The sequence below is a fragment of the Tamandua tetradactyla genome, chromosome 8 (assembly GCF_023851605.1).
Source record: "Tamandua tetradactyla isolate mTamTet1 chromosome 8, mTamTet1.pri, whole genome shotgun sequence".
Classification (NCBI taxonomy): domain Eukaryota; kingdom Metazoa; phylum Chordata; class Mammalia; order Pilosa; family Myrmecophagidae; genus Tamandua; species Tamandua tetradactyla.
The window spans coordinates 56,287,739-56,359,827 of NC_135334.1; positions in this window are offsets into that span (position 1 = coordinate 56,287,739).

Consider the following 72,089-nt stretch of genomic DNA (forward strand, 5'->3'; position numbering starts at 1 on the left):
TCTTTTATTTGAAAAAAAAAAAAAAGAATCTTTAACTTCATGAGAAATTCAATGTGTAGCAGTGGGAAATAGAATGTGTCTTGCAGGCATATCTTTGCAGGCATTAGATACCAGCTGTCTCCGAAATAAAACAATATATACTTATTTGGGTCTTACTTCTCTTACCTTGTATGTTGCTCTTGAGATTCATCTGTGTTCTTTTTTATTCCTCAATAATATTCCATTGTATGGATATGCCACATTTTGTTTAGCCATTTACCTGTTGAAGGACATCTGGGTGATTATCAGTGTTTAGTTTGGGTACTATGAATAAAGCTACTAAAACATTATGGTGTAAATCTTGGTGTGGGTGTAAGTTTTGTTTCTCTTGGGTAAATAACTGGGAGTGGAATTGTTGGACTGTATAGTAAATGAATAATTAACTTTATACGAACTTGCAACACTAGTATCCAATATTTGTATCGTTGTATATTCCCACCCACAGTGCATAAAAGTTCCATATTCTCTCCAAACTAGGTATTGCTAAACTTTTTTACAAAACTTTCAGCCATTTTGGTGGATAGGTAAGGGTAACTGATTGTTTAATTTGTGTTTCCTTAAAGGCTAATGATATTGAATATTTTTTCATGGGCTTACTGGCCATTTGAATATCTTCATTAGGAAATACCTTACCCATGTATATTTTTAAATTTCGGTCATTTGTCTTCTTATTAATTTGTTGTAAGAATTCTTTACATATTCTACATATGTCTTTTTCAAATATATGTTATGCTATTATTTTCTTCCTTTTCGTGGTTTGCCTTTTAATTTTCTGAACAGTGTCTTTCAAAATTCAAGTTTTTAATTTTGCTAAATTCCAATTTATTGGGCTTTTGTTTATGACTAGTGATTTTGCCTCTCATCTGTGAAATCTTTGCCTATCCCAAGATCACTAAGTCTTTTTCCTATGTTTTATATCCTAGAAGTTTTGTAATTTTAAGTTCACATTGGAGGTCTATGATCCATTTTGAATTATTTTCTTGTGTGTATATAGTTTAAGGTAAGGGCTGAGGTTTATTTTTTCATATACTTATGCATTTTCCAGATCGTTTGTTAACAAGACTTTCCTTTCCCAATTGAGTGTTGTTAGCATCTACATTAAAATGGTTTGATTATATATATGTAGATCTGTTTCTGGACTTTCTATTCTGTTCCATTGACCTATAAATTTATTCTTATGCCAGCTAATATCGCCCTATTTTGATTACAGTAGCTTTATTCTAAGACTTGAAATCACTGTAATTTGTTGTAGTCACTGTTGTTTGTATTTCCATATACATTCTAGAAACAACTCATTTCCTTTAAAAAAAAAAAAGTGCTGGCATTTTTATTGGGATTACACTGAACCTATAGTTGAATTTTGCAAGAATTCTTGTTGTAAGAACATTCAGTCTTTTAACCCATAAACGTGGTATATCTTGCCATTTATTCAGACCTTTTTACATTTATTTCACTAGTGTTTTGTGGTTTTCTGTGTATAGGTTTTGCACACATCTTGTAAACATTTCATGTGATTTAAGATTATTCTCAAATGTTTGTAACCAGCATTCTTTATACATCTGCTAATCCTGCTTGTTAGTTGCGTGGTTCAAATCTCCAATATATTGGCTTTTTGCCCACTGTGATTGGGAATTTCTCTTTTTCCTTTAGGTTCAAGTTTTGCATTAAATACTTTGGAGCTGTGATGTTACTTAAATTTTAACAGCTTTCCTCTTCTGGCATAATTAACGTTTTATCTCTAAAAAGTGATTCTCTTTAACTTTGGTAATGTTTTTTGTATTAGTACCTATTTTTATCTAGTATTACTGTCATGATTGTAATTATGCCAGTTTCCTTTCTTATTTATCTTTCTCTACTCTTTATTTCCAATTTTTCTCTGTCCTTATATTTTAGACGTGTCTTTTCTAAACAGCATTTTGTAGGCAGTCTCTAAGAGGCAGTGATCACTGCCTCCTGATATTCATACCCTTGTGTAATCGCCTCCCCTTGAGTGTGGACTGGACTCATCAACTCACTTCTAGTGAATAGAATATGGCAGAAGTGGTTAGTTTATAACAAGACTATGGCATATGTCTTGGGCATTCTCTCTTGCTCTCTTGTGTGGTATTCACATGGCATGGAAGCTCTGTGGAGAGGTTCAGATGAGGGAATGTGGAAGGATGCACTTTTCTAGGTGTGCCTTCGAGAACTGCAGACTTGGCCACACATCGATGGCTGCCTCATGAGCCCCTGAGCCAGAAGCACTTGCTAAGCCACAGCCAGATTCCTGGCCCCTGGAAACTGTAAAGACATAAATGTTCATTGTTTTAGCCACTAAGGTTTTGAACAATTTGTTATGTGGTGTTGTAATTAATACAATCATGCACTTGTTTTTCTTAATCTAGTCTGACAACTTTTTACTTTTAACTATAGTATTTTTTCATTTAGAGGAAATAAAATTAATTTATTAATGTTTTGGATAAATTCTTTTATTCTGTCTTGGGACTTCTATATAACCCACCTAGACTGTTTCTTTTTCCTTCTGGATTGCTTGGCTAGTTTTTTCTTATTCTATTCCCTCTGTCAATTGAAAATTATAGTTCATTTCTACAATTAAAAAAATTGGTTCCTAGTAGAACCTGAATATTCAAAATTTGATCAATTTCTTTCTTCACCTCATAAGTAAAACAAGATCTATTGCGCACTTTAATCACATTCAAAATTTTATTTCACTTTATTTTTATTTTTGAGTCTCCAATATTTTATTATGTTTTATAATGAATGTTTGTTTAGATTTATCCACACACTGTATTTACTACTGTATTTGCTTTTAATTGCTTCCTGCATCTCAGACTTTATATCTGGGAGAAATTTTCTTCTGCTTTCACTATATCTTTAAGAATTGTTTCGTATAGGTCTGTTGGCAAATTCTGTCAGTTTTTCTATGTCTGAAAATGTCATCATTCTACTCTTAATTTTCAAATATACTTCTGATCTAGAATTCTAGGCTGACAATTATTTTCATTCCACATATTAAATATGTCATCCCGACTTCTATTATTGCTGTTAAGAAACAAGCTCCCCTTATATCACTACTTTGAGAGTATTCTGTCATTTGTCCTTGCCTGCTTTTAAAATGTTCTTTTTCTTTATTTTCCTGTGATATCACTATAATGGATCTAGGTTATTTTAGTTTATCCTACTTGTGATTTATGGGGCTTCTTAAATCTGTGGATTGGCTTTTCATCAGTACTAGAAAATTCTTAACCAAAATTTACTACAATATTTTTCTATCCCTCTCTTTCCTCATCCTGGGATTCTGAGGGGATGTGTGTTTTGATTTTCTTTCCTATTATCTGTCACTCAGACTTCTTTTATATCTTATATTTTATCTCTCTATGCTGGTTCTAGATTTATCTTCTACTATACTAATTCCCTATTCATCTCTGTCTAATACGCTGCTAAACCCACTCATTGAATGTTTAATATTTTTCATTTCTAGAAATTTTATTTGAAGCATTTTCAGTCTGGTCATTAATTCTACTTGTTTGTTCTCTACACATATTTCAAGATTGTTTCATATCTTCAAGCATATTAAACAAATTTATTTTATAAACTGGGTCTGATTATTGCATTATCTTACAACTGTCTAAGACTGTGTCTGTTTTTTAATGCTGGTTCCCATTCAAGGTAACTTGTTTCCTTGTGAATTTGTTTTATGAGCTTAGTATCCTTGCAGTTTTATTTATGGAAATTATTTTAAGACTGGGATGAAGGTGAGTACTTCAGAGAAAATTTGCCTTTGCTTTTACCAATCCAGGACCACTCCAATTTAACATGAAGCTGGGTTTCTTTCTAACAAAGGGTGAGATTATAGACTGCAAACCTAGGTAAAAGCTATCTTATGGTTTCTAGTTCTCACTGGTAATTTTCTCTTTGGGGCTTAATTATCAAGAATCAAGACAATTGCTCTTTCAGTTCACTAAAGACAGTTTTTTTTTTGGAGGGGGGAACTTTTTACTCTAAATCTCTTCATACTGAGGAGGTCCTTATACTCTTTAGGTCTTAGCTTTTAGAAGAGAAATCTGCCATGTTTCCCATTTGGGGCATGTTTGGGATTTTTTTTCTGTCTCATTCACCCCATGAGTTCATGAAAACCTAACCTGAAGTTCACTTAGTTTGGCAGTTGTCTTTAGAGTGAATTCCAGCTGCAGGGTTCTACTTAGATCTTTGAATTGCCATTCTCTTTCAGTGTCTGTTTTGAGAGTGTCTTACTTTCCAGACAGCTTATTAATGCTTTAATTTTTAAAAAATATTTTATCCAGGATTTTTATGGGTTATTTTGGTAGGACGGTTGATACACACTATCAGTAAGAGCAGTCCTGCTGCTGCCTAGGGCATGTTGTATATCAATTATGATGATCAAATGCATGGGCTTGTGTTTCTTTTTTCCCTGCTTAAGTTGGGGATTCTCAAAGACAGACTATTTGTAGTGTCTGGTTAATAATAGGATCTCTCTGTTTCTCTTTTTCATTGGTTTTGTGTGTGTACATATACACATATATACAAATATATTAAATAAATAAACATAAGTAGACTGTATCAAAATCACATTTTCTTGTTCTTTATTAATTACTAATGGAGCACATTTCTGGGCTTATACTTAGGGTGAGATAAAGAGGTCCCCATTTGAAAATGTGATTAACTGGCGATTAAAAACTCAGTTACTCCTGAATGTTCATATGTTCCTCTTTTTTGTGGCATAATCCAGAGATGAAATTTTTTATCAATGTAGGCACTAATTTCAGAGTATTACCTCCTTGGAATCCATAAGAAACCAGTTGCCTTTACAGCCTAGAAACAAAAACAAAAACATCCATTATGTAACATTGATTTTTCACTGTGTCATTTTTTGGTGGCTTGTTGCTATGGAAATCTCCCCATACTACCTGAAGACATGAATCTCATACTTTGGTAGCGGTACATCTGCAGTGCTGCAGTGTGCCCATATGGCAAATATACTGCAGCCAAGGGAAGCAAGTAAAATCTCTCTCCACAGATAGATTTAACACTTCAAAGACTTAGCCAACTGTTAAATAGGCTACATTGTCTGATTCTTGGCAATACCAAAATTTACAAAGTCATTTATCCTGAAACACTTTATGCACAGGCACTGAATTGGCAGTAGGAGTGAATAGACAAAGTGGGTGCAGTAAAGGTAGCTCCAATCAAGATCTTTAACTGAACTGCCAAACACATCCTCCACCCACCTCAGATGTCTGGTTTCTACCTAAGCCCTGTTTATTGTTAGTGTTCAGACAATGCTACTAGTTTATAGACCTTTTTTTCTTTAGGCCTTTGGAAAATACCTCAATTCTTATTTCATAATAGTAATTTCATGCATGATTATTGGGTGGATGGATAGTAGATCATGGACTGGGAGGTTAATTCTTGATATGTTTACAGTTACAGTGGATATGATATGCAGGTGATAATTACCATTTGTTAACCATCCACAGATGCTAGACATTTGTCTAAGTGTTTTGTATACACTATTTGAGGTTATCTTCCAACATTCCTACAAAATGGATGCTTTTATTCATATTTTACCAGTAGGAAACTGAAGTTAAAAGACATTAAGTAAGTTACCTGAAGTTGCTTATAATTATTGAATGAGATGTGGAGTTTGGTTTGATCTAAACAATTCTATTTAATCTCAAAGCTTGTTCTCTTGCCAGTATATAGCAACTTCTCTTTTATATAGACCTTTGTTTGCATTATTTGTATTTTTTCAAATATACCACCCCATTATTAACATCTCGTCACTATTACATTTGTAATAGTGACATACACTCAGCTTTGTAAATTACACTTACAGTATTGTGTTACCAAACAGTATTGTGCTATCCATTTATGCACCTTTACAATCAACCTTATTAAACATTTTGTACTTCTTAAGCATCATTTGCTCAACCTCTGCCATCTTTCTATCTCCTGATATCTTATGCTATCAAATTTAACTCCCAGAGTTTTCTCAATATAGTTAATTCATATTAGTGAGACCATACAATATGGTCTTTTGTTTCTGGCTTATTTTGCTCAATATAATGTCCTCAGGGCTCATTCATTTTGTTGCATGCATCATGACTTCATTGCTTCTTGCAGCTTCACAATGTTCCGTAGTAGGTACAGACTACAGTTGGTCCTTCCACTCATCAGTTGATGGACCCTTGGGCCATCTCCATCCATTGGCAATCACGAATAATGCCTCCATAAACATCGGTGTGCCAAAGACAATTCATGTTCCTGATTTCAGTTCTTCTGTGTATATACCTAGTAATGGGATTGCCAGATTATATGGCAATTTTATACCTAGCTTCCTGAGGAACTGCCAAACTGCCTTCCAGAGCAGCTGCACCATTCTACATTCCCATCAATGGCAAATTAAGTGCACCCATCTCTCCACATTTTTCTGGTTTTTGTTTGTTTTTTGATAATGGCCATTCTAGAAGGTGTGAGATAATATCTCATTGTGATTTTGATTTGCATTTCCCTAATAGCTAGTGAAGTTCAGCATCTTTTCATATGCTTTTTAACTATTTTTATTTCTTCTTTGCAAAAGTGTCTATCCATGTCTTTTGCCCATTTTTAATTGGGTTGTCTTTTTGTTGTTGAGTTCTAAGATTTCTTTATAAATTCTGGATATTAAACTTTTATTGGAGGTAGTTTCCAAATATTTTCTCCTATTGGGTAGGCAGTTTTTTTACTTTCTTGACAAAGTCCTTTGGCACATGAAAGTATTCAATTTTGAGGGGATCACATTTATCTAGTCATTCTTTTATTGCTTGAATACTTTGGGTGTAAGGTCTTAGTAAACTATTTCCTACCACAAGATCTTTAAGATGTTTCCCTACATTTTCTTCTAAGACTTTTATGGTCTTAGCTCTAATGTTTAAGGCTTTGATACATTTTGAGTAAATTTGGTATAAAATGTGAGATAGGGATTCTCTTTAATTCTTTTAGATGTGGACATTCAGTTCTCTCAGCACCATTTCTTCAAGAAGCTGTTCTGTCTCAGTTGAGTGGACTTGGCTTCTTATCAAAAATCAGTTGTCCATGGATGAGAGGCTCTCTTTCTGAACATTCAATTTATTTACATTGGTTGATATATCTATCTGTATGCCATTACCATGCTGTTTGACCACTATAGTTTTGTAATGTGCTTTAAAGTCAGGTAGTGTAAGACTTCCCACTTCATTTTCCTTTCTCAAGATGTTTTCAGCTGTTTAAGACACCCTGCCCTTCAAAATAATTTTTTTTCTATTTCTGCAAATTAAATTGTTGGAATTTTGATTGGTATTGCATTGAATCTGCAAATCATTTCAGGTAGAGTTGATACCCTAACTATATTTAGTCTTCCACTCCATGAACACAGTATGTCCTTACATATATTTAAGTCTTTCCTGGTTTCTTTTAGCAATGTTTTGCAATATTCTGTGTATTAGACCTTTACATCCTTGATTAAATTTATTCCTAGATATTTTATTCTTTTAGTTGCTATTGTATATGGATTTTTTTTCTTGATTTCCTCTCAAATTGCTCATTACTAGTGTACTATTGAGTTTTGCACATTGACCTTGTATCCTGCCGCTTTGCCAAACTTGTTTATTAACTTTAGTAGTTTTGTTGTGGATTTTTCGGGACTTTCTACATACAGGATCATGTCATCTGCAAACAGTGCTAGTTTTATTTCTTCCTTATCAATTTGGATGTCTTTTATTGCTTCTTTTTGCCTAATTGCTCTAACAAGTACTTCCAGCACAGTATTAATTAAATAACAATGGTGACAGTCAGCATCCATGTCTTGTTCCAGATCTTAGAGGGAAAGCTTTCAGTGTTTCCCCATTGAGTATGATAAACTGTCAGTTTTTCATATATGTCCTTTATCATGTTGAGGAAGTTTACTTCAAATCCTATCTTTTGAAGTGTTTTTATCAAGAAAGGATGCTGTATTTTGTCAAACAACTTTTCTGCTTCAATCAAGAGGACCATGTAGGTTTTCCCCTTTGATTTGATTTATTACATTAATTGATTTTCTTGTACTGAACTCCATTTGCATATCTGGAAAAAAATCCACTTGGACATATTGTAAAATTCTTTTAATGTGCTGCTGGATTTGATTTTCGAGTATTTTTTTGAGGATTTTCATATCTATATTCATTAGAGAGATTAGTCTGTAAATTTCTTTTCTGGTATTATCTTTGTCTGACTTTGGTATTGAGGTAATGTTGGCTTTATAGAATGAGTTAGGCAGTTTTCCCTCCTCTTCAACTTTTTTGGAAGAGTTTGAGCAGGATTGGTACTAATTATTCCTGGAATGCTTGGTAGAATTCACATGTAAAGCCATGTGGTCCTGAACTTTTCTTCATTGGGAGATTTTTGATGACTGATTCAATCTCTTTACTTTTGATTGGTTTGTGAGGTCTTTGGTTTCTTCTCAAGTCAGTGTTGGTTGTTCATGTGTTTCTAGGAGGTTGTCCATTTTGTCTAAGCAGTCTAGTTTATAAGTATACAGTTGCTTATAGTATCATCTTAAGATCTCCTTTATTTCTGCAGGGTCAGTAGTAATGTACCCCCTCCCATTTCTGATTTTCTTTTTTATATCCTCTCTGTTTATTTCTTTGTTCAGACTAAAATTCCATTGATTTTGATTTTTCTCAAAGAACAAACTTCTAGTTTTGTTGATTCTCTCTATTGTTTTTTTTTTTTGTTCTCAATTTTATTTATTTATGCTCTAATCTTTATTTTTTTCATTCTGTTTGCTTTGCGGTTAGTCTGTTGCTCTTTTTCAAGTTCCACAAGTGTCTAGTTAAGTCCTCTATCTTCATACTTTATCTTTTTTTTTTTTTCACATGGGCAGGCACCAGGAATCGAACCCGGGTCCTCTGGCATGGCAGACGAGCATTCTTGCCTGCTGAGCCACCGTGGCCTGCCCACTTTCTTATTTTTTAAGTAGGCATTTAGTGCAATAAATTTCCCTCTCAGCACTGCCTTCACTGCATCCCATAAGTGTTGATATGCTGTACACTCATTTTCATTTCCTTTGAGAAATATAGTGATTTCTCTTGTAATTTCTTCTTTGACCCACTGGTTATTTAAGAGTATATTGTTTAGCCTCCACATATTTCTGAATTTTCCAGTCCTCTGACTATTATTGATTTCCAGCTTCATTCCATTATATCAGAGAAAGTGTTTTGTATAACTTTAGGCTTTTTAAATATATTGAGACCTGCTTTGTGGCCCAACATGTGGTCTATCTTGGAGAATTATCCATGAGCACTTGAGAAGAATGTACATCTTTTGTTGTGGGGTGCAATGTTCTGTAATGTTGTCTAGTTCATTTATCATATTCAAGATCTCTTTTTCCTTATTGCTCCTCTGTCTAGATATTCTGTCCATTGATGAGAATGGTGTATTTATGTCTCTAACTATTACTATAGAGGTGTCTATTTCTCCCTTCAGTGTTTGCCTCGTGTATTTTTAGGCACCCTGCCTAAGTACATAAATCTACATGATTGTTCTTTCTTCTTGAGGGGTTGCTCCTTTTAATAGTACATAGTGTCCTTCTTTGTCTCTTTTAACCACTTTACATTTAAAGTCCACTTTGTGTGATATTATTATAGCCACACATGATCTTTTCTGGTGACTGTTTGTATGGAATATCTTTTTCCAACCTTTCACTTTTAACCTGTTGGTATTCTTCAGTCTGAAATGAGTCTCTTATAGTCAGCATGTAGGTGGATCCTGTTTCTTCTATCTACTTTGCCAGTCTTTGTCTTTTGATTAGGGAATTTAATCCATTAACATTCAATATTATTAAGTAAAGGCAGAACATTCTTCAATCATTTTGTCCTTTGGATTTTATGTCATATCTTATTTTTACTCTCTTATTACCATTTTAGTCACCCTTACTAGGTAGATTAAAAGGGTAAATAGGTATTTCTTGAAGAGCATAGCTCTTGTTCACAAACTCTCCCAGTTTCTGTTTTTCTGGGTATGTTTTAAACTCTCCCTCATTTTTGAAGGAATATCATACCACTGCTTTCTTGCTTCCTTGGTTTCTGCTGAAAAATCCATACATAATCCTATCAAACTTCCCCTGTATGTGATGGATTGCTTTTCTCTTACTACTTTCAAAATTATCTCTGTCTTCAGCATTTGACAATCTTAGTATGTGTCTTGGAGTAGGTCTATTAAGACCTGTTCTATGTGGGCTACATTGCACTTCTTGTACCTGTAGTTTGATGCCTTTCATAATAGTTGAGAAATTTACAGCAGTCATTTCCTCAATTCTTCTTTCTGCCCCTTTTCCTTTCTCTCCTCCTTCTGGGACATCCATAATACATATTCATATGTTTGTATGAATTTAATTCCCTGAGACTCTACTCAAATTTTTCCATTCTTTTCCCTATCTGTTCCTTGTGTGTAAGATTTCAAATGTCTTATCCTTTAGTTTGCTGAGCCTTTCTTCTGCCTCTTCAAATCTGTTCTTATATGTGTCCAGTACATTTTTATTTCTTCTATTGAACCTGTCATTCCCTTATGTTCTGTTATTTTTTTGTTGTTGTTCCAAGTTCTTCTTTATGCTCACCAAGTGTTGTCTTTGTAGCCTTCAACAGTTTTGCCACATTTTCCTTCAACTTGTTAAGTTGAATTGTAAAGTTTGTTTGCACACCCTTAATTAGCTGTTTCAACTCCTTTATCTCATCTGAAGTTTTAGTTTGTTTTTTTGACTGGACCATATCTTCTTGCTTCTTAGTGTGACTTGTGATTTTTTGATGTCTCAGCATCCAATTTTTCTTGATTAGTTTATTTTGTAGGTCTTTTTCTCTCTCTTGCCTAGAGTTTTCTTGTTGACTGGCTTTGTGCTCTCTTCTTTGACACTTGGCTCAACTTAATCTAGACCTCTAGCATAGTTTATGTTTAACTGATTACAGTTTTTTTCAGCTTTTATTTATATGACTCATCTTGCATATATGGAGTGATTTTTGAGATTGCTCTATTTGTGCTGTTGTTTCGCCCCCAGAAGATAGCTTTCTGGCTATTCACTAGCTGCCATGGAGGAGAGACTAAATCCTAGAACTCCCTATGTTGCCATCTATTTTTCTTTTAGAGGTTATTTATAGTTCAGGAGTTAACATGATCTGGAGTCAGACTACCTAGGTCCAAATGTCAGCTCCATCCTTCACTATATTTGTGACTTAAAGGCATTTACTTGCCCTCTCACCTTCACTTTCCTCATCTGTAAAATGGAGGTAATAAATGTACTTTTCTAAGGAGATTCTTGAGAGAATTAAATGACCCATTGGACAGGGCCTAGAAAGTACCAAGTTAAGTGCTCAGTAATTAAATGACCCATTGGACAGGGCCTAGAAAGTACCAAGTTAAGTGCTCAGTAAGTGCTAAATACTCTTGTATTAGTCAGAGTTCTCTAAGGAAACAGAACCAACAGGAGATAAATGTAAACATTAATTTTAAAAAGTGTCTCATGCAACTTTAGGGATGCAAGGAGTCAGATTCTGTAGGGCAGGCTGGCAACAACAATGAAGGTATTTGATTAATTTCCAGGAGAAGGTGGCTGGCTGAATTAGAGATGAAAGTTCTCTCTTCTGACTGCTGAAATCATCACCTCTCACTTAAAAGTCTTCAACTTATTGGATTCTCTCATTGCAAAAAACACTCACCTTCATTGATTGTGGATGTAATCAGCCATAGATGTAGTCAACGGACTGATGACTTAATAAACTAGACTTGTGGTTTATTAACCAGCCACAAAATGTCCTTGCAGTAACAGTGAGGCCAATGCTTGCTTGACCAGACAACTGGACACCATAACCTGGTCAAGTTGCCACATGAATCTAACCATCTGAACTATCATTATATTTTGTTCAGTGTGCTAGTTTTAGATACCAAAATGATGAATAAGATGGACAGCATGTTTTCTAGAGCAGTGGTTCTCATACTATGGTTTTTAGACTAGCAGCAGCATCATTACCTAGTAACTCGATAGAAATGCAGATCGTTAAGCCCTACCCAGATCTACTGAATAGGAAACTCTGGAGATGGAACCCATCCACATGTATTTTAACAAGCCCTCTTGGTGATTCTGATGCAGGCCAGATTTGATAAACTTTATGGGAAAAGAGTTGTGTGTCTTTCCTAGATTTACCCAAGGCAACTGGGTCTGAAGAATGCTTTTGGAACCACTTCTGGGGCACTGTAATTTTTTAGAATTAATTCCCACAGGTTCAAATAGATGCTGTAATCACTTTGTTCCTATGAGCCCATCTAATCACTGAGATTCTTGATTAATAGTTAATCATTTTGTCTTGACTGCATTTGAAATGATCAATTATTTTATAATGATTTCCTCTTGTGTGGAAAGAGCTGTAATACCGTGATTATCACAGCCATTAGAAGACACTGCTGGGATTTCTCCAGATTTGAAGGGGAAAGACTATTTTAAGGTACCCTGAATAAGTAGGCTACTTTCTTTCTCAAAAAAAAAAAAAAAAAAAGTTAAAATTTGAGATTTCCTGACTGAGAAATATTTCAGTCAACTTTTTAAGGCTTTCTCTATCTTAAGTTCTACATTGTTTATTAAGGTTCATATGTAGAAAAGACACTGAAAAACTTCTTGCTTCCATGCAGGAACAGAGCTCATGACATTTGTTTGAGTCACAGTAAGATTAATTAATCCAACCCTCAAACAATGGAAATTGCTTATTTTAGAAAATTAAAAAAATTTAATCTCTTTTATCAATATTTTGTAACAAAATGAAATTAAAATGCTGTAAAGAATATATTGAAAAGTATCATTTACATTGAGAAATAGAATGTCTAAACCCTTTAGGAGTGGTTCCAGCTCTGTATGGGTAAAATTTTAAACAAGGGCTTTCTAGATTTTCACAAGAACTATCAATGTGGTAGAATTTATCACAATTACTGGAACTGCTGACATTCAGTAGTTATAGAGATGCTTTTGATTTTAGTAGACGGAAAATCCTCCTTACTGTCCATAAGGACCTCAATATCTTCCTCTGATTTATAGGGATATTAATAGTGCCTCGTGAATTTCTTATAAGGGTTACAGAGGGTTATAAATTATAGTAAATCCAATGCCTATCACATATCTAGAAGGAGCTACCCATATGTCCCATTACTGTTGTAGCATGTAGTTTCCAAACTTAACTGCATGTTAGAATTACATGGGGAAGAGGGGTGCTTGTTAGAAATATATGTTCTTAGCTGCCATGCCTAGTCTGCATTTGAATAGGTCCTTCGGGTGTTTAGAATTCAGCTGATCCTAAGATTACACTTTGAGAAAAACATGCAGCCTAGGTATAGCTGTGACTTTAGTCTCACCTACTAGTGTGGGAAAGGAAAACATCAAGGGGACATTTGAGCAATCCACTAAAGTCTTTAACAGTTGTATGTTCCAGGTAAGATGTTAGCAATAGAGGGGGAAGGAGTGATATGATTAGATCAAATATGGAGGGAATCAGAAGAGCTGCATTTTTTTCCACAGCTGTTAATATCAAAACCAGTCTGTTCATTATCCATCAGTTAAGGCCCAAGAAATTATTATAAGAACATAAGATAAATGGAGGAAACCTGTCTGTTTTCACCATGATTAGACAGTGCAGATAGGAGTGGCAAAAGAAACAAAACTATCATTTTTCAGTTTGTATGACTCAGATACCATGCAGATGCAGGATACTTATTTAATCCAAACAGTTTCTTTGTTTTCACTCATGAGAAATTTGACCATCAAATTCCTCCAGTAAGTACAGGCATAGAGTCATGAGACTTCTTATTAATAGATCCATCATTCAGACACAGGTCTGTCTAACTTGAAAGCTCCTTCTCTCTCTGCCTCATCATTTGTGTTCCTGAAAAAGAAAAAGGAAACAGGAGTCATGAGGTAAGGTGCTGAAACAAATTTGCACAGACTGCTTCTGTCTACAGTGTCTACCTCAAAAAGCCCGGGTTCTGCTCCCTTTCTTGGTTGGGCAGCACCTCTCTTACATTGGCTCAATCTCACTCTCCAACACCTGGACAAGTGGGAGTTCACAGGAAGGGCCTCAGGGCCCACGATATTGGGGGCCTGGATTTCATGAGTGGGGAGAAGCAAGAATGGAGAGATAAAGTACCCAAAACAAAAATCTAAATTGAAACTGACAAATAGTTAAAACTAATATGTCAATCCAATAAAGTGAGGAAGTATCCAGGTCTGAGACTGTGGGAAAGAAATGGGGCTTGCCAGATCAGAGCAAGTATAGGACGGAGCGGAGAGGACATGCTCTTATCAATAGGGCCCATGAGGCAGTAAAACTTAACTAAATAGTCAGATAGGCACACTTTTTAAAATCCTGGCTTCCCTGTCTTTTATAAACTATATAATCTTGGACTATTATTATTAGCCATGTTTGGGTCGAGAGCTGTGAGAAGTTGAATATGTTTGATCCCTCAAGATCCATACCTGACCTCATGTTCTCCCAGGGCATTTGGAAGTATTCCCTTGCTTCCTTACCCAAAAGTTTGGAGACAACCAGGCAACAGAATATTCATGACATTGGTCTCACAAGTCCCTCGGAAGGAAGAGGGGCTAGGTGACAAGTACTAGCATTTGTGGTACTGTAGAGTAAAAAGCATGATCAAAAGAGTTGAAGTAGAGAGACAAGGCAAGTCTCACCATTCAAAACAAGGGAACTGGAGGAGTCAACTGGGGTGGATCCCAGAGACTGAGTGCAGACACTAGCTATAGCAGTTTCAAGAGCTTCCAGTATGTTTGGTTTTAAACAAACCAGTTCACTTGAAGGGAACAGAGTAAAAGAGACCCAAAATGGGTCAACAGTTAATATCTAGTATGTAACTTCTTAAGAGAGCAATGGTATTCAAGACAAGAATCATTTACCTGTATGCAAATGTCAAAATGGAATGGGTAACGACTGTGTCAGTTGAAAGGAGGTATGTACCCTAGAAAAGCCATGTTTTAATCAAAACTCCATTTCATAAAGGTAGAATAATCCCTATTCAATATCATATGTTTGAAACTGTAATCAGATCATCTCCCTGGATGATGTGATTTAGTCAAGAGTGGTTGTTAAACTGGATTAGGTGACGACATGTCTCCACCCATTTGGGTGGGTCTTGATTGGTTTATTGAAGTCCTATAAAAGAGGAAATGTTTTAGAGAATGGGAGATTCAGAGACAGCAGCACCACAAAGCAGAGTCCAGGGACCTTTGGAGATGAAGAAGGAAAACGCCTCCCGGGGAGCTTCATGAAACCAGAAGCCAGGAGAGAAAGCTAGCAGATGATGCCATGTTCGCCATGTGCCCTTCCACTTGAAAAAGAAACCATGAACTTCATTGGCCTTCTTGAACCAAGGTATGTTTCCCTGGATACCTTTGATTGAACATTTCTATAGACTTAGACTTGTTTTCAATGGGACATTTTCTCGGCCTTAGAACTGTAAACTAGCAACTTATTAAATTCCCCTTTTTTAAAAGCCATCCCGTCTCTGGTATATTGCATTCTGGTAGATAGCAAACTAGAACAATGACTCTACTAGCCATCTTGGTTTGCTTAAGCTTCTGCTTTATCCAGAGAACTATGAAGAAGATGAGGCAGCTAGCTGAGTAGACATACTAATGATCCTTTGTGGTGGTGACAGAGAGTCTGCCCACCTTCAACAGATGGCCTAGATTTTGCCCACATGTCCTGGGGCTTGCTGATTAACCAACCACTTCCCAAAGACATTCCACCACACATGTCTACATCTCACCCCACCTCTTCCTTGAGCAGCTATATAAGCGTCTCCAAACTGCAATTCTCTGAGCAGGCCTCCATTCTGAGACCACTTCACATGCATATTGCTTTTGCTCAATAAAACCTTCTTGCCTTTACAGTAAATCCCCTGGTTATTTCTTTCATCAACACAAACTTTAGATCTTACTCTACCACAGAAGATTCCCCAACCCTTAAGGCGGAGAGAAGTTGTGGTGGCAGTAGACCACTATCCCAAATATTTCCTTCTGGGGGCACATGCCAGAGCTTGAACCCACTCTGCTGGGGCAGAGCAGATGAACTGAGGGCTCTGTATCTGATTTTCCTCCACTAACACCTCAGTTTCAGTCTGCATCCTGGAAAGGGAGGAAGAAGAGTTTTAATCCTGAACATGCCAAATTGACTTCACTGGGAGGTGGCATCTGCACAGTTCTTCATCAACATATTGTGTGGCATTGATGCCTTTGTTATTGTATAGTATAACATATATACAAAGCAAATAAAAAAAAAGCAATAGTTTTCAAAGTATTCTTCTACAAGTAGTTACAAGACAGATCCCAGAGTTTGTCATGGGTTACCATATGATCCTCTCAGATTTTTCCTTCTAGCTGTTCCAGATAGGAGGCTAGAGGGCTTAAATGTTTTTTTTTTATCATCACAATTAACTTTTTTCCCTTTTTTGTGATAAATAACATATATACCATAAAGCTATAAATTTCAAAGAAGAACAACACAATTAGTTGTAGAACATATTTCAGAGTTTGACATGGGTTACAATATACAATTTTAGGTTTTTACTTCTAGCTGCTCTAAAATACTAGAGACTGAGAGAGAGATCAATTTAATGATTCTGCATTCATATTCATTTGTTAAAGTCTATCTTCTCTGTATAGCTCCACCATCATCTTTGATCTTTCCATACCTCTCTTTAGGGTTTGGGATATGGCAATTCTAAATTTCTGATATTGGAAGGGTTTGTCACTAATATGGGGTAGGAAGATGGAACTATCTGATGTTCTGGAGAGGCTGGGCTAGGTTTCAGGACTTATCTGAACTGGGGACCCATCTGGAGGTTGTAGGTTTCTGGAAACTTACTCTAGTGCATGGAACCCTTGTGGAATCATATATTCCCCTAGGTGTTCTTTAGGATTGGCTAGAAAGGTCCTGGATGGGGTTTGGCAGGTTATGATAGGTAGCAAGGTCTACCTGAAGCTTGTGTAAGAGCAGCCTCCAGAGTAGCCTCTCAACTCTATTTGAATTATCTCTCGTACTGAGACTTTATTAGTTACACTTCTTTTCCCCCTTTTGGTCAGGATGGAATTGTTGACCCTACAGTGCCAGGTCTGGATTCAGCTTTGATGCCTTTTTGAATTTGAAATGAGCTTCAATTCTTCTCCCTTTCCTACCAAAATTCATCATTTGAAATAAATTCCTGTGAGGTTTCACAGTAGGTCATTCTTGCTATGTTTTTTGTACTAAAGGATATGAACACCTTTTGCATTGTCTTATTCTGAGATTTAATTGTGTCACAGAGACACAATTAATTTTATTCCCTCCATGTCCTCATGGCTAGATGCTACTAATGTGAGGTAGAAAAAGAACTATTTGGTTACGGGTCATGAGAAAATTGGGTCTCTTTTATAAAAGCAGGCATCTCTTGTTATAAAATGATATTACTCATTTTGAGTAAATTTCTTTGGAACATAAATTTTCAATTGTTTTCCCATCCATGAAAAGAATTGCGAGCCAGGGTTATAGTTCCTCTCGTAACATGTCAGCTTAAAATCCATGATTGGCTATTTTTCTCTAATGTATAAAGGATTAATTCACTGCTGATTTAAATCCCTTCACCACAGCAAAACAAGAAATTACACATGAGAGTTCAATCTTAAGGAATTTTTGTATAAGAGCCAAGAAATAGATCTGCTGGTCAGATTAATGGAAGACATAGCTAGAAGCCCAGGGCCTCCATACAGCCAGCAAAGCTGCTTAACAGTCAAACACACAGACTGCACCCTGCACAGTAGGGCCTGTGCTTTTCTTGGTTGAGGAAACACCACACAGAACCCTACTTACTGAGAAATTCCCAAAGACCTCACTTGTTATTCTTATTCTGATTGGATATAAGTGACTGGATATAAGTGACAAGTGTACGTAGAGTATTTTCTCACAAAAGTATACATTTGAAGTTGCGTCAGCCCATGCAATCGTGTTCAGCCTTTTTCATAGTCTGGATTTTCATTAAATGAGACAAAGTAGGCTCAGTACAGCTCAACTCACAGAAGTACTCAATGCAGCTTTAGAGATAGAATCTTTGGTGAGACATGTGAGCTCACCCTAAGGGAAAATTAGAACCATCTCCAGATGTCAGGGAAGGTGTTTTACTTAGCAAAAATAAATTTTTTTTCAAGTGTGAGTGATACTTATCAAGCTACTTCATGAGAAAATGAAGTGTTTTGCTCAAGTCCACTGGTGGTAAAGTTGGGATCCTAATTCCTAAATACTGAGTAATAATTTCACAGGAAACAGCATCCTAGCCAATTTCAATTTCTCTAACAACCTTCAGGCTTACAGTATGACATGGCAAAATGCTTTGGAGCCAACTAGTGTGAATGTCTAAGAGGATACAAAACACCATATTTATTTTTAAGTGAAATACAGGTACCTCAGATCATTCATCGGCAATTACTGCCTGAATAAGCTATCTGAAATTGTACAATTTTTATTTTCTCCAAATTTCCTATCATGTCTCACATATGGAAAAACCACCAGTACATTTCTTACATTTTATGAATCTTAGTTACTTAATATATGCAATAGAAGTAATATTTATTTAGAGAAGATGTTGCTAGAATTTTTTAAATAAAGACATAAAATCCCTGTCACCCAATAGGGAATTGTGTCAGTTTGAAAGGATTTATGTACCCTAAAAACAACATTTTAATCCTAAACAATTTTGTGAGAGCAACGGTTTCTTCTAATCCCTATTCAGTATTATAGGCTGGAAACTTGATTAGGTGATATCCACGGAGATGTGACTCAGTCAACTGTGGATATTAAACTTGATTAGATGGAGATGTGTCTCCACCCATTCTAAGTAGGTCTTGATTAGTTTACCGGAATCCTATAAAAGAAGAAATATTTTGGAGAAAGCTTCAGAACACTGCCAAACCATGAAGTAGAGAGTTCCTTTTGGATACAAAGGGAGAATGAGGAGATTCTGAGAGAGCAGAGAATGCCACAGAACCACGAAGCCGAGAGTCCACCAGCCAGGGACTTTTAGAGATGAAGAAGGAAAACGTCTCCCGGGTTGCTTCATGAAATAAGAAGCTGGAAGAGAAAGCTAACAGACTTCGCCATGTACCCTTCCAGGTGAAAGAAAAACCCTGAATGTCGTTGGCCTTCCTGAACCTAGGTATTTTTCCCTGAATGCCTTAGATTGGACATGTCTATAAACTTGTTTTAATTGGCACATTTTCTTGGCCTTAGAACTATAAACTAGCAACTTATTAATTCCTCTTTTGAAAAGCCATTCTGTTTCTGGTATATTGCACCCTGGCAGCTAGCAAACTAGAACAGGGATCAATGTTAGTTTTCTTTCCCCTGCAATTTAAAAAGCAATAGAACATAGTAAAATAACGACTTGGTTAAAGCAGCCAAAACAGTGAAATGATTAACTCTAGGTAGATTCGGAAAATAGGAAAAGGAAATTTACACAAAGGAGGTGGGTCCAGCAGGCCTCTAAAAGATTTCACAGCAAAGAAAGCGAGAAATGGAATAGACATTCCAGTAGAAGGCCCAGCATGAAAAAGAGGTACCCGTAATGAGGTTCTGGAGAGTAGGGGTAGGAAAATAGACTGGAAGAGGCCAACTGTTTACCGACATTCCATATTCATGAATTTGTCTTTATTTCTCTATATAGTGTACACCGTTGAAAATTTTAAGGAGTTTATATGGTCCTATTTAAATTTCAGAAAGAAAGATTTCTTAGTAGACTCCATTTGCTATCTCCATATGCGGTAGTAGAAATTTGCCTTTGCCACAATGGAAAGAATATAACCACTAAGATACAGAATTATTTACAACAAAGGTACAGTTAGAACTAAATTTGCTCAAGTTCTATAATACTGATTACCTTAGAATAAAATAACACTATTTGAAACTTAAATCTCTTCTATGTCTATATGGCAATGGGCAATCTAAATTTTTCTGAAATTTCAAAGTAGTTATGGAAAAATCTTTTCTCTTTTTTTTTTTTTTTCATGTCTGAGAAGTGACAGAAATCAGACAGTGTAGTAGTCAGGGTTCCCCCAGAGAAATATAACAACAGGGTACGTATGAGATTTACTATAAGAATTGACTCACATGACCATGGGGGCAAGCAAGTCTGATTTCTGTAGGGCAGCACAAGCTGGAAACTCTGATAAAGGGGAAATTGAATTCCCCAGGGGAAGCTGGCCAGCTAAAGTAGAGGAAGAAATTCTTTCTGGTTTCTAAAATCATCAGTTCTAGCTTTAAAGATCTTTAACAGATTGGATATGGAGACTTTTTTATTGCTGAGGACAATGTCCTTTGTTGACTGTGCATGCAATCAGCCTTAGATAACAACCAACCAATTACAGAGGCAAATCTATCTATGAAATACCATCACAGTAATAATCAGGCCGGTGCTTCCTTGACCAACAACTGGACACCATAACCAAGCCAAGTTGACACATGAAATTGATTATCACAGGCAACAACGGAAATGTACACAATTTAAAATAGCAGTTTATTCAGATAGTTATTTCAATTACTTTCTGGTTTCCCACTATTATTTTTATATGTAAAAGAGATACAATTTACAGAAATTGGAGAAATCTATTATCTTTCCTATTTTATAAAAAATAAGAAAAAGCCTGAAAGAAAAAAAACTATCAACATTAGAATCAAAGTTCTTTTCTGGGCTTAATTTCCTCTAAATTATTAAACAGATAGCTGAACCATTCATGTTAAAGGAAATTGAGGATAAAAGGGCAGAAAAAAAAAGACTAGTTTTGGGAGTAGACAATTTACCTTCTTGAAACTTTTTTTTTTTTTGGAGATTTCACTATAGATAATTTCTGCTTCCTCTGATTATTCTCTTAAAAAAAAAGTATTGTTAACTGGGGTTTTGAAAATGGAAGGATTACCCACACTCATGTAAGATTTTCTAACTTTTCCCATGTAGATGCATGTCTTTATTTGGTATCAATGATCCAAGTTCAGAACAATTCTTCCTCAAGCTGCTCAAAGTGATGATAAGCAGGAATCAGAAGCCATGACCTGTCCCTGGGTGGCTGGAGGCATAGTTTGGCAGAACTCCAGACTACAGTCCTGGGCCAAGGCCAAGAAACAAGGCTTAGTGCCTGCTCTATGTGAAGTCTTTTTTCATCTAGGACTGAATGTGCAAAAATTCCTTTGTAGACTGGGCAAAGCAGTAGTTATGTCACCTTTTGTTAGGATTTCTGGATAAATCTTTTATGCGTTGTTACTTTCAAAACTTCTTTATTCTTGTGTTTTAGATGTGGTTTTTGTGAACAACATAACAGCTTTTTTCTTGTCCAATCTGGTAGTGTTTTTCTCTAAATTAGATCATTTACTCCACTTTTACTAAATGAAATTGTTCATACATGCACATTTAAACCTACTATCTCAATTATGTGCTATTTATTATGACAATTCTATGTTCCTTTTTCTCTCTTCTTTTGAATTGATTTTTGGGCAATCCTAATATTTTTACTTCTGCAAAATTATAGGTTATATGCAGCATTCTATTAATGATTAAAATTATAACATGCATCTTTATTAAAATCTCATATTAATTGATAACTTTATCTCCCTTTAAGACAATGCAAAGAATTTAACACACTTTAACTCTATTAATTTCCCCTCCTGCTGTATAAGCTATTGTCATGTATTTAAATTATCAATGTGTAAGAGAATATATTAAAATGCATGTTTATGAGTATATATAGTCTACATCATGAATATTTAAATTAATACTCTGTATTCATTTACATTTATCCACTAGTTTAGTAATTGATTTGCTCTTTTTCCTTCCTATCTTTGTCAGCTTCCTTCTAGTATCATTTTCCTACAGCTTCAGCTACATCTTTAGAAATCCTGTTAGACTAGATCTATAGGACGTGAAATCTCTCAGGTTTTCATTATCATAAAAATGTGCTTATTTTTATTTCATTCATGGAGATATTTGCACTAGTCATAGGTTTCTAGATTTCAAGATAATTCCTTTTGGTATATGAAATACATCATTCCACTGCTTTCTATTTCTTGTATTACATTTGAGAAGTCAGCTTTTAATTTAGCTGTTGTTCCTTCACCGGTAATCTTTTTACCTTTAAACTGCTTTTAAGGGTTTTAAAAATTTGGTCTTTGGTTTTCCCAAATCTCTCAATTTTTTTAATGTGGCCTTTTCATTTTGAGATCATTGTGGATTTACATGTAGTTTTAGGAAATAATGCACAGAGATCCCACATGCCTTTTATCCGGTTTTCCACAGTGGTAACATCTTGGAAAACCGAAGTAGAACATCACAACCTGAGTAGTTTCAATGATATTTTAAAGGTATGGCATTCTTGTATTTATTCTATTGGTGATTCTTTGGGCTTTTGGATCTCTGTGTATATCAATATTTTTATCATGTTTGAAATATCCTCAGTCACTCTCTCTTCAAATACTATCTCTATTCCATTGTTTCAGTCCTCTAATTCTTGAGGCAAATGGACTTTGTCACTATAAATTCTGAATTTTTCTGTGTATTTTTCTCTTCTTAGCTAATGCTATATAGTTCTCTTGCCCTATTTTCTAGTTCACTAAATCACTCTTCAATTGGTTTAATCTGTTGGAAAGCTATTAATTCCTAATTTAGAGTATTATATATTTTTTCAATTCTACAATTTGTTTGGTTCTTTTTAATTTGGTTACATCACTTTTTATAGTTTTCAGTCTTCTGCTAAAATTTCCATGCTTGACTTTTATCTTCTTGATTATATATGTATAGTTGTTTTATAGCCTATGAGTTACAATTCTAAGACCAGAAGTCCCTGTAGTTCAATTTTTGTTTAATGTTTCTGCTGATACTTGCTTGTGGAGGCTTATCTCTTTTTGTATCTGGTTATCTTTGACTACTTTGGACATTCATTAAAAAAAAAATTGCCTGTGGAAATAATTTGGCACCTAAGATAGGGTTGTCTTCCTCCAGAGAGAATTTACCTTTGCTTGTGTCAAGTGCTTTGGGAGTTAGAAATCTGGGAACACTTTGAACTAAGTTTAAGGCTTGACATTTTTCATACCACACAAATGACTCAATACTAGGACTGATTTATTTTCAGGACACCAATAAGTCCCACCTAAAAATGAGTTGGTATATGAGAGTTCCATACTTTCACAGGCCTAGAGCTTTGATGTTCAGTTCTGCAAGAATCCAAAAAGCACAACACGTGTTCCCAGCTGCCTCCAGTGGGTCTACAAATGTTTCAAGGACAAAAGTAACTCTGTATCTATCTGGGTCTAGTCAAGAGATCAACCACAGTCATTATTTTAACAGAAAGAATTTAACATAAAGAATTGTTACTAGTTATGCTGGTCTGAAGCTATTCTGTACCCCAGAAAAGCCATGTCTTCTAATCCAATCTTGTTGAGGGAGACTTATTGTTGAATGGGACCTCTTTTATTAGATTGTTCCATGGAGATGTGACTTCACCTGCATTAATTGGTTAGATGCTGCCAGAATGCAATATATGAGAAATGGGTTGGCTTTTATAAAGGGAATTTATTAAACTACAAGTTTATTATTCTAGGCCATGAAAATGTCCAAACTAATTAGCCCCTGGAAAGATACCTTGATTCAAGAAAGGCCAATGGGCTTTGAACACCTCTGTCAGCTGGGAAGGCCCATGGCTAGGGTCTGTTGATCCTTTGGCTTCAGATTTCAAACAGCTTCCCTGGGAGTATTTTCTTTCTGCATCTCCAAATGTCTCAGTCTGTGTCACCTCTGGAGCAACTCCAAAATGTTTCCCCTTTTAAAAGACTCCAGTAAACTAATAAGACCCACCTTAAATGGGTGGAGTCACATCTACATCTAATAAAAAAAGCCACACCCACAATTGTGTGTGTCACATCTCCATGAAAACAATCCAATCTGTGTTTCCACCCTACAATATTGAATCAGGATTAAAGAACATGGCTTTTGGGGTACACAACACTTTCAAACCAGCACACTACCCATTCAAGGTGGGGCTTAATCCTTTCCAGGAACTTTTATGAGAGAGAATTCAGAGCTGACAAAGCACAGAGAGATAATACCAAAATGGCGAGCATTTAACTAACAGGACAAAAGTAAAAAGATACTCTGTAACAAAAAAATGAGAAAAAAAATAAAGAAATGAAAGTACTCTTTTTGTATTTGCATATGTGTGTAAATATGATTGTGTATATGCACAACCTAGGTAGATGATAGATGGAAGAAAAGAAGGAAAGCGGGCGGGCCGCGGTGGCTCAGCGGGCAAAGTGCTTGCCTGCTATGCCGGAGGACCTCGGTTCGATTCCCGGCCCCAGCCCATGTAACAAAAACGGAGAAACAGAATACAATAAAACAAGAAAATGTTTAAAAATGTTTCCCTTTCTTCCTTCCTTCCTTCCTTCTATCCTTCCTTCCTTCTCTCTGTCTAAAAAAAAAAAAAAAAAGAAAAGAAGGAAAGCAGCAGAGAAAGAAAGTTTAATGGTAAGAAAGCAGGCTCACCACACTCTAGATACACCATGTTTCTTTGCACACATTACCCTTTTGCCACAATTTAGGCAAAAAGCCTCAGAAAATGAAAAATAATTTATGAGTTTCACTTTTGCAAAGAGAGCATAAGTAGCTAAGAACAGAGTCAAAATGTTGGCACTGAGTTCCCAAGTAGGCTTTCAACCTTGAAAGCTAAGGTTTTCATAGAAGGCTGAGATGTTTGCAAGACAAAGGACTTCTTCAGTTTCAAACTAAGAGGAAAAAAGGCCTTGCTAAAAAATAATGAATTGAGAAAAATTATGATGTTTTCTCTGGAAAGCAGAGATAAAAGTATTTCTTTATTGGAAGAGTATATATATTTTTCATATTATTTCAGTTTGCTAAAGCTGTCAGAATACAATCTACCAGAAATGGATTGGCTTTCATAAAGGGGATTAATTAAGTTACACGCTACAATTCCAAGGCCATGAAATGTCCAAATTAAGGCATCCATAAGAAAATTTCTCCACTCAATAAAGGCTGATCACATTAAGGATTTCTCCAGACATTAAAGAATTTGCCAAGAGGAAAAACACTAATTGTCTTGGAAACTATGGCTATTTTAAATGTGTTATTTAAAAATTAAATGGATTTATTATTGATATTTTTATGATTGAATATTTTAAAGATTTCTCGGTTTTAATTTCTAATGTGAATATTGATAGATGTAACCGTCAAAGATCAAAGCTCTTTCAATAATTTTTAAGAGTTTGAAGTCTGCCTGAGACTAAAAGAATGTCTTTTAAAAAGAAAGCCATATGGTGACATCTGCTGGCCCTTTGCTCCCAGGTTTTGTTGCTTTCAGCTCCTGTTTCCACTGGTCACCTCTCTGAGCTTCTGTCTGCTTCCAAATATCTGTGTGCTTTCCAAAATGTTCCTCTCTTAAAGGACTCCAGTTATCAGGTTAAGACCCATCTTAAATAGTGGGGTCACATCTCCACCTAATCAAAAGGTCCCACCCATAATTGGGTGGATCATATCTCCATGGAAACAACCTAATCTAAGGGTTCCACCCAACAATAGGTCTGTCCCTATAAAATTGGATTACAAGAGGATTTTGTTGTTTTTTTTGGGGGGGGGGTGGTACAGAACAGTTTCAAACCAGTACAGAGGAATATATATTTTCATATAAACAGAAAGAAAAATAAAATAGTAAATGTCTCCTAGAACACGGAAAAAGAGTCCACTGCTTCCAGCTCCTAATTCTAGACCAAATCTGAGGAAAAGAAAATTATATAATTCTAAAATTAGTTGGGAGGACACCTCAAGAAAGGCAGTTCTTGCCTTGGTTCACAAACTGAAAGCCCAACAGAGAAGTTCGTTGTCTGGCATGGCTAAGAGTAGTAGAGCAGAAAAGTCTGAGTGGGTTACCTGGGCAGATGGGCTGGAGAACATCATCAGTATTTAAATTACGCCTTAAAAAAACCTGTTTCCCATGTTCCAGGAAAGGAGCACAAAGGTGAAACTAGGCAGACTAGAGAATGTGGACTTGTTGATAGATGGCCCTGGTAGAACCAGGATGACCTCAGCAGATGCCATATATATGCAGGCAAATGACCAGAGACTAGTGCTGAGAGGGTAAAATAGCATTGAACACCCACAATAATGGGTCAGATACTTCTATCCAGTGACAGGGCAGTACATACACCAGCTGCCTCTCCCCACCCGAGCATATAGGTCACCCCTTGAGGAGATGTAGAAAAGTAAAGAGAAGTAAGGGCAGGAATGAAACCCCTCAGCTAAACAGTATTTTCCTAAGGAAGACTAATAAATATCTAGAAATTATTAAGTTTACTTGTAAGTAAATAGATCAGGATTTTTAATCCTGCCATTTATCAGAGAGGAGGATTAAGTCATATTTTGTTCAGTCACAGAACAATAAAGAAAGGCACATTTTTGGTCACCTGAGTTGCATTGCAGTGACATAAAGATTGTGTACTTGGCAGGTACACAAGTGGAAGTACATATTTTGAAAGTGAAAGGGACAGAGGCAAGTCAGCATTTTATTTCCAGGGTACTTACCACCTGCCAAGCTTTTCCATAAATTTTCCAGTTTATACATGTAAAGGAGGCCACACATGTTTGAGGGCAAGAAATTCTTTGACTCGATTTCTCATGAGGTACATAAATTGTTGTAATTTATTTTATGAACTTAAAGGGCTTCTAGTCCCAGGAGATTCTGACTAATTTTATGGTAAATTGTAGTGCTGCTATGAATCTTAAATAAGTACATTCATCCCATATAGAAAAATATGAACATTACTGAGTACTGCTTCAAGAAGCCAATGTTGAGCAATAAAAACCTAGTGTAGTCTATATTTGTTTCATAAGATATCCTATTTCATATATAGAAATGTGACTTCTAAAAAATATGGTGTGACAAACACAGAAAGTGGTAAAGTAATTAAGATCTCTAGTGAAAAAAAAAAGTAAAAGGAGAAAGGATGGCTAATTTTAATGCAAAATTGTTCTTTACTGAGATGATTATTTAAAATTTTACCAGATTTTTAAAATTCCTTTTGTCAGGAAAGGCAGAGAATGAGGGAATATGAGTATAAGGATTGCAGGTGCTTTGCCAGATATCAAGGAATATACAAACATAAAGAATATAGTGTTCTTGCTTTTCTTAAGAAAGAAAGAATGATTGGAACACCAAATAAGTTCATGTGGTACAAAAAAGAGGTGCTTTTAAACTGTTATGGGAAGAGACTGATATCATTGGGTTTCATGGAAAACAGAGGAATGTCATTCTGTAGAGTATGGGTGTGGTTTACACATATAGATATGTGAGGGAATCAATGAGCAGTAAGTATTTCAGAGATTATCATGTATTTGGTCAAGGATAAGTATTTCAATTTAATTTACAAGAAAGTAAGGTAAGTAAGAAAGAAAGGCTTAAAAAAAAAAAGAAAAGAAAAGAAAAATGAAGGAAGAAACTTAGAGCATCTACTATGGTTCAGGAATAGAAGAGGTAACTTTAGACACAGTATTTCAGAAAATTCCCCAAATTATACAATTAAATGGCTATTGATATCGCTATAGCTGAAGAATCTTTATCATTTAAAACATATTTGAAACTCAGATAACCATCTACATCAACTATTTCAAATTCCTTTAGTCTCAGGAACCCTTCAAACTCTTAAAAATTTTTAAAAGAGCTTTGATCTTTGAGGATTACATCTATCAATACTCATTACATTAGAAATTTAAACTGAGAAATCTTCAAAATATTTATTCAATAATAAAAATATCAACAATAAATCCACTTAATTTTTAATAGCTATAGTTTCTAAGACAATTAGTGACAAGTGTAGCATTGTTTCTCCTTCTTGCAAATTCTTTAATGTCTGACCTAGTAACAGCTGGATTTTCATTTCTGGTTCTTTAGTCAATGTGTTGTGATATGTAGCTTTAGTTGATGCATATTTTAAATATCTGCCTTCATGCATACATGTAGTTGAAAAATTATGTTGCATTTTCATAACTTATTCAGATCAGGTCACGACAGATATTATGGATATTCTTTAATGTTATTCCAAATCTCAACAAGTCTTCCTTTATTAAACCAACATCTGAAACCATATCAAAACTAGTCAGGATTGCAATTCGAAGAAATGCACAAAATCTTTCCTTGACCTAATCCTCATACTTAGGTTTACATCAGAAATGCTTCGTGCATATTTCCCATTCATTTATAGAGAATATTGAAAGGCTTAGTCAAGGATAAAGATTTAATAACATTAATGATATGGACTGCTTTGTCAAGGACATTAAGTGAAACTAACAATTTAAAAACTGCTTACTGTGTGCACATGCAAGTAAAGAATATGCTGAGTACTAGTATAGTTTGAGGACACTGCTTTGATTCAGACTAAGATGGATGTAATTTTAATTGTATAACATAAAATTATATAACATAAAATTGTTAAAGTTTAAAAGATAGATGTTTTAGTTTGCTAAAGCTGCTGGAATGCAATATATTAGAAATGGAATGGCTTTTGAAAAGGAAATTTGTTAAGTTGTGAGTTTATAGTTCTAAGGCCATGAAAATATCCAAATTAAGGTACCAACAACAGGTTACCTTCACTCAAGAAAGGCTGATTTCATCCGGAACACCTGTGTCAGTTGGGAAGGAATGTGACTGGTGCATGCTGGGGTCTTTGGCTTCTAGACACCTCTGTCAGCTGGGATGGCACATAGCAGCATTTTCCAGCTTTCTGTCCTGGCTTCTCATTTCATAAAGACTCCCCAGAGGTGTTTTCCTTCTGCATCTCCAAGGGTCTCTGGCTATGTGGTCTCTATTGTCTTTGAAGCTTTTTCCAAAATAGTTTCCTCTTAAATTACTCCAGTAAGCAACTTCACCTTGAATGGGTAGAGACACATCTCCATAGAAACCACCTATTCAAAAGTTACCACTCACAATTGGGTGGGTGACATCTCCATGGAAACAATAAAAAAGATCCTACCCAGCAATACTGAATCAGGGTTAAAGAACATGGCTTTTCTGGGGGACACAACAGTTGCAAACCGGCACAATACATGACATTTTTATGAAAATATTGTTGACCCTGCAGATCCCTGAAAGAGCATTGGGGAGCCCCTGCCAAGAGTCTGATGACCACACTTTATGAACTACTTAACTATATGGTAAATAAAATCCAGTAGGCCCAATATGGAAGTGCCCATGCGAAGCCCCACAGCGATGAAACCAGAAAACTAAGTATATTCTATTTCCTGTAAATGTCTGGCTGGCCCAGGAAACTAAATTTAAATATAGCCCATCAGTTATTACCAACTACGTTCCTCATTCCTAAGCAACGTATACCAACCATTTTAGGAAATGTAGCTTACACTAATAAAATTCTCTCCCGATGTACCTGCTTATTCTGCCTACAAAAAACTATTGGTCTCTTTGTTCACGGTAATGCCTCTATATCCCCTGGCAGTTGGAGTTCCCTCAATTCATGAATTGATTCAAATAAACTCTCTGAGGTCTAATAAAATTTTTATCAAGTTTTTGTTTTAACATATATCATCCCCAATAAGTGGTTATCTGGCTTCATTTTAAATGCCCTTCATGAAAAATAAGTCACTGCTTCCTAAGGCAAAATATTTCATTTTCAGGTGTCTTTAGTGACAGCAAATTGTTTATTTAAAAGTAAAATTGTAGAAACTCATTCCTTCTTAAAGGAAAAGAATTCACAGTTCTCATTAATGGAAAAATAAATGTCTAAAATCTTTCTACTTTCAGAGGACTGTAGGGGAGGTAGCAACAGTGAAACCCTATGTAAATGGCCCACCTTTAACACTGCACATTGATGAGTTTCTATATATGCAAAGGCAGGCCTAAACCTAAGCTTGGTGAGTGATATTCTGCAGTGGTTGATTTAATTTACAAAAGAAAAAGGTAGTTGTGATCTTTTTAAAAATATTATAGGGCTTTTTAAAAATTGACTTGTTGAAATATAATTTACATTACATTCAAATGCACCCATTAAAAAATACAGCTATTGGGACTCAACATCAAGGGAATGAGAAAACTTTCTCAACCAAAAGGGAGAAGAGCAAAATGAGACAAAGTGTCAATGGCTGAGAGGTTCCAAACAGAGTCGGGAGCTTATCCTGCAGATTACTCTTACTCAGTATATAGATATCACTGTTTTAGTTAAGATGTAACGGAGAGGCTGGAGGGAACTGCCTGAAAATGAAGAGCTGTGTTCCAGTAGCCATGCTTCTTGAAGATGATTGCATAATGATATAGCTTTCACAATGTGGCTCTGTGATTGTGAAAACCTTGTGTCTGATGCTCCTTTTATCTACCTTACCAACAGATGAGTAAAATATATGTATTAAGAATAAAAAAATAATAAGGGGAACAAATGTTAAAATAAATGTAGTAGATTGAAATTCTGGTGATCGGTGAGGGGAAGGGGTAGGGGGTATGGTATATACAATTTTTTTTTCCTTTTTTCTTTTTATTTCTTTTTCTGGATCGATACAAATGTTCTGAGAGGTGATCGTGGTAATGAATGTACAACTATGTGACGATATTGTGAGTTACTATTTATATATCAAGAATGGAATGATCGTATGGTAAGAATGTCCGTATTTGTATGTTGTTATATTTTTAAAAATATATAGCTCTATGGATTTTTGACAAATATTGACCCCATTTAACAACCTCCACAATCAAGATACAAGCTAGTTCACTCACCCTAAGAAGTTCCCTCCTGCCTCTTTATCTTCAATCCTTCCCCATCCTTGGAACCAGGAAACCACTGATCTGTTTTCTGTCAATATAAATTAGCTTTGCCTTTTCTTTAACTTAATGTAAATGGATCACACAGTAGGTACTCTTGCATCAGGCTTTTCATCATTCAGCACAATGCCATTGGATATATGACTTGTTCATGCCTTTTTATTGAATAATACTCAGTGACTGTGGCTGTACCACACTTTATCCATTCATCAGGTGAAAGATATTAAGAATTTCTCTGGTTTTAGGTGGTTATAATTAAAGCTGCCATATGCGTACAGGTGTTTGTATGAACATTAGTTTTCATTTTATTTTTGGTAAATACCTAGGCCCAGAATTGCTGAATTCTATCCTAAGTATATGTTTAACTTTTAAGAAACTGAAAAACACTTTTACATTCCCACCAGTTTTATATGAGAGTCTGTTTCTCTATATCCTTTCTAACACTTGCTATGTTAGTCATTTTAATTTTAGCCATTTTAAAGAATGTGTAATGATATCCTATTGTGATTTTAATTCATAACTCTGTATCTTTTCATATGGTTGCCAAAAAAAGATTACAAATGGAAAATAAGGTTTTTATTAAAATATTTCCTCATTAAAAAAAAACAGCTTGGTTGGCTTTTTAATTTAGACTTGTGTTCTTTATGTTTTGAGAATACAGGTCCTCTGGCAGATAAAATTTTTTCTCAACGTGTGGCTTGATTTTTAATATTCTTATAGTATCTTTCAAAGGACAAAAGTTTTTCCTTTTGATGAAGTCTATCAACTTTTTCATTTTATGATCCATTACTTTTTGTCCTAAGAAATCTTGACTACATCACGACCATAGATATTTTTCATTATGTTTTCTTCTGGAGTTAGATTTAGGTTTAGATTTTAGATCTTCAATCAGTTTTGTTTATTTGTGTGTGGCATGAGGTAGTGGAGATATCTTTTTTTCCATATGGGTAAGCAGTTGCTCTAGTTATCATTCAATGAAAAGACTATTCTTTCCTTACTGACTTACCTTGGCTTCTACTAAAATTCAGTTGAATGTGTGTTTGATTCTATTTCTGGACTCTGTATTCCATTCTATTGATCTGTATGCATATCCTTATATAAATACCACACTGCCTTACATACTACAGCTTTTTATTCTATTATATAATCAGGAATTCAGAGTTCTCCAACTTTGTTCTTTTTCAAAATTGTTTTGGTTAATCTATATTGCTTCCATATCTATAAACATTTGGAATCCAGTTTTCCTATTTGGTTTTTACCTTCTCAAAGTAATGTATGCAGAGTGTAAAATCTCAAAAGAGTGCTATGAATTTATAACATAATACACCAACTCCCTATTCTACCACTATCCCCAGCCCAGAGGTAGCCACTTCCAATTTTTTAGAGTTATTGTAATTCTAAACAGCATGCTTAATGTTTTTTTCTTTCCATTTTAAACTTTACTTAACTCCCTATTATGACAGATAAGGCTTCTGCATTTGTAAGCTTCACTCTTTACCCACCCTGACATACATGCTACCCCCATCCTTAAATTGTAATCTTCGGTTAAATCCATTTTTGGTGTTTATATAATTATGATTCTGTAATTAATAAGAACCACTAAACCAATACTATAATACATTTCCTTTTTTGTATGATTTTGTTTCCTTGGTGTGCTAGTTTGCTAGCTGCCAGAATGCATTATACCAAAAACAGAATGGCTTTTAAAAAGGGGAATTTAATAAGTTGCTAGTTTACAGTTCTAAGGCCAAGAAAATGTCCCGATTAAAACAAGTCTATAGAAATGTCCAATCAAAGGTATCCAGGTAAAGATACCTTGGTTCAAGAAGGCCAATGAAGTTTAGAGTTTCTCTCTAGTGAGAAGGCACATGGCAAACACAGTCAGAGTTTCTCTCTCAGCCGGAAGGGCACATGGTTAGCATGGTGTCATTTGCTAGCTTCTTCTCCTGGCTTCCTGTTTCATGAAGCTCCCCAGGAGGCATTTTCCTTCTTCATCTCCAAAGGTCACTGGCTGGTGAACTTCTGCTTGTCGTGGCTATGTGGTTCAGCTCTGCTCTCTCTGAATCGCTCATTCTCCAAAATATTTCCTCTTTTATAGGACTCCAGAAACTTATCAAGACCCACCCAAATGGGTGGAGGCATGTCGCCACCTAATCCAGTTTAACAACCACTCTTGATTAAATCACATCTCCAGGGAGATGATCTGATTACAGTTTCAAACATACAGTATTGAATAGGGATTATTCTACCTTTATGAAATGGGATTTTGATTAAAACATGGCTTTTCTAGGGGACATACATCCTTTCAAACCAGCATACTTGGGGTTAATATATATCTCATTTTTTTCTCATTTTCTTAGTTTTCTACATCATTATCTCCAATTCTCTTGCCCCCCCCCCCCCCAACTTTCAGAGTCCTTCAATACAGTAAGTACTGTTTAGGAATCAGGAATCAGCTATTCCTTGGTGGCATCACTCCTGGACACCAAATCCATTCCCTCCTCTCTGCCTGCCTACATGGCTACTTTCCAGGCAATACCTTCCTCTGTGCTCTTGTATGGGAGCATCTCTTATCTTCTTTCTCAGAATTACTGCCTCATTTTGGCAGTGCACAACCTCCAAGAACTCCCTTGGAGATAGATGCTTAGAGGTAAACTTTGAGAACTTTTATGTCTGAAAACGTTTTTAGTCCACCTTCACCTGTGACACAGTTTGGCTGGGTATAGAATTCTAGATTGAAAGAACTGTAAAATTTTCACAATTTTGAGCTCATTGTAGCATTGCCTTTTTGCCTCCAATGTTACTGTCGAAAAGCTCAATTTCAGTTTAATTCTTAATCCTTTATACATGATCTGCTTTTATTTCCACATTCTAAAATTTTAAAATATGCCCTGAAGTGGGCCCTTTGCATCTATAAACTCAAAGCATTTCAGTGATGGATATTTTCTAATTTTTTAGTTCATTTCTTCTCTTTTTGCTGTGTTCTTACTTTCTATATTTCCTACGATTGGATGTTGGACCATTTAGATTGATTTGCTAATTTTCTATTTTTTTCCTCTCCTAGTTTCTTTATGTTTTAATTCTATTTTCTTGGAGATATCTTCAGCTCTATCATCTGATTCTCTTTTTTCCTAATTTTTTAATTTCTAAGTCATTTTTAATTTTTAAGAGCTATTTCTCATTCTCTATGCTTTTTTACAGCATCCTTATCACATTTCATGGATGCATTATCTTCCCCTTCTCTAAGAGTATTAGTTTTTGTTTTGTTTTCTTCTGTTGCCTGAATCATCTAACTTTCCTTCTAGTTCCTTTCTTTTTGTTTTGATCTGTATTCCATGTTAAAGGCTCTTCTTGAACATCTCATCAGTCTTTACTGTCCCTTTCTATTTGCATGAATTTCATCAATGTTAAAGGCATTTAACATTGTATAACATAAGCAAGGCATATCCACTCACAACTTTATTACTGGGTGATGGGGTTAGGGAATTGATACGTTCCAGGGACCTCCAAATGTCAACAGCTGACATTTGGCTGTCCATAGAGAAGCACCACAATGTCTGCCTGGAGAGTAGAACCCTGGCTTCAGAGGTCTGGTGTCATGATTCTGAAGACTCTATAGGACCATTTCTCTAATCCAGAGAATAAACCTCCACAGTATAGAGTGAGAGAGGAGAAGCTCTCCCTGGCTGAGGTGTAGGTAAGGATCTTTGAGGATCCTTTTGCTCCTCATGACAGACTTTCATGCTTCCTATTCTCAATTACACTCCTCACCCCATTCTCCTGTGGTGGTACCACGTGGTACTTCATACAAGTCATCACAGTTCCTCTTTCTTCCAATCCCACCTGCCCCTAAGATGGGCTCAAGCTTCTCTGCTTCACCTGTCCATCCACTTCTCACCTTCCAAATTTGTGGTGACATTTACTTGGAAGTGTCTCCTCTCTCATTCTCTTTATTCTTGTTAGTGCATAGTGTTTGCATTCCCTTACTGTCTTTTAGTGTGATTTCAAAAGTAAGAAAAGTTAGAGGGGAATGATATATGTTCAATCTGCCATGTTTTCCTGGAAAATCATCCTCCATTTCTACCTCTAGAGTCTGTTGAAATTCTCATCAACTGATGACACCTCTCTCATTCTCTTTGTCAGCGGTAGTCTCTCCAGTTGCTGTTCATTTACTAGAGATTAAAAGTGCAGGCTCTGAGTCAGATGGCCTGCAGATTTAGACCAACTTAGTGACTTTGGGAGTACAGGCAAGTTACTTAGCCTAAGCCACAGCTTCCTCATCTGTGAAACAGAATAACAGTACCCCCTTATGTGCTTGTTTTGAAGACCAATATGTAAAATATTTACAGAAATTAAAATGGCACTTGGCACTTAGAATAAGCTCACATGTGTTAGGTGTCATCATCATTTTAATGGAGTTTTGGTGGACAAGGATGCCATTGAGTATTCTCAATACTTTGTAATTAGCTAAAATTCATAAGACATCTAGAAAACTGGACTTTCATAGCATCTATACACAGATGTTCTCACAGAGGCTGAATATTTTGAGGAATTGAGATCTTAACATTATTGGTTATATTGTTTCATAGTCATAGTATTTCATTCCATTTATTTCAATCCTTAAATTCTGCATTGTTTAATGGAGTTAATTAATATACTTAAATTTATCCTTAAATGTTTCATGGGTTTGGATATTATCGAAAATATAATTATTTTATAATAACATTTCCAATTTATATGTTTCTAGTACATGGAAAAACAATGCATTTTTGTATATTGATACCTTATTCTGCAACCTTGTTAAATTCGCTTTTTATTTTAGATTTTTTTTTGTAGATTCCTTTGGATCTTCAATGTATACAATAACATTCTATGCCCTTCTTAAAACTTGTCTTGCCTTTTTCCACTGAGTTGGTCCTCCAGTAAAAAGTTGAATAAAAATGATGGGAGTGAACACCTTACCTTGCTTCTGATCTTAGGGAGAAAACATTCTTCAGACTTTTATCATAAAATACACTAGCTGTAAGATTTTTGTAGTTGCACTCTTTTTCATAGTTTACTGAGATTTTTTATCAGGACTGGTGTGGAATTTTGTCAAATGCTTCTGCCACATCTACTGAAATGATCATATGTCTTTTAGGCTAACAACTTCATCTCATTCCACTTTTCCATTATCTTGCCATTTTCTCACAATCCTCCTTTGACTCCAACTTTCCTTTATTATTTAAACACCAAAGCACAACAGGTTTTTGCACTTACTGTCCCTTCAACCTAGACCTTCTGCCCCAGATCTTTACATGGCTGCCTCCCATTCAACATTTGAATCCTTAGTTTATATGTCACATTTGGAAACATGTCTTCCCTAACAACCCAATCTAAAGTAGCTTACACACTTAAGCCCCTCACACATGCTCAAATGCATTCTCAATTTAACTTAACCAAACTTTAGTCATGATTCTCTCCTCCTTGCAGGCTCCTGAACTTTGGCTCACCCTTAAGTTTAAGTAAGCACTTAAAGTGTAGAACATTCTCTCTCAATGGTTCTTTCTGATAATCGGCTGATTTCTTATTAATTCATCCCAATCATGCCATCTGCTCATGCCTACCCATTTTCCCTACTCTCCAAAATTCCTTCTAGCCCTGCTTACCCCTCCTAATAGAAGCAAAGCGTATTCCAGTTTGAATTTGAGATGTTTTTAGATCTTAGGTGTGGAGCATCCTCCCTATTGCAATAGTCTTTTATAATAAAGTCTCACCTTATTTAAGTCTGGATTTGTTGTTTATTTTTGTTGTATATATGCTTGTCTCAATGCCTGACTCAGCCTTTCAACTACTCCACCTGCTCTAGAATGCAGGATCCAGGAGAGCAGTGGCCTTGAATACTTATCTGTTAATTTAATATGTACTATGACAGAGGAAGCCCAGAATGTCATGGAGGAGGTTTCTAATGCATCCTAATGAGGCTATTAAAGGATTTCTGAGAAAATAATGATAGCAGGTTGAGAACTAAGGGATGAGTTTCAACTGACCAAAGACGACTAGGGGTGGGAAGAATGGTGGTTATGGCAGGTTTAATAATCTTCTAATATGAGGGATGGAATTAAAAAAAAAAAAGATATTATGACCAGAGGCAAAAAAAGAATGATTCCATAAGAAAGGGAAAGGAGTTCAATACGGATTAAACACATATTTGAGGATAGGTGGCTAGGAATTTGTGATAACTGAGTATGGAAAATAAAAATAGGGTCTACATGAAGAAGGCTTTATAAGCCATGGTGATAGGCAAAATTCTAAGATAGCCCTTAATCTTCCCCACCCCTGGTATGTACACTCTGTAAAATGTTTCACCCCTTCAACGTGGACAGCACCTCTAAATAGAAGGGATACCACTCTCATGAGTCAGTTATTTTATATGGCAAATGTGAAAGGGTTTGTAGATGTAATTAAGATCCCTAATCCATTAACTTTAAGTTGATCAAAAGTGAAATCATCTTAGGTGAGCCCAACCTAGCAAGGGAAGCCCTTTAAAAGAAGGCCTAAGAGTCAGAGTGAGACAGAAGCAGAGAGATTCTGAGCAACAGCAGGTGTTCTCCTGCTTCCTTGAAGAAGTAAGCTGCTATGACATGAGCTGGACCACATAGGAGGGACAGTCAGCTCCTAGGAGCTGAGTACCCAAGTTCTACAGCTGCAAGGAACAGAATTCTATGAGCAACTGAGCTTGAATGAGGATCCAGAGGCTCAGACAAGATGGTAGCCAAGCCAACACTTTGATTTCAGGCTGGCGAGATTCTGAACTGAGGATCTGGCTAGCTCCATGCCTGAACACCTGACACACAGAAACTGTGAGTAATAAATTTGTATTGTTTTAAGATGTTAATTTTGGAGTAATTTGTTATGCAGCAACAGACAGCTTATATAGCTATGTAAGAAATTTGAACTTTGTTTTTGTAATAATAACTACATATTCTTTTTTCACAAAAATAAGGTATAGGTACCCCCCCCCACCTTGTTTCTGGGTAGATTATGTGACTGTATCAACCAAAACAGTAGATTGGAAGTGATGTTATGTGACTACCAAGATCACATCATGAAAGACAATTGAGCTTCCACCTTTTATTCTATTGGAGCCCTGAAGCACCATGAAAAGCTATATGTACCATGGGAAGCTACAAGTATACACACTGATTGAGACCAGACTTTCAGCCATTCCAGCCAAGGTTCCACACATATGAATGGGGCTACCATGGATACTCCAGACTAGCCCATCTTTTAGCAGAATACCAGAGAGTGGCCTCTCGTGATGCTAATGTAGCCAAGCCATGTCTGCCCACATACCTGGCCCACAAAACTGTAAGATGTAACAAAGTGTTTTTAGCTTTAAGCCACTAAGTTTTAGAGTTGTATGTTACACAGCAATAGATATGTATAACAGCCATGAAAAGGTTTTAAGAGGAGGGATGAAATCATATTTGCATTTTATAAATAACCCTAGAATGAAGTGGATAAAGTATTAGAGGTCAGGGAGTCCAGGAAGAAGGATTCTCTTTTAAAAAGATTATAGGACCTTGGAACTAGAGGGGTAGAATGGAATTTGGTACATGTATCTTTATTCGGTAGTTCAAGAAAAAAAAATACCTGGGTCAAAAGAGAAGCTTTTTTTTAAAGCTTTTCTTATGGGTTGTAAACTATCCGCCAAAAGATTTTGCTAATTTATTCTTTTACCCCCTCCTGACCAAAATCAATGTATTATAAAAAATAACTGATTTTTTTTGGTCAGTTTCACAAGGAAAAATAAATTTTAATTAGTATATTTTATAGATTACTGATTATATTCATCTTGGTTTTATATTTTTTATGCTTTTGTTAGCTCATGTATTTTCCTTTTGGGGAGGCTAGTAGGCTTTGGTTTTTTCCCCTAATGTGTTTTATGTGCTGTTAGCAAGCTTCTACCTGTCATATTTCCAGAAAATATTTCACTAACCTTTTTATTTATTTTTGCTTAGGATTTTTTTATGTATAGATAACTTTCATTGCTAACTAATGTGTTAGTTTTCTAAAGCTGCTGGAGTGCAATATACCAGAAATGGAATGGCTTTTATAAAGGAAATTTATTAAGTTACAAGTTTACAGTTCTATGGCCAGAAAAATGTCGAAACTTAGGCATCCAGAAAAAATATATCTTGACACAAGAAAGGCTGATGTCTGTCACATGGGAAGGCATGTGGCTGGCATCTCCTAGTCCTTGTTTCTGGTTCCATTGCTGCTAGCTTCTGATACCAGTGATTTCCCCTCTATGCATCTGTGGCCCTTCACTTAGCTCCCCTGGGATACAACTCTGGGTTCTGGCTTGCTTAGCATCTCATAGGAAGCCACATGGTGACATCTGCTGGGCTCTGCCCATGTCCAGGCATCTGCTCTCTCTGATATTCCAAACATCCATGTCCTTGTCAGCTCTGGAGGAACTGTTCTCCAAGAGTCTGCATCTGAGGTTTCTCAAAAATATCCTCTTTTAAAGAACTCTAGTAAACCAATCAATACCCCCACTCTAAATGGGAAGACTCATGTCTCCATCTAATCAAAAGGGTAGACCCACAATTGGGTGTGTAACATCTCCATGGAAGCAATTTAACCAAAAGTTCACACCTACAGCTGGGTGTGTCACATTTCCATGTAAGCAATCCAAAGTTTCCCATTCTAAACATAAGTCTGGCCCTACAAGATTGGGTCAGGATTAAAACATGGCTTTTCTGGGGTACATAATAGTTTGAAACTGGCAGAATGAGTAAACTTTATTTCTCTTTAAACTTCTTTGACATCCATCATCAGATAAATATTCAACTATACTCTTTTTTGCATTCAACTCTTTATTCCATATGAAATTTCACTTTGTTTCATAGATGAATATTTAAAATTATTGTTTTCCAAGTAGACAACTATTATCATAAACCTTGCTTTCTTAAATTATTTCTAACAACTTCTTGATGATATTGCTAAATATTATACATGCAGATCGGTTTTGAAACTATCCTTTCTGTTCTATCAATCTGTCTGTTGAATTTTATCAAGTTATTTTATTTACTTTGACTTCATAGAATGTTTTTATATCTGGTATATTATAAAAAATAAAATATTCAGTTTGTCAGTTAGATGTATATTTAAGTCTATGCTATGAATATAGCTTTAGCCACATCCTATTCACTTTATTAAATGATGTTCAAATATTTTATTTTATTTTTTTTAGTTTATAATGGCACTTTTGATTTCCCATTAAACCACTATTTATTTTTTAACCTTATATTTATTTTCTAGTAGTAATTTAGATACATGCTTTAAAACACTAAGTGGTTAAGTGTTTATATTTTATCTTGCTTATCGTTTTTGTTGTAAAATTTTTACTTTATTTTCTCTGTAATTTCTCTGTAATCAGCGAAAATGCCAATAGAATTTCGGCCTTTAAATATTAAAGATTTTTGTGAACCTGGATATGATCAATTTCTGTAAATGTTCCATAAATGTTTGCACAAGTATGATATCTATTTTTAGGATCCAAAGTTTGATGTATTTAATTAAATCAAATGTTCAACTAATAGCTTTCAAACCTCCTATATGAAGTTTAGGATTATTAATCTGTAATTTTAGACTATTAATCTGCATGATCTATACATATCTATCTATAATTTTTAGGAAAATTTCTTCCCCATCAAAGTTTATTCTTGAAGGTATCCAGTCAGCTTAGATTAAAACTCTATCTTGATACTGATGAATCTCAAATTATATCTCCAGCCCTAATATCTCTCCTGCACTCTAGATTCATATGCCTATGTTAAAAGGATGCTTTTCCCACACTGCTGGAAAATATGAAGAGGACTTTTTCCTAAGTACAGTCTTGGAGTCTCTCCATGACTTGAATCATTCAGTTCCTCAAAAGGTGGAGTGATTTATGTTATTGATAAGTTTGGGAGAGAAAACTGGACATACTCTTCAGTGTTAGAAAGCCTACCTGATTATTGGACCTAAAAGTCATGATCCTCTGACCTGGTTTCTATAAGATGACTTTGTGAACATGGGGGAGATACTAATAGGTATGAATATCAGTGTCCTCTTAAATAAAATGGGACAATCTTAACAGTTTTGCTGGATAAATCAAGTGTAATAATGCATGTGAAAGTTCTTTGTTAATTATGATTTACTATATAAGTGCTGATTACTATTGTTGATCTTATAGGTGAAAGATGAAGAAAACTTAGAATGGGATGATTTTCCCAAGGTCAGAAGTTCACTAAATTGTCCAGGAACTATACTTGACAACTCTAGCTGGCTTGAAGAAGTGTTTTGTTATTTAACATGAAATTCATATATGTCATCTCTGAATATTGCATTTGTCAAGAAAGCCCTAAATCGTAAGTACTCTCCTTCACAATGTTCTCTTTAGAAGAGATTTTGAAAAGAGAAAGTTAGTATTAAAGTAAAAACTAATCATATTAATGTAGTTACTTAAATGAGGCACAAGTATGCCAATTGTTAGTGTGAAAAATATGAGTAAAAAATATTCTTGGTGAGTAGGCAGATCAGAATGGAAAATATTAATTACCAATTATTCTTGATTTGGTTTGCCAATGCTGCTAGAATGCAATATACAAGAAATGGATTGACTTTTATGGGGGATTTATTAGGTAACAAATTTATAGTAATAAGGCCATGAAAATGTCTAAACTACAAGAAAATACCCTTCACTCAAGAAAGACCACATGCATCTATGGAAAGGCACAATGAACTTTCTCTGCTCATGATGCAATGAGGCTGGAAAGCACTAAGAAATGGAGAACTAGAAAATACACAAATATATGGGAGTTAAACAAAATGCTCTTAAATATTCAGCGGGTCAAAGAAGAAATTTCAAAAGAAATCAGTAAATATCTTCAGACTATGAAAATAAGAACACAATGTATCAAAAGTTATGGGATGCAATGATAGCAGTGTTGGAAGGAAAATTTATAGTCCCAGCTGCCTCCATTAATAAGGAAGAAAGAACTAAAACCAACAACCTAAATGAATAACCAGAGAAATGGGAGAAAAATAAAACAGCAAACAATCCCAAATCAAATAGAATGAAAGAAATAACTAAAGTTGGAGCAAAAATTTATGGAATGCAGAATTTAACAAAAAAAAAAGAATAAAACCAAAAATTGGTTCTTTGAGAAGATAAAATTGACAAACCCTTAGCTAGACTGACAAAGACAAAAAGAGAAGTGACAAATAAAAACAGAAACAGAAGGGGACATTACTACAGACCCTGAAGAAATAAAAATAATCATAAGATGTTTCTATGAACAACTGTATGCCAATAGACTAGGCAACTTAAAGGAAATGAACAACTTCCTAGAAACACACTGTGTTAGTTTTTAAGTACTGCCAGTAGGCAATATATAAAAAATGGGATGCCTTTTTAAAAGGAATTTGTTAAGTTACAAGTTTATAGTTCTAAGACTATAAAAATTGTCTGAACTAAGACATCCAGGGAAGGATACCTTGACTCAAGAAAGGCTAATATCTGTCACATGGGAAGGAATGTGGCTGGCATCTGCTGGCCCTTATTCCTGGTTCCATTACTTCCAGCTTCTGATGCCAGTGGTTTCCTCTCTAAGCATCTGTGGGCCTTCATTTAGCTCCTCTGGTACACAACTCTGGGTTCTGGCATGCTTGGCATCTCATGGTAAGGCACATGACAGCATCTGCTGGGTTCTGCATCTTCAAACATCCATATCTAGGTTTCTGCTCTCTGTCAGTATGCCAAGCGTCTCCAAATGCCTGAACCTCTGTCAGCTCTGAAGCAACAGTGTCTCCTATGGCTTCTGCATTTCCAAACATCTGCATCTGTATCTGAGGTTTCTCCAAAATGTTTCCAGTAACTTAATCAAGATCCACCTTAAATAGGCAGAGTCACATCTCCATCTAATCAAAAGGTCACACCCACAATTGAGTGGATCAGTCTCCATAGAAACAACCTAATTAAAGATTTCCACCCTACAATATCAAGTCAGGAGTAAAGAAACATGCTGTAGCCACAAAATAGGATGAGGAGAAAGTAAAAGTTGAGGTTGCTGGTTTTCATCCTGGCATAGAGAGGCAGGCAGGGCTGATAGAAAAAGAAAAAGAAAAAAAAAAAATACCCGAGGTTTCCTTGGATCTGAAATGTCTGGGCCCTAAAGGGAAGGAGGGGGCACATAGGACTTGGAGATACATAGAGCAATGTACCAACTTAAGCTCTTGATTGGCAAACCTGAGTAATGGGGATCCTGCCCTGAAAAGGATTTTTTTTCTTTCTTTTCTCTTTTGTAGCTGTCTTTTTATAGCTTGACTGCTCTTTGCATACAACTGCAAGGCTTCTCAGGCTCCAACTGCCCAGCCAAGGGTGGAAGTAAGCTTGTCTGAGAGGCAAAAAGCCTGGTTAGGTGAAAGGAAGTAATTCCCTGGAAGCTGTGCCTTCCCCAGGAGAGAGGTAGAGCCCATCTCAGGTGGAATCTCTCCCTTAAGGAATTCAGAACCCAGGGTCTGGAAAACTGAAGTGATTAAAGCCAGCCCACAACCTCTCCTCTGTCTTAACCACACCCCAGCAGGGAGAGTCTGCTAAAGTTAAAGGTACTGCATCATTTTATGCTGGTAGGACCCATACACAGACAAGCACCACATACTGTATAGGATAGGAAAAACACAGAGGCTTCACAGGAAAGTCTTTTGACCTGCAGGGTTTCACCCTCAGGGAAAACTGATGCAGTTTTCCTCTCCTGAGAGGAGGCCAGTTTGGTCTGGGAAAATTTAACTGCAGCCTATAATACCTAAGTAGACCCTCCTAAAGGAAAAAAAAAAAAAAAAGGCACCATACAGGCAGGGCAAGAAACAAGATAAAAAAAAAAGTGAAAAATTCTGATCTGTTAAACAAAACCTAAGCTAAAGGTCTAGAATAAGTTGAACTGAATTCAAAGAATAGATAGACAACAAAGTCACCCTGCAAGAAAATCCTAGGTTAAAAAAAAAAGTGAAAAAAAAATCCCCAGAATAAACTAATTAAGGAAATTAAATGTCTACAACACCAGCAAAAAACAATGAATCATACTAGGAAAATTGAAGATATGGCCCAGTCATAGGAACAAACCAAGAATTCAAATGAAATGCACGAGTTGAAACAATTAATTCAGGATATTTGAACAGACATAGAAAACCTCATCAAAAATCAAATCAGGGAATTCAGGGAGGATATAAAGAAGGCAAGGAATGAAAAAAAGAAGAAATTGAAAGTCTGAAAATACAAATCACAGAGTTTATGGGTATGAAAGGCACAGTAGAAGAGATGAAAAAAAAAAAAGACACAGTGGAAACCTACAATGTTAGATTTCCAGAAGCAGAAGATAGGATTAGTGAACTGGAGGATGGGACATCTGAAATCCAGCAAGCAAAAGAAAATATAGGGAAAAGAATGGAAAGATATGAGCAGGGACTCAGGGAACTGAATGACAATATGAAGCACACAAATGTACATCATGAGGGTGTCCCAGAAGGAAAAGAAAAAAGAAAAGAAGGAGAAAAACTAATGGAGGAAATTATAACTGAAAATTTCCCAACTCTTAAGAAAGACTTAAAATTATAGATCCAAGAAGTGCAGCATACCCCAAACACAATAGATCCAAACAGATAGACTCCAAGACACTTACTAATCAGAATGTCAGATGTCAAAGAGAAAGAGAGAATTTTGAAAGCAGGAAGAGAAAAGCAATCCATCACACACAAGGGAAGCCCAATAAGACTATGCATAGTTTTCTCAGCAGAAACCATGGAAGTGAGAAGACACTGGTATGATATACTTAAGATTCTAAAAGAGAAAAACTGCCAACCAAGAATTCTATATCCAGTAAAATTGTCCTTCAAAAATGAGGGGAAATTAAAACATTTTCAGACAAAAAAATCACTGAGACAATTTGTGACCAAGAGACTGGCTCTGCAAGAAATACTGAAGGGAGCACTAGAGAGAGATAGGAAAAGACAGGAGAGGGAGGTGTGGAGAAGAGTGTAGAAATGAAGACTATCAGTAAAGGTAAAAAGAAGAAAAATTAGATGTGACATATAAAATCAAAAAGGCAAAATGGTAGAAGAAACTACTGCCTTTACAGTAATGGCACTAAATATCAATGGATTAAACTCCCCAATCAAAAGACATAGACTGGCCGAATGGATTAAAAAACAGGACCTATATATATGCTGTCTACAGGAGACACATTTCAGACCCAAGGATAAACATATGTTTAAAGTGAAAGGTTGGGAGAAGATATTTCATGCAAACAACAATGAGAAAAGACCAGGAGTAGATATACTAATATCCAACAAATTAGACTTCAAATGTAAAACAATTAAAAGAGACAAAGAAGGACAGTATGTATTACTAAAAGGAACAATTCAACAAGAAGACATAACAATCATAAATATTTATGCACTGAGCCAGAGTGCTCCAAAATACATGAGGCAAACACTGAAAAGACAAATAGACACATCTACCATAATAGTTGGAGACTTCAATTCCCCACTCTCCTCAATGGACAGAACATCTAGACAGAGGATCAATAAAGAAACAGAATTTGAATAATACAATAAATGAACTAGACTTAACAGACATTTATAGACCATTACATCCCACAACAGCAGGATACACGTTTTTCTCAAGTGCTCATGGATCATTCTCAAGGATAGACCATATGTTGGGTCACAAAGCAAGTCTCAATAAATTTAAAAAGATTGAAATCATACAAAACACTTTCTCAGATCATAAAGGAATGAAGTTGGAAATCAATAATAGGCAGAGAGCCAGAAAATTCACAAATATATGGAAGCTCAACAACACACTCTTAAACAACCAGTGGGTCAAGGAAAAAATTACAAGAGAAATCAGTAAATATCTTGAGGCAAATGAAAATGAAAACACAACATATCAAAATTTATGGGATGCAGCAAAGGCAGTGGTAAGAGGGAAATTTATTGCCCTAAATGCCTATATCAAAAAAGAAGAACGAGCAAAAATCAAGGAATTAACTGTTCACTTGGAGGAACTACAGAAGGAACAGCAAACTAACCCCAAAGCAAGCAAAAGAAAAGAAATAATGAAGATTAGAGCAGAAATAAATGAAATTGAGAAATGAAAACAATTGAGAAAATCAACAAAACCAGAAGTTGGTTCTATGAGAAAATCAATAAGGTTGATGGACCCTTAGCGAGGTTGACAAAAAGAAGAAGAGGATGAAAAAAAAATCATAAATAGCAGAGGAGACACAACCCCTGACCCTGCAGAAATAAAGGAGGAATGAGGGATACTATGAACAACTTTATGCTAATAAACTAGACAATGTAGATGAAATGAACAATTTCCTAAACAGGCATGAACAACCAACATTGACTCGAGAAGAAACAGATGACCTCAACAAAGCAATCATAAGTAAAGAAATTGAATGAGTCATTAAGAAGCTCCCAAACAAGAGAAGTCAAGAACCAGATGGCTGCACATGTGAATTCTACCAAACATTCAAGAAAGAATTAGTACCAATCCTGCTCAAACTCTTCAAAAAAATTGAAGAGGAGGGAAGGTCACCTAACTCATTCTATGAAGCCAACAACACCCTCATACCCAAAGCCAGACAAAGATACTACAAGCAAAGAAATTTACAGACCAATCTCTCTAATAAATACAGATGCAAAAATCCTCAACAAAATTCTTATAAATCGAATCCAGCAGCCCATTAAAAGAATTATATACCATGACCAAGTAGGATTCACCCCAGGTATGCAATGATGATTCAACATAAGAAAATCAATTACTGTAATACACCACATCAACAAATCAAAGCAGAAAAACACATGATCATCTCAATTGATACATAAAAGGCATTTGACAAAATTCAACATCCTTTCTTGTTGAAAACACTTCAAAGGATAGGAATAGAAGGGAATTTCCTCAACATAATAAAGGGAATATATGAAAATCCCACAGCTAACATCATCCTCAATGGGGAAAAATTGAAAACTTTCCCCAGATCAGGACCAAGACAAGGATGTTCACTATCACCAACGTTATTCAACATTGTGTTGGAAGTTCTAGCCAGGGCAATTAGACAAGAAAAACAAATACAAAGCATCAAAATCAGAAAGGAAGAGGTAAAATTCTCACTGTTTGCAAATGATATATGATGCTAATATCAAAAACCCTGAAAATCCACAGCAAAACTACTAGAGCTAATAAATGAGTAAAGCAAAGTGGCAGTTTACAAGATCAACACTTAAAAATCTGTAGTGTTTCTATACACTAGTAATGAGCAATCTGAGGGGGAAAACAAGTTAAAAAAAATTCCATTTACAATAGTAACCAAAAGAATTAAATATTTAGGAATAAATTTAACTAAGGATACAAAAGACCTATACATGGAAAACTACAAGAAATTACTAAAAGAAATCACAGAAGACTTAAATAAATGGAAGGGCATACTGTGTTCATGGATTGAAAGACTAAATATAGTTAAGATGTCAATTCTACCTAAATTGATTTACATATTCAATGCAATACCAATTAAAATCCCAACAACTTACTTTTCGGAAATAGAAACACCAATAACCAAATCTATCTGTAAGGGCATTGTGCCCCGAATAGCTAAAAATATCCTGAGAAAGAAAAATAAAGTCAGAGGTCTCACATTATGAAGCTGCAGTGGTCAAAACAGCATGGTATTGGCATAAAGATAGATATACTGAACAAAGGAATCAAGTAGAGTGTTCAGACATAGAACCTCTCATCTATGGACAATTGATCTTTGATAAGGCAGTCAAGCCAACTTACCTGGGACAGAACAGTCTCTTCAATAAATGGTGCCTAGAGAACTGAAATCCACATGCAAAAGAATGAAAGAGGATCCATAGCTCACACCCTATACAAAAATTAACTCAAAAATAGATCAAAGACCTCAACATTAGATCTAAGACCATAAAACTTCTAGAAGAAAATGTAGGGAAATATCTTATAAATCTTATAATAGGAGGCGGTTTCCTAGATCTTACACCCAAAGCATAAGCACTGAAGAAAGAAATAGATAAATGGGAACTCCTCAAAAATAAACACTTGATGCATCAAAAAACCATGACAAGAAAGCAAAAAGATAGCCTGCACAATGGGAGTAAGTATTTGGAAACGATATATCAGATAAGGGTCCAGTATCCAGAATATATAAAGAGATTATTCAATTCAACAACAAACAGGCAAACAACCCAATTAAAAAATGGGCAAAAGACATGAACAGACACTTCTCAGAAGAGGAGATATAAATAGCTAAAAGGCACATGAAAACATGCTTGACTTCTCTGGTTATTAGGGAAATACAAATCAAAACCACAATAAGATATTATCTCACATCCACCAGAATGGCCATTATCAATAAAACAGAAAATGACAAGTGCTGGAGAGGATGTGGAGAAAGAGGCACACTTATCCACTGTTGGTGGGAATGTCAAAATGGTACAACCACTGTGGTAGGCAGTTTGGTGGTTCCTCATGAAGCTAAGTATAGAATTCCCATATGATCTAGCAATACCATTGCTAGGTATCTACTTAGAGGACATGAGGGCAAGGACACGAACAGACATTTGCACACCAAAGTTTATACCAGCATCATTTACAATTGTCAAAAGATGGAAACAGCCCAAATGTCCATCAACAGATGAGTGGCTAAACAAGCTGTGGTATATACATATGATGGAATACTATGCAACTGTAAGACAGAATAAAGTTATGAAGTATGTAACAAAATGGATGGACCTCGAAGACATTATACTGAGTGATTAGCCAGAAACAAAAGGACAAATACTGTATGGCCTCACTGATATGAACTAACATTAATGAATGAACTGAGAGAATTTCAGTTAAGAACAGAGACTATCAGGGGACAGAAATAGGGTAGATATTGGGTAATTGGAGCTGAAGGGATACAGGTTAGACAACAGGACAGATTATAAAAATTCAGAAATGGATAGCCCAATACTACCTAATTGTAATACAATAATGTTAGTACACTGAATGAAGATGAATGTGAGAATGACAGAGGGAGGATGCCTGGGGGCACAAATGAAATCAGAAGGAAAGATAGATGATAAAGACTGAAATCTAGGAATGCCTAGAGTATATAATGACAGTGACTAAATATACAAATTAAAAAATGTTTTTGAATGAGGAAGAACAAAGGAATGTCAATACTGCAGATGTTGAAAATAGGTGGTAATCAGTATTTTAAAACCTTAACTTATTCTGTGAGACTAAAGCAAAAAATGTTTATTTGGTACAAAATTTATATTTTGACTAGTGCATCTCCTAATATAATTTATATGGACAGTTTAAATGAACAACATAAGTACATAGATCCTTGAGTTGCACATGAGATTTTGTAGGTTTGTCCAGAGTGATGCTCTGATAAACCCCAGAGTGATTCGAACAGTGAATAAAAAAGTATTTGCAAAGTCCCCTTGGGGGAATAGTGAGAAAGAGGGAAAATTCAACTTCCCCATTTGGAGAAGGCCTGAATTTCTCACAAGCAGTGAGGACAACAAGATCAATAGGCCAAACACTCAGTCTTGGGGTTTGTTCACATAAAACTTATCCCTGCAAAGGATAGGCTAAGCCTACTTAAAATGAGGCCTTAGAGTCACCCCCAGAGAACCTCTTTTGTTGCTCAGATGTGGCCTATCTCTCAGCCAACACTGCAGGGAAGCTCACTGCCCTCCCCCTCTCTACAGGGGGCATGACTCCCAGGGTGTAAACCTCCCTGGCAATATGGGACAGAAATCCTAGAATGAGCTGGGACTCAGCATCAAGGGTTGAGAAAACATTCTCGACTAAAAGGGGGAAGAGAGAAATGAGACAAAATAAATTGTCACTAGCTGAGAGTTTCAAATAGAGTTGAGAGGTTATCCTGGAGGTTATTCTTATGCATTATATAGATAAACCCTTTTTAGTGTAAAGTGTATTAGAGAGGCTAGAGGGAAGTACCTGAAACCGTACAGCTGTGTTCCAGTAGCCATGTTTCTCTAAGATGATTGTATAATGATATAGCTTTTGCAAAATGACTGTGCAATTGTGAAAACTTTGTTCTGATGCTCCTTTTATCTACGGTATGCACAGTTGAGTAAAAAATAAATACATAGGGGGAACAAATATTAAAACGAATTAGGTAGAGGGAAATATTAGTGGTCACTGAGAGGAAGGAGTAAGGGATATGGTATGTATGAGTTTTTTCTTTTCTTTTATTTCTTTTTCTGGAGTGATGTAAATGTTCTGCGAAATGATCATGGTGATGAATATACAACCATGTGATGATATTGTAAGCTTTTGAATGCACACCAAGTATGGAATATTCATACATTAAGAATGTTTGTGTGGTATATTGATTGGTTTAATTTTAAAAAAAGAAAAAAAAAAAAACTACAGCAAAGAAAAGCCCAGGACTGGATGGCTTCACAGGTGAGGTTTCTCAGGCATTCCAAGAAGAATTAAGAATATTCCTCCTCAAACTCTTACGAAAAATTGAAGAGAAGGGAACACTACCTAACTCATTCTATGAGTCCAACACCACCCTAATACCAAAGTTGGATGAAGATATTACAAGAAAAGAAAACTTCATACCAGTCTCTCTAATGAATATAGGTGCAAAAATTATGAATACTTGCAAATTGAATCCAACAGCATATTAAAAGAATTGTACACCATGACCAAGTGGGAATTATTCCAGGTATGCAAGGGTGGTTCAACACAAGAATGTAATATACTACATTAACAAATCAAAAGGAAAAATCCACCTGTCTGTTGTAATTGTAGCAGAAAAAGGCATTTAACAAAATTCAGCATCCTTTCATAATAAAAACACTTCAAAGGTAAGAAATGAAGGAAACTTCCTCAATATGGTAAAAGTTATATGAAAAACCCACAGCTAAGATCATACTCAATGGTGAGAGACTGAAAGCTTTCCTTCTGAGATCAGGATCAAGACAGGAATGTCCACTGTCACCACAGCTATTCAACATTATGCTAGAAGTTCTAGGTAGAACAATTAGGAAAGACATAAAGAAATAAAAAGCATCCAAATTGAAAAGGGAGATGTAAAACTGTTGCTATTTGCAGATGACATGATCCTATATTTAGAAAATCCTGAAAAAACAACAACAAAGCTGTTCAAGCTATAAACTAGTTCAGCAAAGTGACAGAATATAAGATCAACATGGAAAAATCAATGATTTTTCTATACACTACCAATGAGCTATCCAAGGAGGTAATCAAGAAAAAAATCCCATATAAATAGCACCTAAAAGAATCAAATAGTCTTTCTCCGCCGGCCCGCCGCGCGGCGCCCACGCCCCGCAGCAGCCGAGCCGCCCGCCATCCTTCTCCCCTCTCTTTCTCCGCCGGCCCACCGCGCGGCGCCCACGCCCCGCAGCAGCCGAACCGCCCGCCATCCTTCTCCCCCTTCCTCCCCCTCCTGCTCCGGCTGCTCTCCAACCACCACGGTGCCCTCTTCCCCCGCCTTCACCGTGCTCCTCCGCCACCAGCCTCGACAGCCTTGCCGCCCTCACCTTTCCTCCTCCAGAACAGCTACTGGGGGAGTGGAGATAATACAGAGCAGCTCCCGGAGCCACGAGGGAGATCAAAGGGACAGCGTACCCCATCCTGGAACGGCTGACTATCTGGGAGAACCAGCTCCGGTGAGATCACCAAGGGGCACGGGCTTTCCTGGGTGGGACGGCAAGCGACCGGAGTCCCTCCCTTCCACCTTCCCGGGCCAGCTGGTAGAATTGGACAGGCGGTCCCCTTAGGCCGCGGCGGCTGGTGCCCCCACCACACGAGGCCCCCCGGAACAACTGAGATAGTTGGGTCGGAAATCCCCAGACTGCGGAGAACAGTGACTGGGGGATCCCTTCCAAACACGTGACTCCCCCGTCGGCTGGGAACAGTGCACTCTCCCGGGCTGCGACAGCTGGCGCCCTCCCGCCACGCTTGGTGCCCCGGGCCGACTGGCTAATTTGTCCAGACGCTCTCCTGTGCTGCGATGGCCGGCGACCCTCCCCGCGTTTGGAACCCCGGGCCGGCTGGCATTCTTCCAAGACGCTTCCGCTGCCGAACCTCCCCTACGGCGAGAGTTTTCCAGAGTTGAGGGACCCACAGCAACTTTCGCTGGTGGAACCCACAGACAGGCGTGTGCCACGAGCGCCACCTACTGGGCAGGATAAGAAGAACAGAACCCAGAGATTGCACAGAAAAATCTTTCAACCTGTGGGGTCGAACACCCGGGGAAATCTGACTAAATGCCCAGACGCCAGCAGAAGATAACGGATCACGCTCAGAAAATTGAACATATGGCCCAGTCAAACGAAGAAACCAATAGTTCAAATGAGATACAGGAGCTGAAACAACTAATGCTGAATATACGAACAGAAATGGAAAACCTCTTCAAAAACGAAATCGATAAATTGAGGGAGGACATGAAGAAGACATGGGCTGAACATAAAGAAGAAATAGAAAAACTGAAAAAACAAATCACAGAACTTATGGAAGTGAAAGATAAAGTAGAAAAGATGGAAAAAACAATGGATACCTACAATGACAGATTTAAAGAAACAGAAGATAGAATTAGTGATTTGGAGGATGAAACATCTGAATTCCAAAAAGAAACAGAAACTATCCGGAAAAGAATGGAAAAATTTGAACAAGGTATCAGGGAACTCAAGGACAATGTGAACCGTACAAATATACGTGTAGTGGGTATCCCAGAAGGAGAAGAGAAGGGAAAAGGAGGAGAAAAACTAATGGAAGAAATTATCACTGAAAATTTCCCAACTCTTATGAAAGACCTAAAATTACAGATCCAAGAAGTGCAGTGCACCCCAAAGAGATTAGACACAAATAGGCGTTCCCCAAGACACTTACTAGTTAGAATGTCAGAGGTCAAAGAGAAAGAGAGGATCTGGAAGGCAGCGAGAGAAAAACAATCCGTCACATACAAGGGAAACCCAATAAGACTATGTGTAGATTTCTCAGCAGAAACCATGGAAGCTAGAAGACAGTGGGATGATATATTTAAGTTACTAAAAGAGAAAAACTGCCAGCCAAGACTCCTATATCCAGCAAAATTGTCCTTCAAAAATGAGGGAGAAATTAAAACATTCTCAGACAAAAAGTCACTAAGAGAATTTGTGACCAAGAGACCAGCTCTGCAAGAAATACTAAAGGAAGCACTAGAGTCAGATACAAAAAGACAGAAGAGAGAGACATGGAGAAAAGTGTAGAAAGAAGGAAAGTCAGATATGATATATATAATACAAAAGGCAAAATGGTAGAGGAAAATATTATCCAAACAGTAATAACTCTAAATGTCAATGGACTGAATTCCCCAATTAAAAGACATAGACTGGCAGAATGGATTAAAAAACAGGATCCTTCTATATGCTGTCTACAGGAAACACATCTTAGACCCAAAGATAAATATAGGTTGAAAGTGAAAGGTTAGGAAAAGATATTTCATGCAAACAACAACCAGAAAAGAGCAGGAGTGGCTATACTAATATCCAACAAATTAGACTTCAAATGTAAAACAGTTAAAAGAGACAAAGAAGGACACTATATACTATTAAAAGGAACAATTAAGCAAGAAGACATAACAATCATAAATATTTATGCACCGAACCAGAATGCCCCAAAATACGTGAGGAATACACTGCAAACACTGAAGAGGGAAATAGACACATATACCATAATAGTTGGAGACTTCAATTCACCACTCTCATCAATGGACAGAACATCTACACAGAGGATCAATAAAGAAATAGAGAACCTGAATATTACTATAAATGAACTTGACTTGACAGACATTTATAGGACATTACATCCCACAACAGCAGGATACACCTTTTTTTCAAGTGCTCATGGATCATTCTCAAAGATAGACCATATGCTGGGTCACAAAGCAAGTCTTAACAAATTTAAAAAGATTGAAATCATACACAACACTTTCTCGGATCATAAAGGAATGAAGTTGGAAATCAATAATAGGCGGAGTGCCAGAAAATTCATAAATACATGTAGGCTCAACAACACACTCTTAAACAACAAGTGGGTCAAAGAAGAAATTGCAAGAGAAATTAGTAAATACCTAGAGGCAAATGAAAATGAAGACACAACATATCAAAACTTATGAGACGCAGCAAAGGCAGTGCTAAGAGGGAAATTTATTGCCCTAAATGCCTTTATCAGAAAAGAAGAAAAGGCAAAAATGCAGGAATTAACTGTCCACTTGGAAGAACTGGAGAAAGAACAGCAAACTAATCCCAAAGCAAGCAAAAGGAAAGAAATAACAAAGATTAGAGCAGAAATAAATGAAAATGAAAACAATAGAGAAAATCAATAAGACCAGAAGTTGGTTCTATGAGAAAATCAACAAGATTAATGGGCCCTTAGCAAGATTGACAAAAAGAAGAAGAGAGAGGATGCAAATAAGTAAGATTAGAAATGAAAGAGGAGACATAACTACTGACCTCACAGAAATAAAGGAGGTAATAACAGGATACTATGAACAACTTTACGCTAATAAATACAACAATTTAGATGAAATGGACGGGTTCCTGGAAAGACATGAACAACCAACTTTGACTCAAGAAGAAATAGACGACCTCAACAAACCAATCACAAGTAAAGAGATTGAATTAGTTATTCAAAAGCTCCCTAAAAAGAAAACTCCAGGACCAGACGGCTTCACATGTGAATTCTATCAAACATTCCAGAAAGAATTAGTACCTACTCTCCTCAAACTCTTCAACATAATCGAAGTAGAGGGAAAACTACCTAATTCATTCTATGAAGCCAACATCACCCTCATACCAAAACCAGGCAAACATATTACAAAAAAAGAAAACTACAGACCAATCTCTCTAATGAATATAGATGCAAAAATCCTCAATAAAATTCTAGCAAATCGTATCCAACAACACATTAAAAGAATTATACATCATGACCAAGTAGGATTCATCCCAGGTATGCAAGGATGGTTCAACATAAGAAAATCAATTAATGTAATACACCATATCAACAAATCAAAGCAGAAAAATCACATGATCATCTCAATTGATGCAGAGAAGGCATTTGACAAGATTCAACATCCTTTCCTGCTGAAAACACTTCAAAAGATAGGAATACAAGGGAACTTCCTTAAAATGATAGAGGGAATATATGAAAAACTCACAGCTAATATCATCCTCAATGGGGAAAAATTGAAAACTTTCCCCCTAAGATCAGGAACAAGACAAGGATGTCCACTATCACCACTGTTATTCAACATCGTGTTGGAGGTTCTAGCCAGAGAAATTAGACAAGAAAAAGAAATACAAGGCATCAAAATTGGAAAGGAAAAAGTAAAACTATCACTGTTTGCAGACGATATGATACTATATGTAGAAAACCCAGAAAAATCCACAACAAAATTACTAGAACTAATAAATGAGTACAGCAAAGTAGCAGGCTACAAGATCAACATTCAAAAATCTGTAGCTTTTCTATACACTAGTAATGAACAAGCTGAGGCGGAAATCAAGAAACGAATCCCATTTACAATCGCAACTAAAAGAATAAAATACCTAGGAATAAATTTAACCAAAGAGACAAAAAACCTATATAAAGAAAACTACAAAAAACTGTTAAAAGAAATCACAGAAGACCTAAATAGATGGAAGGGCATACCGTGTTCATGGATTAGAAGACTAAATATAGTTAAGATGTCAATCCTACCTAAATTGATTTACAGATTCAATGCAATACCAATCAAAATCCCAACAACTTATTTTTCAGAAATAGAAAAACCAATAAGCAAATTTATCTGGAAGGGCAGGGTACCCCGAATTGCTAAAAGCATCTTGAGGAAAAAAAACGAAGCTGGAGGTCTCGCGCTGCCTGACTTTAAGGCATATTATGAAGCCACAGTGGTCAAAACAGCATGGTATTGGCATAAAGATAGATATATCGACCAATGGAATCGAATAGAGTGCTCAGATATAGACCCTCTCATCTATGGACATCTGATCTTTGATAAGGCAGTCAAGCCAACTCACCTGGGACAGAACAGTCTCTTCAATAAATGGTGCCTAGAGAACTGGATATCCATATGCAAAAGAATGAAAGAAGACCCATCTCTCACACCCTATACAAAAATTAACTCAAAATGGATCAAAGATCTAAACATTAGGTCTAAGACCATAAAACAGTTAGAGGAAAATGTTGGGAGATATCTTATGGATCTTACAACTGGAGGTGGTTTTATGGACCTTAAACCTAAAGCAAGAACACTGAAGAAGGAAATAAATAAATGGGAGCTCCTCAAAATTAAACACTTTTGTGCATCAGAGAACTTCATCAAGAAAGTAGAAAGACAGCCTACACAATGGGAGACAATATTTGGAAACGACATATCAGATAAAGGTCTAGTATCCAGAATTTATAAAGAGATTATTCAACTCAACAACAAAAAGACAGCCAACCCAATTACAAAATGGGAAAAAGACTTAAACAGACACCTACCAGAAGAAGAAATACGGATGGCCAAGAGGCACATGAAGAGATGCTCAATGTCCCTGGCCATTAGAGAAATGCAAATCAAAACCACAATGAGATATCATCTCACACCCACCAGAATGGCCATTATCAACAAAACAGAAAATGCAAGTGCTGGAGAGGATGTGGAGAAAGAGGCACACTTCTCCACTGTTGGTGGGAATGTCAAAGGGTGAAACCACTGTGGAAGGCAGTTTGGCAGTTCCTCAAAAAGCTGAATATAGAATTGCCATACGACCCAGCAATACCATTGCTAGGTATCTACTCAAAGGACTTAAGGGCAAAGACACAAACGGACATTTGCACACCAATGTTTATAGCAGCGTTATTTACAATTGCAAAGAGATGGAAACAGCCAAAATCTCCATCAACAGAAGAGTGGCTAAACAAACTGTGGTATATACATACGATGGAATATTATGCAGCTTTAAGACAAGATAAACTTATGAACCATGTAATAACATGGATGGACCTAGAGAATATTATGCTGAGTGAATCCAGCCAAAAACTAAAGGACAAATACTGTATGGTCCCACTGATGTGAACGGACATTCGAGAATAAACTTGAAATATGTCATTGGTAACAGAGTTCAGCAGGAGTTAGAAACAGGGTAAGACAATGGGTAATTGAAGCTGAAGGGATACAGACTGTGCAACAGGACTAGATACAAAAACTCAAAAATGGACAGCACAATAATACCTAATTGTAAAGTAATCATGTTAAAATACTGAATGAAGCTGCATCTGAGCTATAGGGTTTTTTTTGTTTTTGTTTGCTTGTTGGTTTGTTTGTTGCTGTTGTTTTTTACTATTACTACTACTTTTATTTCTTTTCTTTATATTAACATTTTATATTTTTTTCTGTTGTCTTGCTAGTTCCTCTAAACCGATGCAAATGTACTAAGAAACAATGATCATACATCTATGTGATGATGTTAAGAATTACTGAGTGCATATGTAGAATGGTATGATTTCTAAATGTTGTGTTAATTTCTTTTTTTTTCTTTCCGTTAATAAAAAAAAAAAAAAAAAAGAATCAAATATTTAGGAATAAACTTAACCAAGATGTAAAGAACTTGTATGCAGAAAGCTACAAAACAATGCTAAAAGAAATCAAGAAGCCATGAATAAATGGAAATACATTGCATGTTCATGGATTGAAAAGTTGAATGTCATTCAGAGGTCAATTCTACCCAAATTGATTTAAAGATTCATGCAATATCAGTCGAAATTTCAACAGGCTATTTTGCAGAAATGGAACACTAATTATCAATTTTATTTGGAAGGTTAACAGACACCTCAAATAGCCAAAGACATCCTGAAAAAGAAGAAGGAGGTATCATGTTTCCTGACTTTAAAACATATTGTAAAGCCACAGAGGTCATCAAAATAGCATGGTACTGTTAGATAGGCATATCGATCAATGGAATCAAACTGACAGTTCAGGAATAGATTCTCAGATCTATGGTCCAGTGATTTTTGACAAGGCTACCAAGTCCAGTCAATTAGGATAGAACAGTCTCTTCAATAAATGATGTTGGGAGAACTGAATATCCATAACCAAAAGAATGAAAGAGGTTATCTTTCTCACACCCCATATAAAAATTAACCAAAAATGGATCAAAGACCTAAATATAAGAATCAGTAGCATAAAACTCCTAGAAGAAAATGTAGGGAAACAACTTCAAGATCTAATGATAGGTGATAATTTCTTAGACTTTATATCCAAAGCACAAGCAACAAAAGAAAGATAAAGGAGAATTTAGGAGCTATGTATAGAGTTGCCTTATAACCTGGCAATCCTGCTACTAGGGATTTACCCAAAAGATCTGAAAGCAGGGACACAGACAGATGTTTGCACACCAATATTGCACACCAATAGTGACATTAATCACAATTGTCAAAAGATGGAAAGAACCCAAGTGCCCAAGAACAGGTGAATGGATTAACTAACTGTAGTATATACATACTTTGGAATATTATATGCCTATCTAACAGTAACATGCTATTTTGCCCACTGTGGCTTTATATTATGTTTTAAAGTCAGGAAGCATGATACTTCCTTCTTTCTTCTTCTCTGTCAGGATGTTTTTGGCTATTTGAGGTGTCTTAACCTTCCAAATAAAGATGATAACTGGCACTCCATTTCTGCAAAATTCCAAATAATATTTGGAATATTATTTAGCAGTAAGGAGGAATGATATCCTGAAACATGTTGTAACATAAATGAACCTTGAGGACATAAGATTAAGTGAAATAAGTCAGACACAAAAGGACAAATATTGTATGGCTTCACAGATATGAAAAAATTATAATAAGTAAATTCACAGACATGAAATATAGAATATTGCTTACCAGGACATAGAATGAGGTTAAAGGATGGGGAGCAGTTACTTAATATGTGCAGAATCTTTAACTAGGTTGAACTTAAATATTTGAAAGTGGATAGAGGTGACAGGAGCACGTTACTATGAGTATAATAAACAGTACTAAATGATGTGTAAATGTGGTAGACAGGGGAAATTTAGGGGCATGTATGTCACCAGAAGGAAAGTTGGAAGTTAAAACATGGGAATGTATAACACAGAGAATCTTGTCGTGGACAATGTCTGTGAAAACTGTACTAATATAAAAAAGTTATTTCATGATCTAGAACTAATGTATGACACTACTACAAGGAGTTAATAATAGAGTGATATAGGGGGAAATGTTCCTATTGCAAACTGTGTATTATAGTTAACAGTAATATTTTAATATTCTCTCATCAACACTAACAAATGTACCACACCAATACTATGCGTCAATAATGGGGGGCGATGGAGACAAGGAGCAGGAGGATTAGGTTTTTCTTTTTCATTTTTATTTCTTTTCTGGAATAATGAAAATGTTCTAAATTTGATCATAGAGATGTATATACATAACTATGTGAAGATACTGTGAGCCAGTGATTGTATACTTTGGATGTTTTGTATGGTATTGACTATAGTTCAATAAAATTGCATTTAAAAAACATTGCTCATAATTTGTAGATTTCCAGAGTGATCTTTAGCAAATCTCATTTCCAAAGCAAAATATATATATATATGATGTCAAATAATGAGGCTTCTTAAGTATTCCACAGCAGCATCTGCTATCATAGCATGATCCAGGCTGAATTATCAGAGTGTGCAGAGAGGTTGGAGATGGTGACAATAACTGGAGATATCAGTTTAAGGAAAAGGTGAGAGATGTAAAATTCAGGTCACTTCTAACACAGGAAACTTACTCCAAATTTCTTTAGTGTTTCTAACCACTCTTAAACAAAGAAAAGCCATCAGCTATGAATAGCACATAGGAGAGTTGTTCTGTTCATTATCTTAAATTCCAATGCAAAGGGATAGTAGTGGCTATGGCCACCTATATGCAATAGGGAGTGCCCTTGCCATATGGTAGCATCTATACTCTCTTCTCTTTTATCCACAGACCAAATGAATCAGTGACACTGAAAAGTGCTTGCGGTTTCTTTCAAAACCAATAATGTAAGAAAAAAAGTGGAACACATTAAAGTATGAATCATCATAAACACAGCAACATTTGATTCAAGCTAAGGCTTTAAATAAAGGGGCATGTTAAACTTTTTTTTCACTGTCTTCTAGAACAGTGCATTGCTGGGTTTGACTACCTATGATGATTTATTTTTCTCTTGACTTGTAAACTGTTTGGGGGCTTCCTCTGCTGGTCTCACATTTATCTGGCTGCATTAACCGGCAGATCGACTCGAGGCTGGGCTCAGTATGGGAGATGGAATGGCTAGGCTTATCTCTATCGCTTTTCCTCCTCAGAGGCCAAGCTGGGTTTCTTTAGAGCACAGTACAGTCAGCATTCTAAATATTTATGGAAAATAGCCCCAAAATTGTTTTCAAGGCATCTCCAGCCATTTTGTACTGAAGGCCAGAGGAATATTAGATATGGGGCTGAGCATTTATGGACATGAAGAGACCCAAAATGCCATCATGGTTACCTGGTTTGAATGGGAGTTTACAGAGGCCAGGTGATAAGTCAAGCTAAGGCATGATTCTAAATCACAGTGGGTTTAAGCATCTATTCTATGTTTATTTACCTGGACCCTGAATTATCACTGTGATAACTCAGTGATCCACATAGGAATAAAAACCATTATTGTAGGGAAGGTCGTGTGAAAGCCCCTGAAACTTTTAACTTTCTCCTAACCAAGATAGGAAGTTAGAAACTATATATTATCCAATGAGGAATGGCAGAGACTAGTAACCTTCAGTTAACCTGTATGGCCCCTGGAAACCCATCTGAGAAGCAAATATCTTTTTGCATCAAGAAGCCAGTCAATAAGGCATCCCTGTAGTGGGTCTTCTTTCCTGCTTTTCTTCCCTATCCCCTACTTCTGCTGCTGGAATCATATTCCCCAAGTGTGTGAGCCTTTATCTCAGGCTCTGCTTCCTGAAGAATTCAGGTTAAGATGCTCTGTGAGAAATTTATCAGACCCACAATCCAGATGGTAAATAATTCAGTGACTTAGCTAGAGTCTCACAGATGTTGGTGGACTGAGTCCTCATCTTTTGATGAAATGCCTCACTCTCTATGCCAAAGCACTCCTTAAATAAAAGTGCTTCTAGTTAAGTCAGAGGCAGAAACATAAAATATTTAGCAGACTTCTCTACCTTAAACAGCAGTGTGAGGAATGCTGTTCTACATGCTATTTCATTGCCTAGTAACTCTAAGAAGTTCCATATAGACCTTTGGTATCACAGTGACAGAGTTTGAAATTAACTGAGGCATCCCTGCCCATTTTAAAAACTGTGACACCAAGGCCTGGAAGGATTGAGTGATTTGTCCAATTTCACAAGCTTATTAGTGGTGAATATTTAAATTGCAAGTAAAGAATCTAAAGGATAGAGTAATTATGCTTCTGATAAGTTTAAATACAGGTCTATAGAGGAGTCTGGCAATTTTCTATGAGGCCTCTTGAGAGCCCTTCCAATACTGTATTTCTATGATTCTAAGTAATCATCACATCTAATGAATTAATTATGCCACGTGGTATTTTCCCAGTGCAGTACAGATGGCTTCATCATATAATTTTAGGCTCTAGTTAGAGATGATTCACTAGCATTTTAAAGGCACTGTTGCAACTGTTCCCCAGAAGAAACCTTAAAGAGGGTACAATTTTAAGCTGTGTATGAAAATATATCACTTATCTAATGACAAATCCCTTTACATATGAAAGGATCCATATGGGATGAATTCTAACAAGCTAGGTCTGCAGTGCATACCTGAGATAGACAGCCAAACTGCCCTTAGAGAGCTCCAATAAGACAATTCTGGGCCACATGGTCTAGGAGCTTGCCTTGTACTGTGTGCTAATGTGTCTCAGAGCTGAATGGCTGAACTGACTGTTGAAGGATTATGGAAGCTCTGAATCAGTTTCACGTACAACCCCCACTAAAAATTTGATGCTTAGATCACTTCCACAGCCTTTCTGATAGTGACACTCTCCCTCAGCTCACATGCTGACCAGATTACATACTGAATGCACTCCTATCCGAATTAAAGTGAACTTCCCTTATTTAGTAAACAACTTTTGGATATAGGCTTATCTTTGATATTTAATTCTTTATATATATACATACACACACACACACACACATAAACATACACATACACAATATACCAAACAGGCAATTAGACAAGTGGGGGACATTAATCAATGTAGCATTTTTCGCAAGCTGGCTAGTAACTTCTGCAGGTCTCTTCATACAAGCCACCCTAGTTTGTAGAATAAATGGAAACTTTCCTTGCTATGCAGCTGAAGGGAAGTCTCTGAGAACTAAAGCGCCCATTAACTCTTAGTTCTACAACAGAATGAATTTCCTATTATTTCAGGAAGAAGATGTGAATTAATAAGCTATTATAATGACAGCACATTTCACAAATAATTAGGTCTTTTTTTAACTTTTACTATATCCATCTCCTGCCCAGTGGTCTTTCCCTTGTCCTGTGTGCATTTAGCCTATCTTCTCTTTTCTTATCTCACTCAAACTCCCTAATAGAGATCTTAGTACTAGCCCAGTTCTAGGACTGGTTTTACAACTCTTAACCTGTTGGAAAAAGTTGAATTGATTGTTTCAGATCACTATTCCAAAACGCGGATCCACACGCTGCCAACTTCCGGGGTCCATGATAAAGTGCAAAATTGGTCCTTGGCAAAAATGAAAAAACAGATGACATACTGAGATATCTGTTGTCTTATTTTGTTGTGTTGTGTTTTCTTTGCCTTTGGATCTCAGGTGGCAAAATGGATGAATAATTCTTGATTTGTAACATATTCTTATCATCAGTCCATGGATGGCACTTGTTTCCTTGTTTGTTTTAAATAATATGATACAATAAATACAGGTATATTTCCTACTCAAAGCAAGAACCTTGACTATAACTTAAAATTAAATATGTGGTCCCCCTTCATCTCACTCTTTTATCTCCCCTGATGTGAGGATCTTAGATCCTAAATTTGCATTGTTCTCATTCTTTAAAAATTGTGCGTGAACACACACATATACACACAGAGGCATTTATGTCTGTTGCTAAAAAGTATATCATGTAGTTTTGTTTTAACTTTATAAATGTTCTTATGCCTGTGTGTGTGTATCTTGTTTTATATAATCTTTTGGAAATTTTTTTCCACTCAATCCTTTATTTAGATCCCATGGTTTTGTGTGTGGAACAGTTGATTCACTTAACCTGACTTATATTTTCTTCCTTTATGTAAATGTACCATACATTTATTTATCCACATTCCTACAGATGGCCATTGAATTGTTTCCCAGTTCCAATTTGGTATGAACAGAGCAGCTAGAAACACTTTGGTTTTTTTTTACCTGTCTCCTGGTATATATTAACAAGGCTCATTCACATATAGAAACCTAGAATTGCTGGATGGTAGTGTATGCAAGTTTTCATACAGATAAACGCATTCAATTTAAAATACTCTCTTTTATTATGAGAGTATGCTCTTTTTTTGGGGGGGGGCAGTTAATCCTGTCTTATTAAATGATATTAACTGTAGATGGAAGTTGTTACTTTTTACAAATATCCATTTTCAGTAAAAGTTAAAATCCTCCCATTTGGTTTGGAAAATTTTACTATACTGTAAAATTCTAAAGTCTGGGGAACTCACGACCATTATCAAGAGACAGGCTGGATTTTATCTACATCTGTGAGTCCTAATAGTGCTTATACCACCGGGCTGTCACAAGGCTTAATGAGATAAAAATAATAATAATAAGTAATGGCATATAGTAATTGTTCAATAAACTTTCCTCCCCTGGCTCAGCTTGGTTTCTGATGCTGAATGTCTGGGATTATACAGCAGACTTTTTTGTGCTCACTAACACTTTCAGAAGACTCTCTGAAGGTGACAGCTCAGGGAGCAGACCTTCACAGAAGTACTCATTTATTGCCATCATCTGTCCTAACAAACACTGCACTATTAAGACAATGGAGTTAATCCTTTCCTGCAGTGATGCCCTTCATTGCTTTTGATACCCTGACTGGTATTGAGACAAGTTTGGCTTCATATAGAAAGTAGTTGTGGAGAAAGGAGATCCTAGGGCGCCAGACTTCATTCTCATTCGGAGACCAAATCAATCAACTATGTATCTAGTTATTGTTTAAATAATTCAGCAAAATATCTATTCCAAAAAATTTAAGAACTCTCATCATATGTTTATATACAAAATGAGAGGTTTTATGGTTGCTAATAGTTGGTCCTTTGCAACAGAACTCAAGACAAAGGTCCATGAAGATGCTGATGTGTTTGTGCCATGAGAGGACAATTATAATGACAGCACTGACATAGCACTTAGAAGTGTCTCAAAGGCAAACTTCTCTATTTCAAAAACCACTATTTGCCTTGCATTTACTATGTGCTAAGCACTGGGCTGGATACTGAGTATACAAATATGCATAAGACATTCTTTCCCCTCAAAATCTCATGGTAGTAGCAAAAATAGACTTAACAAGCAATTATAACACTGCTAATAATCTCTTTAATAAAACTGTGGGCATGTGCTGAGGGAGCAGAGAGGAGTGGCAACCAAGTCACTGAGTGCAATTAGAGACCCATAACGTGGATAAGATGCCACGAGGGATGGCCTTGAAGCACAGGTGGAACAGTGACAGGTGGATGAGAAATCCCTGAGAGAGGAAACAGTTTAAACAAAAGCAGGGAACTGAGAAAATTCATGACAGATTCTAAGGCTAAGTCCTTCTTCACATATCCCAGGATCTAGTGCAATTTTTCTGCCCTTTTCCCTCCTGCTGTGCGCCCCAGAATGTAGGTTACAGAGAATCCAGTTACGCGACGGCACACACACTGGTCAGTAAGTGGTGATGCAATATGCTGAGGCCGCTGATGCATGCTCACTCTCACTGCCCAGTGAAACCTATTATATATATCCTGTAATCCATACTCTTAAAATTGTGACTCAAGAAAGTAATTTCTATGAGAGGGCTTTTTTTATTTTTAACCTAGTAAGCTGCTGGTCAGGGAAAACAGCATTGCTGGTTACACCTTGTGTCAGACCTGGAAGGTAAGTAAGGACCTTTGCTGCACACCTGGCAGTGCTGGGTAGATTAATAATTGCCTATAGGTCAGTGTAAATAGATGGACAGTTCAACATAAAAGGACATACATTCTTCCTGGATAATGGCAACTGCAAAATGTACAAAAACCTAAAGATTTCACTCGGGTGGTGGCGCTGGTAGTGGTAATATGAATGAAGATAGCTCATTTTTATTGAATACTTACTAAGTAGTAGGAATTGCACTGAGTGGGTTAAATGGGTCATCTCACTGATTTTTACCACAAACTTATGAGGCTGTTTTTCTCATAGTTATTAATATGCACATATACAAATTAATAAATTAAATCACAAAGAGGTTAAATAACTTTCCCAAGATCTCAAATTTTGCTTAATAATACAGACCAGGATTTGGGCCCAGATATATCAAGTTCAGAGCTTTCCATTAACCACTAAAACTATATTCTATACCTATGGCCATCATTCACTGAGTTTATAGCAAATAGTATTTAGGCAAATGAATGGTCAATTATTATTTGCATTTTATACACGAGGAAATTGAGTCTCAGGGAAGCTAAGTGACTTATCTAAAGTGACATAGTGGTAGAATTAGAAATTAGCCCAGATCTGTCACACTCCAAAGCTCATGCTTTTTCCACTGCCCCTTATACCCTTTCATATTGAATCCACAGATCTCCTGGAGTTGACCAAAGTCAAGAAACAACCCTCAGAATACTCCAAATATGTCCCAAAGCCCTGTTTAATACACCCACAGTTCCTGCCTGTCCCCAAGCCAAACATTTGGAAATCACATCTCTTGCTGTGGCATCACCAGACATGGAGTTCCCTCTTGCTGCCCAGAGCAGAGTATCTTGGAATTGGCTTCATCAGTTATCACTTATGACAAGCATCTCAAACCAAGGCAGTGAGAGTCTAAAAGATGTTCTTATCAATGTCATTTATTTCTCCTCCATTCCATCCTGCATGTCACTCTTATGGACAATCATTAAGTAACATTCACTCACTTTCTAAAGAATCCATCTCCTACTGTTGACTAAATCCCAAATATGGAGCTTCAGACTCAGAATGAAAAACTCTGCCCTGCAAGAAAGCTCCTGAAGGCTGGATCACCAAGTGTTTCAATTTAATTGGAAAGGAAAAAGACAGCTATATGTAGGGCTGAGATCTCTTATTTTTCATTTCTCAGAAAACTGAATTGGAGACCTTTCCAAGTTTATAACAGAATTTGACTAAAATCTAAGGGGAAGTGAATTTAGGTGACTATCTAATTAAACTGGAAAGCCCTGCCCCCACTTCAATTGCTAATCAGAATTATAAGAAAAATTAGTTTCTATTTTCCTCTGCCCTGCTCTGTGAGCCTAATGCTGTGACTGTTCTGCGGTTCATAGTGATGTGTGTATGTGCACATACACACATTTGATAGTTGTGTGGCAGGAAGTATGCATATCATTATCTTATGAACAACTTAAAAGCAAAGACAATCTTTTATTAATCTTTGATCATGACATGGCCACAACGCACAGCCTCAGAAGTGTTCAAGAAATATTTCTAAACTAGCATGATCAAGACATAAGTCATCCATATTCCAGCAGAATAAAAGACATGTGTCAAAATAGATGTTCTGTAAATTTTCTCATTAGGCTTGTGACAAAGGAAATTATCACAAATCCAACACTTCCTGATGTTACTGCCTTAATAGTTACTAAACATTCCCTAAACATTGACTGAGCGCTCCTATGAGTCAGGCATGTTGCAAATGTAAGTAGCGGTCCATAAGGGTCTTGCAATCTTTTTCAGGACACAGCCTCTTAACACATAAATCTTGTAAAGCAAGATTGGTGCTGCAATTCCAAGTCTTCAGGATGCTGTGTGGCATGGGTCATGGTTGTATGGCATGGGTCATGGTTGTGTGGCATGGGTTCATGGTTGTGTGGCATGGGTCATGGTTGTGTGGCATGGGTTCATGGTTGTGTGGCATGGGTCATGGTTGTGTGGCATGGGTTCATGGCAGGAGAGTCAGAGAGTACTTCCAAGACTCTGGGGCATGGAGGAAGAGCAAGAACATTCAGAAACATTATTCACAGAAGTGAATAAGTGCAACATGTTCTAAGAATGGCAACAGTCAAGTGTGCCCTGTGTGTAGACACCCTAGAGAAGAAGAAGAAACAGCTAGATTCAGTTGGTTTCGAACATCACTGAAGGAGTAAAAAAATGTATCTTCTTGCGGTGATTACCAACCTTTAATTTTTTTATCTGCAAGCATCACATTTGTACCATCCTTCCATGAGCACAACCAGATGATACAAATTTCCAAAGACCTGGATAGTCATATGATCAATTCTGTATTTTAGGACCATGTTAAAAGTCAGCAATTACCATCCCCATCCCATTCCCAAATCAGGTAATGTTTGAAAAATTTGAAGTATAAGGTCATTTACACTGTGAGTCCTTATTCTACTCCCAAGAACAAAACTTCCTGTTTGCAGTAGGTTTGGATTTTTCAGACCTCCCCTTGGCCAGATTACTTTTGGAGAGATGTTCCCAGCAGAAAGCATCCTGTTTTGTTGTTGTTATTTCAACTTGATCTCCCCACCCTGATGCAAAGTCACCAGTCTAGCAATTTGGAACTGCTGTGCTGACTTGATTTTAACTGAAATCCCATACTGAGAAAATTGCATTTTACTTGGCTTGAGTTCTATTCTTGAGTGATGCTCAAGTTAAGAAGCAGATGTGCCTGGTAGCATCCAGTGCCTTCAGTGGATAAAGTGCTGTTAATGAGATGGCCCATGTAACATGTGAGTACAGAATCATTAATTTTAATTTCCTCTTCCTCACTTTCAGTGGGGCTATGGTTTAATCATTTATCATCTCTTGCCTGGACCATTGCAGTAGCCTCTTAACTGGTCTCCCTGATTTGACTTAAGCCCTTTTTCCAGACCTCCTGCGGCAAGAGAGTCTCCTAAGCACAGACAGAATTCTGTCATACCCTTTCCATGAAAACTTTGATGAACATTCCCATTTTGGGGAAGTTAAAACATAAAAACATAAATCCATCTCAAGTAAACTTTCAAGTCTCATCACCTGCTGTAGCCTTTCACGTACCCTGCTTCGCTTAATCATTATTACTCCTTGAACAAAATGAACTCTTCCTCCGTCATGTTTTCGCATATGTCATTCTCACTGCCTCAAATGTTTTCCTATCCCTACTTTCTTTAGTCTTAAACTAAATGAAGTTTTCAGATGCCGCTCAATGCCCTATGTCTTTGAAAGATCCTCAAGAATTTCTGGGTAAGGTTAATTGCTCATTCTTTTATTCTACCAATAGCTATTAAGTATCCTTTTTCTTCCAGGAACTGTTCTCAGTGCCGAGAATACAGAGATGAACCAAAGTTCTTGCCCTCAATTAGCTTACATTCTAGTGTAAATCAGACAATAAAGACAATGATTAAACACATGAATATATAATTTCAAGAGTGCATTAAGAATAATAAAGCAAAACACGTAGACAGTCACTACTGATGGAGTGCTTCATATGTGTCCTACTACAAACAATGTATTCTACTTTGTGTGGGAAATCATTGTTTAATGTGTCTTCTTCTTGGGCATAGTTCCTTCAGGTAATAAATGTTATTTATCTTTGTCATCTTTGATTAGTACTGCAAGGCATCATTAATTGTGTCATGACTGAATGAATATACACATGTATGAATGGCAAATAAATGAATAGTTCTTAATTGTGCTTTATTTTCAATTCACTGAAAGGAAATCCTCTATGATGCAATAACTTAAATACTCCCCAGATGACAAACTAAGGCAATAACAAGTATTGGGTCTCTTGCTAAAGACTTAGTTACATTAAGCATATGAATTACAATCAATCGTAAGTTGCCCCTTAGATCCAATCATCTGGGTCACTTAATGCTCAAGGTATCTTCAAAGCCTTTTGTAGCCAAACTCTGTGTTCTCTAATTTCATGAATTAAGAGATCCCTTTACTTTCTCCCGAAAAAAAGAAAAGAAAAAAAGCATAAAACTAAACTAAACCAAACAAAAAAATACCTAACTATACCAGTTTCATGAATTGTTTTAAACTAAGCTTTTATTGAAAAGCAATTTGATGGGGAAAATAAGGCAAATTTTGGATGAAGCCTGTAAACCTCTATATTGGAAAGAAATGTTTAAAATGAAGTAATCGTATAACCAAAGTACTATATGAAACACCTTCCTTATAGTGAGTGGCGAATTTCTGATTCCAGGCTGTCTGTTAATTCATTCTGAAAGATTGACCAGATCTTTTTACTTAGCTATGTCTGTTTCTACAACTTCTATAAGTCTGCAACATATCTTGGAGTCCCTATGTCCCTCTCTTCTCTTTATCTATGTGACGTATTGAAGCCCCCACATTTACCAGTGACTTGTTCTAAAACAAGAAGAGAACAGAGGACAAAGAACATGTTCCCATAGTGGTTAACTGTTCTTTTGTTTGTTTTTGTTTTTTTTTTAACAGACAATGCACAAATATGGTCATGTTTATTGGGTTTCTTTGATTGCAGGCAACAGATAGATACACAGTTATCAACTCTGGTTAATTTAGGCCAAAAAGCAATTTGTTGGAAAGCTGTGGGATAGATCACAGAATTAAAGGAAAATCTTATTAACAAGTCTTATCAAGAATCAGAACTAGGACAACTTGGGGATTCTGACAGCAAAACTAATGAAGTGTCTCCTTAGGGCTTCATTGTAAAGAGAAATAAATTCTATCAATGACCAAGTTCTTTGATAAGTTACTCAAAACTAAAAATCCAGGGATAGACCTGCATGGTTTGGGTCACCTCTGCAGCAGGACAGGCTGGGGGTAAAGCATTTTGATTGATAGGCTCACTTTGAATGTATATAATGGCGCAGGTACAGTTCTACAATGGAAAAATTAGATGCTGCTAGTGGAAAAATGAGATTAGATATTCAACAAGAAAAATACTCACCCCCCCATCAAGGTCTCAAAAACCACGAGAGGTTTGGCATAATAGAAATAACAAAGATTTTGGCATTACACGGCCTGGAGTTCAAATTGGAGGCTCCTTACTGAGTAGCTATTATATGGAGATTATTTTGCTTTCCTCAGAGGGTTGCTCCCTGAGGATAAATGAAGGAATCTATAGGAATTAGTGTCTAGTTTAAAGTTAGCACTTAATAAATTGTATCTATTAATCTTATCATTACCAAAGAATACATGTTTTCAGGGTATTTGGGGAAAGAAGGCAAATAAATAATGACATGTTGCTGGAGACCCCAATGGTCCCAAATGAACACAGCTGAGAGAGAATCAGGATGCAACCACAGGATATGTACATGTTTCTGGAGTCATTATTCTAAATTAATCTTATAATTGCCTACAGCTATGTACTCACTGCAGTGTTAACCTCATCTTTTCATTATCTTTGGATCAAAAGTACAATGCTCAAATAATAGATTGGGAAGAGAAAAGTGTGATGTTTGATCCCAATATGAGATATTATAGGATGCCTGTCAACACCTCCTTTTATAATCAACAATTTTATATGTGCAGCGCATACTAAAGTGTGAAATGAGTAGAAGCAGTCTGCCCAGGTGCAGGAATTAGTGGATTCTTTGTAGAGAATTTAAAATAGATAAAGCCAACTAAAGTCTATATGCTTTTTATCATCACTATATGCTGGTAATTCTAAACAATGTCAGTGATAAATTACTCCTTCCAACCCAGTAGAAAACTTCTTCTCTTACCCAACTTGATTTATCACAATATAGGCATGCCTTTCTTATCTTCCTGTCTTATTATTAACTTTTAACTAGCAGCCCCTATATCTTGTTCAATTTTGTGGGCCCCGCAGGGAGTGGTACTGCTTAGGTAAAGGGAGTGGATCTGGACTCTTAACGTAAGGTGTTTACTGGTTCATCTGAAAAGTGAGGATAGTAATGATCACCTATGGAGTTGAGAACAGGAGTGCAGATTAGTGATAAAATAGCACTAATGGCAATAAATTGGAACAATGTCTGCCACCTACACTTTCAAAAATGACTTATTTTGAGTCACTAGAGATTAGAAAAGTCTATATATGCTCCATATATACTGAGCTATAGCAAAACAAAGATTAAGGAGACTTGGACCTTGCCCTGGATCACTTCATTAGCAAACAGATACCCTACGAGGTATATAAAGTCTTTTGGGTCCTATGAAAGAGCCAGTAAAGGATGTAGGGCAGGGCACAAGTTCGTGGTCTTCAGTCTTACCTGGAAGGGAATATTTAAGAAAAGTTTCTAAGCTAACAGACATGCTACCCAGAGAAGTGATTAATCAGAGAGGCAGTGGGGGGCTGGGCAAGTTAATCGTACTTCAGAAGTCAGTAGATAATATCATAGAAGAATGCTTTATATCATAGGAGAATGCTTCTACAAAACTGTTAAGTGAAAAAAAGAAAGATACAAAACTACACAGAATACAGTAAAGGAGGGGAGGGGCCAAGATGGCGGCTTAGCAATGTGTGTGTTTTAGTTCGTCCTCCAGAACAACTACTAAATAACCAAAAACAGTACAGAACAGCTCCCGGAGCCACGATAGTGACCAGACACACAGCGTACCCCAGTCTGGACCAGCTGGACCGGCTGTGAGTCTCTGGAACAGTGAGCTCCCCAAGCCGCAGCAGTTCCTCAAGCTGTGGTGGCCGGCACCTGGCACCCCTCCCCCACAGGCGGCTTCCCGGAGGGAAAGGAAAGAGACTCTAACAGTAGCAGGGACTGAGTCGAACCAAACACCAATTGTGGCATTAATAAACAAATCCTTACAACTAAAAATAGGCCCCCAGCTCAGGGGGAACTGGTCAAAGTCGAGGTCGTCTATTGGG